General features: G+C 60.5%; 8 protein-coding genes across 8 annotated transcripts; 3 read left to right on the forward strand and 5 right to left on the reverse strand.

Moving 5' to 3' along the window:
• Positions 1-6525: 6525 nt before the first annotated feature.
• On the forward strand, positions 6526-16188 carry KMT5C (lysine methyltransferase 5C). Its single transcript, XM_047100930.1, is given in 10 exon segments — positions 6526-6710; positions 8289-8527; positions 8682-8847; positions 9239-9348; positions 10180-10343; positions 10468-10487; positions 12324-12460; positions 14639-14814; positions 14989-15224; positions 15226-16188. Coding segments are annotated over 10 exon segments (1662 nt in total). The 5' UTR covers positions 6526-6560; the 3' UTR covers positions 15490-16188.
• A 4398-nt stretch (positions 16189-20586) lies between these two features.
• On the reverse strand, positions 20587-21732 carry LOC124527729 (cytochrome c oxidase subunit 6B2). Its single transcript, XM_047100909.1, has 3 exons — positions 21621-21732; positions 20763-20863; positions 20587-20640 (listed from the first exon to the last, which is right to left on the reverse strand). The coding sequence occupies exons 1-3, from the start codon at positions 21730-21732 to the stop codon at positions 20587-20589; spliced, it is 267 nt and encodes an 88-aa protein (XP_046956865.1).
• A 773-nt stretch (positions 21733-22505) lies between these two features.
• GARIN5B (golgi associated RAB2 interactor family member 5B) lies at positions 22506-31530 on the reverse strand. Its single transcript, XM_047100928.1, has 10 exons — positions 31381-31530; positions 31015-31169; positions 30639-30897; positions 28565-28589; positions 28325-28389; positions 28131-28234; positions 27987-28039; positions 27826-27902; positions 24862-26678; positions 22506-22533 (listed from the first exon to the last, which is right to left on the reverse strand). The coding sequence occupies exons 1-10, from the start codon at positions 31528-31530 to the stop codon at positions 22506-22508; spliced, it is 2733 nt and encodes a 910-aa protein (XP_046956884.1).
• Positions 31531-33624: 2094 nt separating this feature from the next.
• Positions 33625-41356, reverse strand: IL11 (interleukin 11). Its single transcript, XM_047100918.1, has 6 exons — positions 41275-41356; positions 36808-36936; positions 35102-35274; positions 34848-34934; positions 34556-34717; positions 33625-33795 (listed from the first exon to the last, which is right to left on the reverse strand). The coding sequence occupies exons 1-6, from the start codon at positions 41354-41356 to the stop codon at positions 33625-33627; spliced, it is 804 nt and encodes a 267-aa protein (XP_046956874.1).
• Positions 41357-41603: 247 nt separating this feature from the next.
• TMEM190 (transmembrane protein 190) lies at positions 41604-44756 on the forward strand. The gene is made up of 5 exons (XM_047100927.1): positions 41604-41661; positions 41754-41789; positions 44134-44259; positions 44344-44428; positions 44516-44756. Exons 1-5 carry the CDS (start codon positions 41604-41606, stop codon positions 44754-44756), a joined length of 546 nt encoding a protein of 181 aa, XP_046956883.1.
• Positions 44757-45618: 862 nt separating this feature from the next.
• On the reverse strand, positions 45619-48831 carry TMEM238 (transmembrane protein 238). Its single transcript, XM_047101015.1, has 2 exons — positions 48291-48831; positions 45619-45721 (listed from the first exon to the last, which is right to left on the reverse strand). The coding sequence occupies exon 1, from the start codon at positions 48829-48831 to the stop codon at positions 48298-48300; it is 534 nt and encodes a 177-aa protein (XP_046956971.1). The 3' UTR covers positions 45619-45721; positions 48291-48297.
• Positions 48832-51084: 2253 nt separating this feature from the next.
• RPL28 (ribosomal protein L28) lies at positions 51085-53717 on the forward strand. Its single transcript, XM_047101005.1, has 5 exons — positions 51085-51192; positions 51552-51640; positions 51736-51859; positions 53373-53491; positions 53583-53717. Exons 1-5 carry the CDS (start codon positions 51117-51119, stop codon positions 53670-53672), a joined length of 498 nt encoding a protein of 165 aa, XP_046956961.1. The 5' UTR covers positions 51085-51116; the 3' UTR covers positions 53673-53717.
• A 6603-nt stretch (positions 53718-60320) lies between these two features.
• Positions 60321-64902, reverse strand: UBE2S (ubiquitin conjugating enzyme E2 S). The gene is made up of 4 exons (XM_047100966.1): positions 64712-64902; positions 63951-64098; positions 62473-62663; positions 60321-60788 (listed from the first exon to the last, which is right to left on the reverse strand). The coding sequence occupies exons 1-4, from the start codon at positions 64712-64714 to the stop codon at positions 60468-60470; spliced, it is 663 nt and encodes a 220-aa protein (XP_046956922.1). The 5' UTR covers positions 64715-64902; the 3' UTR covers positions 60321-60467.
• Positions 64903-65524: the final 622 nt, after the last annotated feature.

Below are 65524 nucleotides of genomic sequence, written 5' to 3' on the forward strand. Positions count from 1 at the left end.
AGCTTGAACTCGCGACCCGGAGATTAAGAGTCATATGCTGCACCAACTGAGCCAGACAGGCGTGCCAAATATTCTATATATATTCTAGGTTACAAACCTTTTATCAGATATATGATTTGGAAAAATGTTCTCCCATTCCATGGGTCCTCTTCTGAGGTACTCTCTCTCCTTCAGGGACAGGCTTCTTTCATTGTTTTTATTCGTTTATTCGTTAAATCTGTATCGAATGCCAGTGATGTGCCAGGCAATGCCCTTGACGTTGGAAACTCAGCTGTGAACAAAACAAGGGTCCCTGCCCTCCTAGAGCTCATGTTCTAGCTGGGAAGAAAGACAACGAACAAATAAACAAAGAGATGTATAATGTCAGGCAGGGCTAGGTGCTAGGCAATGCTCGTTTTGTAGGCGTGTGAGTTGTATAGTGGCTCAGGGCCTCACGTGGGTTGAGTGCTTCATTGTGACTGTCCTGAAACGCTTAGCAATTTTTGAACAAGGGCTCTGCATTTTCGTTTTGCTCTGGGACCCAAAAATTATTATGTAGCTGGTCCTGGGGCTATAAAGCAATAGAGCAGAGTCAGGGAATGACTGGGGTAGTTGGGCTCTTCCAGCCAGAACCATTAGGGACGGTGACCTCGAGGAGGTGACATTTGAGCAAACACCTGAAGCAGGCGAGAGAGTGAGCCCTGCAGACAGTTGTGGGGGGTAGATCTTCTAGCAGACAGGATGGCAAGGAAAGGCCTTGCTTCCATCAAGGAGGCCAATGGGATTATAACAGAGTGAGCGACTCAGAGAATAGTTGATAATGAAGATGAGAGAAATAATGGGGGGCCATTGTGAGACTGTTGGATTTTAGCAGCGCCTGGGTGGCTCAGTCAGTTGAGCATCCAACTTCAGCTCCGGTCACGATCTCATGGTTTGTGGGTTCCAGCCCTGCATCGGACTCTGTGCTGACAGCTCAGAGCCTGCAGCCTGCTTCGGATTCTGTGTCTCCCTCTTTCCCTCTCTCTCTGCCCCTCCCCTGCTCACGCTCTGTCTCCCTCTGTCTCTCAAAAATAAATAAATGTAAAAAAAAAAAATTAAAAAAAAAGAATGTTGGATTTAAATCTAGGTGTGTATCAATATACTATAGTGGCATAAAAGAGCGATAAGGATTTGTCATCTCGCAGTTTCTGTGGGTCCAGAATCCAGGAGCAACTCAGCTGGTTGGCTCTTCAGGTTGTAATCAAGACGTAGACAGAGCACCGTCTGGAGATAGGAGGATCGTTTCCAGGCTGGCTCACTCACATGACCGTCAAACCGTTGGCAGGAAGCCTCAGTTCTTCCCTGGATATTGACACAAGGCTTCAGTTCCTTGCCACATTGTCTTCTCTACAAGGTGGCCTTGATAACCTCTCTGGGTTCTCCCCAAGGAGCAATCTCAGAGATAGCGGGGATGGAAGCCAGAATGTCTGTGACGACCTAGCCTTGGACACATCATCATTTTTACACAATACCCTTTCCATTACACCAGCTCAGCCCTGTTCACTGTGGAAGTAGGAGCTCAAGGCTGTGAATTCCAGTGGGGGAGATTGGGTCACCGGGGGTCACCTCGGAGGCTGACTGCCAAGGTGTGAATTCATTGCAGAATTTTGAGGAGGAGGAGGAGGAGGATATTAGCTAGATATAGATGTGTGTGTGTGCATATACATATACATATACATATGTATATATGTAGATAGAGGTATTCATGAAGTAACATACAGTATATAATACTCATATTTATTCTATCATTTTATACATTTTGTTCTCACACAAGTAATACTTGAAAACTGAGAGACAGCCTCCCCCCCATCATTTATGTTTCTCCAGCTTTATTGAAGTGTGATTAACAAACAAAAAGCGTATACTGTCAAGGTGTACAATATGATTATTTGACATACGAACACACTGCGAAGTGATCCCCACAATCAAGCTAATTAACACGTCCGTCACCTCACAGTTACCCTTTGTGCGTGTGGTGAGAAGGCTAATGATCCATGACCTACTGTCTTCGCAAGCTTCAAGTACACAGTTTGGTATTGTGAACTTGAGTCACCTATTCAGCTCATGTGCACTTTGTCCAACCTCTCCCCTTTTCTCCACCCTCTCCCCCCACCACTGCCTCCGGTGACCACCCTTCCACTCTCTGCTTCTAGGAGTCCGACTTTTTTTAGATTCCACATACATATGAGATCGTGCAGTATTTGTTTTTTCGTGCCTACGTTATCTTATTCAGGATAAAGCCTTCCAGTGTCGTCCGTGTTAGGATTTCCTCCTTCCTCACAGCTGAATAATATTCCATTATACATATATGCCCTACATTTTCTTTTGTCGTTGATCCCTTGACGGACACTTAGGTGGTTTCCACGTCTTGGCCGTGGTGAATAATGCTGCAGTAAACATGGGAGTGCAGATATCTCTTTGCAACAGTGACCATTGTCTTTGGATATATATCCAGAAATGGGATTGAGGGACAACGTGGTAATTCTATTTCTAATTTTTTTTAATTTTTTAATGTTTATTCATGTTTTTGAGGAACAGAGAGACAGAGAGCAAGCAGGAGAGAGGCAGAGAGAGGGGAGACACAGAATGTGAAGCAGGCTCCAGGCTCTGAGCTGTCAGCACAGAGCCGGACGGACGCAGGCCTCCCAAACCACGAACTTCGAGATCATGACCTGAGCTGAAGTCGGACATTCAACCGACTGAGCCACCCAGGCGCCCCTCTATTTTTAATTTCTTAAGGAACCACCGTATTCTTTTCGATAGTGGCTGCACCAACTTACATTCCCATCAACGGGCACAAGGGTTGCCTTTTCTCCACATTCTCACCCCAATCATTTATTTTATATATACATATAAATAGATATCCCTTGCCCCTCAAAATATGATCTTCCTGAATTTACTGCTTTTTCCTGTTTTTGTTTTTGTTTTTTAGAGAGAGAGATAGCATGCTAGCATGGGAGAGGGCAGAGGGAGAGAGAGAGAGAGAGGGAGGGAGAGACAGAATCCCAAGCAGGCTCTGCAATGTCAGCACGGAGCCCAATGCGGGGCTCGAACTCACCACTCTGAGATCATGACCTGAGCCAAAATCAAGAGTCAGATGTTTAACCAACTGAGCCACCCAGGTGCCCCTGCAAAGGTGTGTTCTAAAGCATGCTTCTCAAACATTCCAGAGCATTCCAGTCACTGGTCTGGGTGGTTCTGCTTTAGGAGTTCTGGGATGTGGCCCGAGATTCTCCATTCCCACCAAGCACCCACGTGGTCTTGCTTGATGACGCTGGTACATAGGCCACACTTTGGGCAGCGGGCATTTGGGCACCTTGACTAAATACTCAACCGGGCCTTCCGGAGGCTGAGACTTCGAATGTACGTTTTCACAATATTCCCCAGATGATTATTTCTCTCCCTCTCTCTGTCTCTCTCTGTCTCTGCCTCTCTGTCCCTTTCTCTGTTTCTGTCTCTCTTTCTGTAGTAAAATACACTTAACATCAAATTTACCATTTCCACCATTTTGAAGTGTGCAAGTCAATGGCTTTCTGTACACGCACGGTGTTCTGCAACCAGCACCATTCTCTGGATCCAGAACCTCTTCATCCAAAAAGGAAGACCCACCGCTATTATTAGTCCCTCCCCCATTCTCCCCTCCCCCCCCAGCTCCTGGAAGTCATCATGAATCTGCTTTCTGTGTCTATAGATTTACCTCTTCTGGATATTTCCTAGAAATGGAATTCTTCCATATGTGAATTTTTGTGTCTGGCTCCTTTTACCTAGTGAGTTTTCTTTTTTCTTTTTTTTTTTTAAGTTTATTTATTTACTTTGAGAGAGAGAGAGAGCACGAGCAGGGGAGGGGCACAGAGAGAGGGAGAGAATCCCAAGCAGACAGCGCAGAGCCAGACGTGGGGCTCGAACTCAGACGCTTAACCAACTAAGCCACCCAGGCGCCCCTAGCCTGTTTTCAGGGTCCATCTACGTAGTAGCATGTATCTGTGCTTCATTCATTCATTCTAAACGTTGAGAACCGGCTGGATCCTATCTGGGCAATGTAGCCCAGAGGTTGAGAAATAAAGCCCTGGTGTCTGATGGCCAGTTAAATCCCCTCTGTAAGCCTCAGTTTGCTCATCTGTAAAATGGGGGTAGTAACAGCCCCTCCCTGGCAGGGCTATTTACAAAGTTACCGGCATGTGCCAACAGCCCAGTAACCGTTGCTTATTCCACTGGCAGATATGCTGTAAGTGGTCCAATCTTCTATTGTTAAACAGTAAGGCTTTTCCTATCTTTCTGCGTTTAATTTTTTTAATCTAAAAAAAATTTTTTTAATGTTTTTATTTATTTTTGAGACAGAGAGAGACAGAGCAGGAGCAGGGGAGGAGCAGAGAGAGAGGGGGAGACACAGACTGGGAAGCAGGCTCCAGGCTCTGAGCTGTCAGCACAGAGCCCGACGCAGGGCTCCAACTCACGCACCTTGAGATCGTGACCTGAGCCGAAGTCGGACGCTTAACCGACTGAGCCACCCAGGCGCCCCTCTTTCTGCGTTTTAAATTTTTTTTTCAACATTTATTTATTTTTGGGACAGAGAGAGACAGAGCATGAATGGGGGAGGGGCAGAGAGAGAGGGAGACACAGAATCGGAAACAGGCTCCAGGCTCTGAGCCATCAGCCCAGAGCCTGACGCGGGGCTCGAACTCCCGGACCGCGAGATCGTGACCTGGCTGAAGTCGGACGCTTAACCGACTGAGCCACCCAGGCGCCCCTCTTTCTGCGTTTTAAACAACACCGAGGCGAAACAAACATATTTGTATATAAATATCTTAATGCTTGTCAGTTATTTCCTTAGACTAAAACCCTGGAATGGAATTGGCGAGTCAAAATTTTATTTGTATTATGAAATATTTTTCACACACAGGAGAAGAACAGATAGTGATAGAGTGCACTCATGGTTTCACCTCTGGGCTTTAAAAAAAAAAAAAAGTGCAAATATCAATGTCCCCTGTAGCTTTCCTGATTGCAGTCCATCGGCCCCACCTGCAGGGGTCACCAATAGGGCTTTCCCTTCCTTTTCTCATGCCCGTGCACGTTTATATACATTTAAAACACGTCTCCACACCCAGTCCCTGTTTTATGGGTTTTAAAACTTCCTACATTCGACTCTACAGACTTCTGCAACTAGCAGAAGGGGTTGGGGTTGTCAGGCTGAGCTACAGAGCGCTCATTCCCTTCCACTGCTGCATGGCGTTCTCCTGAATGAAAATGCCACGATCCCGTTATCCATTCTTCATCGGATGGACATTTAAGCCGTTTCCAGTACCCCCTCCCCCCAGCGCAACTGTTGGGAGCTTATCTTTTCGTTCACATTTGCCAGCGTTTCTCTGGGGTGGACACCCGCGAAAAGAAGAGCTGTACTTTTAAGATTCAGACATACTGATAGGACTTTTCCGGAGAGCTGAGTTTTTAGAGTCCTTTCTGCGTGCCTGCTGTTTCCCTCCTCTGAAACTTGGGCCATCCTTAGGGGTAGGGGTGTGCCTGTGTTGGGAGGGGGTGCCTCAGGACTGGGGCATAAACAGAGAGGGCAGGCCACCTCCCCAACATCACATAGCGACGCGGAAACCGTCAGCGTCATCCTCACTGGCCTGTCATGCCTGCATTCATTCATTCAGTACCTACTGAAGCACCTACTCCGTGCCAGGCATTGTTCTAAGCGCACAAGATACACAGCAGTGAGCAAAAAGAACAAAGCCCGCCTGCTCCAAGTGCGGAGCTTGTTATTCTGGGCGTAATTACGATAAATTGCTAATTATGTATGCCTCCAGGATTGGAGCCAGGGGGGTGATCCCAACTGTGGGAGGGGGTTGCCTCATGGGAGACTTCTCCAAAGCCCCTACTTGTCAGGCTCCTCCTTTCCGAGCCGTTCACCCCCACAGAGCTCTCGTGGGTGCTCACGGAACTGGACGGGGTATTCGGGGCCAGGAAGGTTGTCCCGCAGGGAGGGACAGAGAGGCGCCCTTTGTAGCCCGGCCGGGCTGTCAATAAAGTTTTGTTGCCTCGGCAACCGCAGGCCGGGCGGGGTCGACGGAAGAACCCGCGCGCCCGCCCCAGCTTTCTTCCCGCTGTTCCCGAAGGGTTCGCGGGAGAAAGAATAGGCCAGGCTCGACTCTACGGTGATGGGCGGGCGCCTTCGCCTATTGAAGGACGAGCTATTCCAAGGCCAGCCAGTCACACGCGGGCTATGCACGGGCGGAGCCCGCCCCCTCCCCACTTGGACCTGAATAACCTGACCTAAACCCGAGTTTTGCCGGGAGCCACGACGCTTTCGGCCAATGGGGACGCCGACTCCGGGCCGTGGGCGGGGCCGGTCTCCATGGCAGCGGCGGAAGGACAGCTACGGGAGCCATTAGCTGCGGTTGGCGGCGCTTGGCAGCGGCGCGGGCGGAGCAGGGTTTCGTGGGGGCGCCGATGGTGGGGGCAGGCGGGGAGGGGCCGAGTTGGACTCCGCCAATGGGAGCGGCGCGAGCGCCACAGCCCCTCAGGAGTGGCGGTGGCTTCGGCCAATGGGAGCTCCCCCTGGCCGTGGCGGGGCGGACCCAGCGGGGCAGACGGGAGGCGCGGCGACCGTGTCTGACGAGAGCCGGAGCAGGCAGTGGGAGGTGGTGGCGGCGGCGGCGCGGGTGCCTCAGGAGGAGGAGGAGGAGGAGAAGCGGGTGAGGGGTGGCGCGGGGCCCGACCTCTGAGCCCCCTCTCGGCCCCCACCCCGCGCCGCCTTGGCTCCCGGTCGCCCCCAGCCCCGACCGTCCCCCGCCCTGCCCGGCCCCTCCTCGTGTCCAGGCGCCCACGTCTCCTGGCCCTTTGGCGGGCCCCCGGCTGCTCTCGGCGCCCAGCCCCTTCCCTGTGCTTGCTCACCCAGGCCCCTCCCTGCACTCCCGGGCCTAACCGGACCCCTGGGGTAGCCCGCGGGCTCTGCACTCCCCTCCCTGGATCTCACTGCGTGCCCAGGCCCCTGTCCCAGGACCACCACCGCGGACCTCAGCCCCTGCTTCTGGACCCCTCACTGCCTACCCAGGTCCCTCCCTGGACCCAGGCTCGCTGCTCCCTGGATGCCTACCTGCCCCTTCTCTGCTTCTCCAAGCCCCGTTCTGGACCCTTCGGCCCCCCTTCACCTTCTCGGGACCTGCCCTCGACTCTAGGTCTCCACCCTGGCTTTCCTGGGGTCATCCCTGGATCCCCAGGCCTTCCCGCCGCCCCGTGTCTCCAGCAGGCACCCCCGGCCCTTCTTTGCCCCAGCTCCCCTCCGTGCAATCTGCATTTTGTCTTTACCCACATACCTCCCTGCAGCTTCCGCCCTGTCCCAGCGCCCTCTCGCAGCGTCCCCTCTTTATGTATCCCCAGCCTTCCTGTCTTTTCTAGACCCCCTTTCCCGCAGCTCTAGCTCCTGATCTCCCTTCAGCTCCCCCTTCCTTGCGGTCCCCCATGGACTCTCCCTGACACACTGTGGTGCGGATGCCCGGCAGGCCATCCATAGGCCGGGTTAGGGGTCTTGTTTTCTTTCCTTTTGCTGATTCCCTTCTTTCTCCCCTTTTTATGGACCTGTTCTGCCTCTCCGTGTCATTCCTTTCCTCTCCCCCCTTCCCTGCTTTGTCCTTGGAGCCCCCCCTCCCCCGGAATCCTTGGAGAGGGAGCAGGTGCTGGGATCCTTCCTCCGCTCTCCCTCCCCTCACCCCCCTCCAGGCTGCCTGGGGCTTCACCGAGAGCTTCCTGATGATTCCCAAAGGCTGCTGGGGGAGTGGGGATGGGGGGGGGTGGGAGGGAGGTAGAGGCTGAAGCCAGGAAGAGTGAGGGTGGGTGGAGGAACAGTCTGTCCCAGTGGGGTGGGAAGTCTTGGATTTTTCCTTCGTGAGGGCTGGAGGTGGGGATGGGTTCCCCCTGACTCCCGCCTCCGCAGGGCTAAGCCTTTAGGGTTATCCCTGACTGCCAATTAATCAGCCTTCCCCGGGCCAGTAGGGACATGCGTGCATGCGTGTGTGTGTGTGTGTGTGTGTGTGTGTGTGTGTCTGTCTGTGTGTGGTGTATGGGGGCATGAGGGGATCTGCGCGTGAGTGTGTGGGTGTGCACAGAGGGTGGTCGTGTGTGGCTGGGGGATTTGTGTCTGCTCCAGAGCGTGATACCGACTGACAGTGACTGATATTTCTTTGGGGGCTTCTCCACTGTCACAAGTACTTGTTGCATTCTGTCTGCACCGAGAGCCCTGTGAAGTCAGCACTGCTCTCCTCCCCGATTTGTAGATGAGACTGGAGACCGAAACGCTTGCCAAATCCTGCGCAGCTCACAAACGGCCCTTCCCGGGGCGCCGCCCCTGCCCCTGCATTGTGCCCCCAACTCTTGGCCAGAGGCAGCATGGTCCGCGGGGCACCATGGGACCTGACAGAGTGACAGCCAGAGAGCTGTGTGAGAATGACGACCTTGCCACCAGCCTTGTCCTGGACCCCTACCTCGGCTTCCGCACCCATAAGATGAACGTCAGGTGAGCGGCCTGGGACAGGGTGGCCCCAGGGCTCCGGGACCCCTCCCCTGCCTCCACGGCCCCTGCAGCCCCAAGTGGGGGTGGGGGCAGGGCCCAGGAAGGCCCGGATGGATTAGGCCAAGGCCCTGGGACCCAGGCATGCCCTCTCCCCCAGCCCCGTGCCCCCCCTGCGGCGACAGCACCACCTGCGCTCAGCGCTGGAGGCCTTCCTGAAGCAGCGGGACCTGGAGGCTGCGTACCGGGCCCTGACGCTGGGAGGCTGGATGGCCCACTACTTCCAGAGCCGGGGCCCGCGGCAGGAGGCTGCCCTCAAGACCCACGTGAGGGCACCCCTCCCTTCCCCCACCCTCAGCCCACACGTCCTCCCTGTCACCTCGGCCTGTCCTGGGTCCTTCGCTGCGGCAGGCAGACCTCTGGAAAGCCCCAGTCCCTCTGCAAAGCCCACCCCCCCACCAGACTCCCTAACTTCCTAGCTGTTGGGGCCATCTGAGACGAGGCTCAGAGAATCCTAGGAGAGTTGGGGGGCCCTCTGAGATGGAGTACAACCTCTTCATTTGACAGATGAAGAAACTGAGGTCCCGAGAGGGGAAGTGAGTTCCCCAAGGCCACACAGCGGGTCAGTGGCAGAGCAGGACTAGAACCCAGGAGAGAGAGGGCTGAGGACGAGGCTGCCCCACCTCCTCACCCCGCCCACCCCGTCACCTCCCCCAGATCTATCGCTACCTCCGAGCCTTCCTGCCTGAAAGCGGCTTTACCATCCTGCCCTGTACACGCTATTCTATGGAGACAAATGGAGCCAAGATTGTGTCTACCAGAGCTTGGTAAGAGGGCCAAACTCACAGCCACGGGCTCCAGACGCTGCTGGGAGAGGAGACCCCTGGAGATCAGGGGGGATACCTCTGGCGTTGAGGCCAGGAAGATGTCTTTGTTCAGGGGTGGGAAGAGACAGTTTCCTGCTGAGACGAAGGAGGCCAGGCCTAGTCCCAGAGACACTCTTCCCCCACAGCAGAGCCGATGGGGGTAAGAACCCCCATGCGACCCCAGGCTTCCGGGGGCTGCTAGGAAATCACTGACCTTGTGCGCAGGACTGTGGCAGCCCTCGTGTCGATGGGGTCCCTGCTGCGTAGCCAGCGCCGCCGGGTAAGGGACAGGCCAGTGAGCAAGATGGGCCCTGCCCACTGATCTCAGTGCAGAGAGAAGGCAGGCAGTAGCCGAGTAAACCCGCAGGTGCTGACCACAGTTGCTTGGTGCTTTGGGAGCCACCGGGGAACTTTGAGTGTTCTCGGGAACCAGGCCTAAGCACAGACCCACTGGAGGGTCTGGAGAAGTGTGGGGGTGGGGGGTGGCAGCTTGTGGCGAGTTCACGGGAGTCCAGGCAGAAGGACTACTGTGCAGGGCCCAAGGGGAGTTGGTCGCGAGAGGAGAGCCTGAGTGACGCCTGGGTCCACGTGGGACTGGGCCATCCCGTTCCAAGGACCCGGAGCCGGGAGACCCCCCAGGCAGGTGTGGAGGCGGTGGCGGGGGTGGACTTGAGAAATCTGGGAGGCGGACCAAGGTGGCACAGGCAGGAGGCCCCCTGGTGGCCCAGCTGGGGCTTGGGGAGGCGCTGCTCAGACGGCGGCCTGGCCTGGCCTGGCCTGGCCTTTCTGCAGGAAGAAGAACGAGAAGCTAGAACTGCTGGTGGGCTGCATCGCGGAGCTGCGGGAGGCTGACGAGGGGCTGCTGAGGGCGGGCGAGAACGACTTCAGCATCATGTACTCCACCCGCAAGCGCAGCGCACAGCTGTGGCTGGGCCCCGCCGCCTTCATAAACCACGGTGGGGCCGCGGCCGGGGCCGGGGCCGGCCCGGGACAGGGCGGGGCCGGGGCTGGTGGTGCCCACTCACCTCCCTGCTCACTTGAGTCTCTTCTTCTCTCCCCGCCCTCCCCTCAATGTTCCAGACTGCAAACCCAACTGCAAGGTGAGACTTGGGGAACCCCCACTGAGGAGTGGGCTTGGGGGGAAATAAGGGGGCTCCGGGGAGGGGCATTTGGGTCAGTGACTAGCCAGAAGCTGCCCGGAGTCTCCCCACCTGGTACAGCTGCCTCCTGCCCCTGGCCGGAACCTTGTGTGCATCTGCAGAGATCAGGGATCAGGGAGGAAGGGGCCCTGGCGAGTCTCCCTGGATCTCAGGTTGCCACCTGCTGGCAGCCTTCTTCCCTCTCTGAACCTGAGTTCACTTGGAGGGGGGAGTGTGGTGGACAGGGAGACAGAAGGTGCCCCCGCGCCTGGAGCCCACTGGCCACAGCGGTGCACCTGTCATAGCAGGACACAGGGGAGCTGAGCCCCAGAAGCCTGGGGTAAGGCCAGAGCGAGCCCCAGAGGATGAGACTCTGGGAGGCAGGGCTTCCAGGCAGAGGGAGCAGGATGGAGAAGCAGCTTTGCAGGGAGAGCCACTGCGTGTTCTCTGTGGCGGAGCACAGAGTGCCTGAAAGCAGAGGAGTCTCGTAAGGCCTTGGGTGTGCATCCTGCTGGGTGTGGGCCTCATTGCGCTGTCTGTCGGAGCCCCAAGGTGCGACCAGGGCTCTGGAGTTAGAACTGGGTTTGAGTCCTGGCTCCCCCAGCCCCCAGCCTGAGTTACTCTTCTCGGGTGGGAGACGGTGAGAATGTGTCTCTGGGGATGGTGGCGAGGGTCCGGTGTGAAGTGCACCCCCGTGGTTCTTGTGTTCTGTGACTCTGTAGGCCCATTACATTGATTTGATGGTGGAAAATGCGCTGGGTAGGACAGGAAACGGGGCAAGGCTTCGTGACAGAGGCTCTGTGGTGAGGCGGGTGCCAGCCACCTCAGGGCCCGGGCACCAGGCACCGGTCTTTTACCTAGCGGTGCAGAACCAGGAGGCCCCACAGATGTTTAGAGCCAGGCGCTCGAGGAGGAATAGGACTTTCCAAGGTGTTGAGGAGAAACTGAGGCGTGCTAGGCCATCCCAGACAGGCACGTCTCAGTGGAGGGCCAGGAGGCATGGTCGCCATGGTGACTCTGGCCTCGCGTGCCACAAAGGAGCTCAGGTCTGCCCCACGGGTGCTCCCACTGGGTGAATAATGGGGTTTGGTTTTTAGATGGCCCTGGCAGCTCAAGAGCTGGAGGCTTGTCAGGACAGGGAGGGGCCGGAGGCTGGCGTGTGACCCGGTGTGTCACTGAGTGAGAGGTTGGCTCCAGATGGAGTCTGGGGGATACAGAGGGCAAGGACGCGAGGCCCTGTGCACGGAGGCTCCGGCCAGTTGGCCTGGGATGAAGTGGGCAGGTGGCCGGAGCCACCCCCAGGTGTGTGTCAGGCTGGAGTGGGGGGAGAGATGGGAGTCCACTCCTCCCAGAGGGGGAGCACGAGGCGGGAACAGGCACAGGCAAGAGTGGCCTCAGGGGGCAGCAATCCCGGGCTGGGGCCTCAGGGCGGACAGGCACCTGGGGGGGGGGGGGAGACGGCGAGACCGGCAGAGCTGGGACCTCTGGGACCTCGCTGCCAGGGAGTGGGGAGGCTGCCAGGGAGTGGGGAGCGGGGGGGGGGGGGCCTGTGGGAGGGGTGGAGGAAGGGTGCAGGAGGGAGCAGGCGGTGCTGTCTGCCAACACTGCCAGGGTCAGGTTAGATCATAATCCTGTGGGGAGGGCGGAGGCCAGCACGCGGGCAGGAAGTTGGGGAGCGTGTTAAGAGGGCAGGCCCTGGAAGCTCCTGGGGGCTCCTGGCCCCTGGCCCCTGCCCGTCCTGGGTGGGGTGGAGCCGGGCAGCCCCCGGGACCGGTCACTGAGCAGCCCAGCCCCCAGTTTGTGCCCGCAGATGGGAACGCAGCCTGTGTGAAGGTACTCCGGGACATTGAGCCGGGGGACGAGGTAACCTGCTTCTATGGCGAAGGCTTCTTTGGTGAAAAGAATGAGCACTGTGAATGCTATACCTGTGAGAGGTGAGGGGTGAGGTGGGGAGGGCACCCGAGAGAGGTGAGGTGGGAGGGCACCCGAGAGGGGTGAGGTGGGAGGGCCCCCACCAAGGGTGAGGTGGGGAGGGCACCCGAGAGGGGTGAGGTGGGAGGGCCCCCATCAAGGGGAAGGGGGGAGGGACCCAGGAGGGGTGAGGTGGGGAGGGCACCCAAGAGAGGTGAGGTGGGAGGGCACCCGAGAGAGGTGAGGTGGGAGGGCCCCCACCAAGGGAAAGGGGGGAGGGACCCAGGAAGGGTGAGGTGGGGAGGGCACCCAAGAGAGGTGGGGTGGGAGGGCACCTGAGAGGGGTGAGGTGGGAGGGCCCCCATCAAGGGGAAGGGGGGAGGGACCCAGGAGGGGTGAGGTGGGGAGGGCACCCAAGAGAGGTGAGGTGGGAGGGCACCCGAGAGAGGTGAGGTGGGAGGGCCCCCACCAAGGGAAAGGGGGGAGGGACCCAGGAAGGGTGAGGTGGGGAGGGCACCCAAGAGAGGTGGGGTGGGAGGGCACCCGAGAGGGGTGAGGTGGGAGGGCCCCCACCAAGGGTGAGGTGGGGAGGGCACCCGAGAGGGGTGAGGTGGGAGGGCCCCCACCAAGGGAAAGGGGGGAGGGACCCAGGAGGGGTGAGGTGGGGAGGGCACCCGAGAGAGGTGAGGTGGGAGGGCACCCGAGAGGGGTGAGGTGGGAGGGCCCCCACCAAGGGAAAGGGGGGAGGGACCCAGGAGGGGTGAGGTGGGGAGGGCACCCAAGAGAGGTGGGGTGGGAGGGCACCCGAGAGGGGTGAGGTGGGAGGGCCCCCACCAAGGGTGAGGTGGGTAGGGCACCCGAGAGGGGTGAGGTGGGAGGGCCCCCACCAAGGGAAAGGGGGGAGGGACCCAGGAAGGGTGAGGTGGGGAGGGCACCCAAGAGAGGTGAGGTGGGAGGGCACCCGAGAGGGGTGAGGTGGGAGGGCCCCCACCAAGGGAAAGGGGGGAGGGACCCAGGAAGGGTGAGGTGGGGAGGGCACCCAAGAGAGGTGAGGTGGGAGGGCACCCGAGAGGGGTGAGGTGGGAGGGCCCCCATCAAGGGGAAGGGGGGAGGGACCCAGGAGGGGTGAGGTGGGGAGGGCACCCAAGAGAGGTGGGGTGGGAGGGCACCCGAGAGGGGTGAGGTGGGAGGGCCCCCACCAAGGGAAAGGGGGGAGGGACCCAGGAAGGGTGAGGTGGGGAGGGCACCCAAGAGAGGTGAGGTGGGAGGGCACCCGAGAGGGGTGAGGTGGGAGGGCCCCCACCAAGGGTGAGGTGGGGAGGGCACCCGAGAGGGGTGAGGTGGGAGGGCCCCCACCAAGGGAAAGGGGGGAGGGACCCAGGAGGGGTGAGGTGGGGAGGGCACCCAAGAGAGGTGGGGTGGGAGGGCACCCGAGAGGGGTGAGGTGGGAGGGCCCCCATCAAGGGGAAGGGGGGAGGGACCCAGGAGGGGTGAGGTGGGGAGGGCACCCGAGAGAGGTGAGGTGGGAGGGCCCCCACCAAGGGTGAGGTGGGGAGGGCACCCGAGAGGGGTGAGGTGGGAGGGCCCCCACCAAGGGAAAGGGGGGAGGGACCCAGGAGGGGTGAGGTGGGGAGGGCACCCAAGAGAGGTGAGGTGGGAGGGCACCTGAGAGGGGTGAGGTGGGAGGGCCCCCACCAAGGGAAAGGGGGGAGGGACCCAGGAGGGGTGAGGTGGGGAGGGCACCCGAGAGGGGTGAGGTGGGAGGGCCCCCACCAAGGGTGAGGTGGGAGGGCACCCGAGAGGGGTGAGGTGGGAGGGCCCCCACCAAGGGGAAGGGGGGAGGGACCCAGGAGGGGTGAGGTGGGGAGGGCACCCGAGAGAGGTGAGGTGGGAGGGCACCCGAGAGGGGTGAGGTGGGAGGGCCCCCACCAAGGGAAAGGGGGGAGGGACCCAGGAGGGGTGAGGTGGGGAGGGCACCCAAGAGAGGTGGGGTGGGAGGGCACCCGCGAGGGGTGAGGTGGGAGGGCCCCCATCAAGGGAAAGGGGGGAGGGACCCAGGAGGGGCGAGGTGGGGAGGGACCAGGAGGGGTGAGGTGGGAGGACGCGGAGGGAGGTGGGGAGGCCCCGCGGGAGCACACTGCAGTGCCCCCGAAGAGCCTCGGCAGGACCCGCTTCCCTCCTCTCCTTCCGCCCGCCCACAGGAGAGGCGAAGGGGCCTTCCGACTGCGGCCCAGGGAACCCGCGCCCCCGCGGCTGCTGGACAAGTACGAGCTCCGGGAGACCAAGCGGAGGCTGCAGCAGGGCCTGGAGGGTGGTGGCCGGCTGGGCCCCAGGGCCTGCGCCCACCTGTCCCCACTGCTCCGGGACCCGTTCTGTGGTGAGCTCGGGGCGGGGACCCTGTCCTGCCAGCCTGTGTCCGTCCCCACCACCGACCACCGTGTCCCTCCGTCGCCCTCCCTCCCCTCCCCCCATCCCCCCCCCCCCCCCCCGCCGCCCCGTGCCAGTCGCCCCGCTCACATCCGCCCCTTACTCTCCCCTCCCCCCTCCACAGCTGCCTGCCAGCCCCTACGCCCCCTGCCCTGCGGCGCCCGCCCCGACGCCTCGCCCCTCTGGCTCCAGTGGCTGCCTCAGCCCCAGCCCCGGGTGCGCCCCCGGAGACGCCGACGCCCCCAGCCCCGGAGGGCCCCGGCTCCCCCCCTTCTCCGTGCCGCCCGCGTCTCCTTGCACCAGTGGGGAGGCTGTGGCCCCCGATGCTGCCTGCAGGCGGAGGCCCTGGTGGCCCTGGGCCCGGCCCCCCCGCGCCCACTGGGCCCCTCAGCAGGACTGGCACTGGGCCCGGCGCTATGGGCTGCCTTACGTGGTGCGCGTGGACCTGAGCCGGGTGGCCCGGCCCCCGCCTGCTGCCCCCGCCCCTGCCCCTGCCGGGACCCCAGGCCCCACCCCCCTCCCCAAGAAGGCCCTCGCCTTTGCCCCCTTCTCCCCACCCAAGCGCCTGCGGCTGGTGGTCAGCCATGGCTCCATTGACCTGGATGTCAACGGTGACGGGCCGTGATGGGCCGGAGGGGAGGCCCCAGGCCAGGAGAAGATGGGATCCTGCCTAGTCCCCCCTCCCCCCCGGCCCCGTGTTCTCGGGGACTCACTGACCTCTAGAAGGAGCTCTTGGACCTCTGGGAGGGAGCTGGCCCTGGACCCCAGCACAGTTCTTACCGGGCTGGGGGCTGGGTCGGTTTGGAGACACCCAGGGATCTGACCCCTGACCCTTTGTGACTGCTGACCCCTGAGCCGCCCCCGCCCCATTGGGTGCCCTGGCCGCTGCTGCCCCACCCCCATCCCCAACTCCAACCTCAGGACTACAGGAGCCGTTCCCTTCCCTACCCCCCTCCTGCCCAGGGAGCAAAGCCATAAGGGGTGGGGGCCGCCCCTTGGTGTCTCCCCGGAAGCCCAGGCCTCAGGAGGCGGTGAAACTGACCTGGGGGCGGCCCCCCCTAGAGACTGCCCTGCGGAGGGGAGTGGGCTTGGGCTCAGCTCTGCGACTGAGGTGGGGGGGCAAGGTGGGGGGATGTCTGGGACACGTCCTCACCACCCCGTGGGTCTCAGGGAGGCCGGACGCGACCTCATCTTTCTCATGGTGCTGTCCCTGGTGCTACTGGGGTGTGGGGGTCCCTCCCCTCCCCCACACCAGAACGGGGTATGTTGGGGGATTGAAAGCACTTGAACTTTTTATTTTATTAAAACCTTGTTATAAGCAGCATCCTTTGTAGCTTTTCATTTTGATTTATGTGTCGAGGGGATGTTTGTGGAGCTTTGGAGGGGCGAAGGGTCGATAGGATGGCCCCGAGGATGGCGGAGGACAGAGGCGAGAACCCCATCCCCGCTGGAAGGGTGCTGGTGAAGAGTGCGAGGACTCCCCTCTCCTTCAGATGAGGTAACAGGTCCGGCAAGTGGGGTGACTTGATCACGGTCACGTGGGGCCCAGCTGCCCCCAGAGCCTCGTCCGTGTCTTCTCGGCAGGCCCGGCTCTGTGGGACCAGGGCGATGACGCTCCAGATCTGGGCCCTTAGGGAACAGCGCCGTCACCTTCGTGGTCACCTCCTCCCTGCCACTGTGCCTGAGACATGGGGACAGCTACCCACCGGTGAGCGCGTCCTGCTCCTGAGGGCCGGCGCTGTTCTAGAGCTGAGGCCTCACACCTGAGGGGCAGAAGCAGCCAGGGGCTGAAGGGAGGGCGAGAGGGGCAGGGAGAGGCCGCTGGGGGTGGGGGGGGGGCAGGGCAGAGCGGGACGTGTTTACCTCGAATCCCTCTCTTTCACAGAGCACCTGTCTGACTCCCACTGAGCCTGTTGGTGTGAAAGGAGGAAGGCGAGGAGGGCGCGGAGGGCAGACTGCAGTGCGGGTGCCTCACTGTGGCGTCTAGACCAGCAGCACGGCAGAGCCGGAATCTCCTCCGGGATGGATGGACGGACAACCACGGGGCGGGGGGTTACAAGCACTTCCAGAGAGCCTGTTGTAAAGTGTAGTAACTGCGCATGCGCATGTGCACTCTTCTCAGGGGAGAGGGCTCGGAGCCTTGGTCCGCTTCCCCAGAGCGTCTGGAACCCAAGTGGTCGGAGGCCCACGCAGAGCCCGCTCATTCTGGGTTGTAGGATGAGGCGTTGCCCCGCCAGCCTCCGCCCACCCGATGCCAGTAGCACCCCCCTTGGTTGTGACAGAAATGTCTCCAGACGCTGCCAGACGTCCCCCTGGGGGCCAACGCCACCCCCACTGAGAAGCGCTGGACTGGGGCGGCAGGGTGATGGGGAGGGAGTCGCGCGGCTTGTGTGGCCTGGCGTCCGTCTTCACGGCCGGCCGCGCTCCCAGGACCACCCCACCCCCTTTACAAACAGCCTGCGGAGGACAGTGACCACCTTGCTGCCAGGTTCTGCCCCGAACTCCCCCCCACCCCCCGCCCCACTGAGTCAATGGCTCCTACCATGACAGGACAGCACAGGCCCTGGGGAGGGAAGAATGAGAGTCCGCAGGTCAAGGCAGGGGCTCGAACCCCATCGCGCAGCCTGAGCGAGGGCGTAGGGAAGTTGGCCGGGAGATGAAGGGAAGAAGGAACTGAAAGAAGCAGGAAATAATCAGCTCACGTGCTCAAGGTCCATGCTCTGCCTTCTCCTTCGCCTCTGGTGGCTGGGCCGGAAGCAGAGCCGAGAGTGCCATCCAGGCTGGGCACCCCAATCCTGGACCCACTCCTCTCCTGACCCTTTTACATGCACACGGCATTGGCCGGTTGTCTCCAGGAGCCCCGGGACCCTGTTGATGGGTTGGCCATCCTGGAGGGCGATCGGTCACTCCTCCCACCGTGCGATGTGTCAGCCACCAGTATGAACCAACACGCTTCCTCGGATTGCTTACACTGGTAGAGACCCCCCGCACACACCCGGAGAGACCTGGGCCCGACAACTAGCCTGTGGTTTACAGCGTGGTCCTCCCCAGCAGCCCTATGAAGTGTAGGCGTGGTTATCCGCAGACTTTGGATGAAAAGACCACGGTGCAGACGGCTTGGGGAATTGGGGGCCACGTGGCTGGTAATCTGTGCAACTGGGACTTGAGGCGTTTCAGAGTTCATCAGGCTGCAGGATCTTCCGGATGAGAAGGAGGCTGGCTCCAGAGACAGGAGGCTGGAGCCGCGCCCACTGGGGACCAAGGGACAGTGAGCTGGGTCGCGGTGGCTTCCATGGGGAGGAGAGGGAGAGCGGGTTCCTTGAGGGTTTGGGTTCCCGGAGCAAAGGGTGAAGGGCAGCTGAGCGTTTCTGATGGGGAAGTGCCTGGAAGCCTGAGCCTGTCCCCGGATAGGGAGAAAGGAACCGGCCCAGGGGCTCAGAGGCAGGGGAAGAGGGCAAGAGGTGGCCTGAGATGGAGGGGATGGCCCTGGGGGAAGAAAGGGGGAGGAGGAAGGAGGTGGTGAGGAGAGCAGGGATGCGAGTTGGGCAGAGGGGCGGGAACGGGACCTCCTCTGACCTGGGAAGCTGCTGCAGGTCCCTGCGGCTGGCACTGGGGCTTCAGGGAGCAGCGGAGGCGCTGTTCAGAGTTCAAGGCCTGGGGGTGTGCTGTGCTATTGACCCAGACAGCCATAGTGCACGAGGCCGGACCCCACCTCCAGCTCCGGCATCCTTAGGGTTGGTGGCCTGGAATATAAACAATGCTCCAAGGTGGTTGAGGGATGGGGGCGCCTTGGTGGCCCAGTCGGTTGAGCATCTGACTCCATTTCAGCTCAGGTCATGATCTCGCCATTCATGCGTTTGAGCCCCGCATCGGGCTCTGCACTGACTGCGTGGAGCCCGCTTGGGATTCTCTCTGCCCCTCCCCTGCTTGTTCTCTCTCTCTCTCTCTCTCTCTCTCCCTCCCTCCCTCCCTCCCTCTCTCCCTCTCCCTCCCCGCCCCCACCAAAATAAATAAACTTTAAAAAAAGTGGTGGAGGGCTGATGGTGGGGACAGAAAATGGAGTGTTGAGAGTGGCTGCCGGGCAAGGGAGAGAAAGTGCCCTCCGGGCAGGGGTGGCCTGCTGAGGTCCAGAGGCCGGCTGGGGCTGTACAGGTGGCAGGCTCTGTGCTCAGATGCTACCTAGGTGACCTCACTGAGCGTCAGACAGCCGGCAGCCCTATTTGGTGACTCGGAGAGGTGCCTTGCCTGTGTGTCACCGTCGGCTTCCCTGCCACAGGGGCAGCGCTCCCGGCACGCCCTGCGCACTCACCTGCCCCCCTGCCTCTCAGGCTGTGATTGGAGGGGGGAGCAGGGTATCTGGGTGAAGCCATCCCAGGAGATGAGACGGCCGGGGTGCGCCCTGGGTGGCTTGATGGGGCCAGCGTGGAGGGTGTGCCTGGGGACAGTCATCCAGGAGGCTGGGTGGAGCCAGTCCTCCAGAGTCCGCTCAGCCCCTCCCATCATCCCACCTGTCCTGGTAACGGGACTGTACCATCTCTGTTTCCTGGGGAAGCTGAGGTGCACGCAGGTCAAGAAGCTTGTTCAGGGTCACCGACAAGTTGTTCTGATCAGTAACAGCGACCTTCGAGCCCCGGATTAAACTGGCCTCTTGACATGACTTGAGAGAGCCTGGCTCCAGGCTGTCGCGGGAGTCCTCCTACAGCTTCAGGGAGACACAGTGGAATCCAGTCCTCCCTGTGCCAGGACTCGGTCCGGGCTAGAAGCCCAGGGCTCTGCGCTCTCTTAAGGGTCACGCCTCAGCCTCCGGGCGGGGGGGGGGGGGAAGGGCGCAGGTGGTTGGAGAGGTGAACTTTCAGGGGGCATTTGGAATGAGGATGGATTTTGGTGTTGCCGCCTCTGAGCCTGGGCAGGCCCGGTGCCCGGATGCGGCAGGAGCAAATTATTCAGACAGGAGCTTGGAGTATCCTGGGGAAATGGAGAAGTCTGGGGGGGGGGGGGCAGCCGCCCCTGTTCTTTGGGGGAACAAGGAAGAGGCTGCTCTGGCGGGGCCGGTGCTGACAGGGCCAGGCGTGCAAAAGACTGTTGGGAGGGGCTCACGGGATGAGGACAGGATGGCAAATGGAGTCGAACAGGGGCACGGAAGTGACGGAGAGTGGTGAAGAAAGGGTCCAGAGCAGGGGAGGGAGCGTTGGGGTCAGCGCTGGCGGGGGGGGGGGTGTGCACAGTAGACTCCCCCCCACCCCAGAACTTGGGAATGGAAGTCCCAAAGGAGGTGGGGGAGGCGTTCAGGTCAGAGAGGAAGAGGCTCCTGAGGGAGGAGACGGAGGGCGACTAAGTGTGGGGATGGACAGTCAGGGGCACTCTGGTGGGCGCGCGTGGTCATCCAGAGATCCAGAGAGGACCCCGGGCTGGTGGCGGCTGCTGCTGGAGGCAGTGGGGCAAGGGCGGACGGGGCTTGGTTGCTGCCGCCCTAGACACCTGCCTACCCTCCCTCCATGGCAGCCCGACGGAGCAGAATCCTCCCCCGGCCCCTCCTCCATCAGAACCGGTAGTGTTAGCTGCAGGCCACAGACGAAGGTCTTCTCCAGCCCCCGCGCCAGATAATAAGAAACGTCAGCAGCAACATAGCTTTATGTGTGGCTTAGTCTCGGGGAGACTCGAGGACGGTGGGGGGTGGAGGGTGTCAGCGCGCTGATCCTTCGGGGCGTCCGCACTCAGGCCGTCAGATTTTGCCTGCGAAGGTCCCTCTCTGGATCTGCTCGGTCCAGCGCTGCACCTGGGGAGAGGCGGGCGGGAGGGGAGGCGGCGGGCGCTTGTTCAGCTCCGCGGGACCCTCCACCCTCGCCCGGTCCGGTCTCGCCCGGCCGGCTGTCGACGCCCCCTCGGCCCCCTGCTCACCCAGCTCTTGGGGCACAGCGAGTGGAACACGCGGAAGTAATACTCGCAGGGCTGCGTGCTTTTCCCACGGCGGTTCATTCTCTTGACGCAGCGGTGGTAGTCTGAGGGGTGGGGCGGAGCGGGCCGCGGGGTCGCCTCTGTCCCAGTCCCTGCAGACCAGGCCCCGCCCCTCCAGGACTTGGCCCCCAGCCCTCCAGAGCAGGCCCCGCCCACTCCCAGTCAGGCCCCGCCTCTCCACGGTCGGTCCACCCCCTCCAGGCCATGCCCAGCCCCTCCAGGACTCGGTCCCGCCCCTCCAGGCCAGGCCCCTCCCCCTCCAGGCCCAGTCCTGGCCCCTAGACCAGGTCATGCCCCGTCCCGGACAGGCCCCGCCCCTGCTGGGTAGGCCCCTCCTATCCCTCCCTGGCCTCGGCCCTCCAAGCCTCGGTCCCGCCCCCCACCGGATAGGCCCCGCCTATCTCTCTCTCGCCCCTCCCCTCCAAGACTCGATCCCACCCTCCAGGACAGGGTCTCCTCCCCTCCAGACAAAGCCCCGCCCACGCTGGATAGGCCCCGCCTATTCCTCCCTCGCCCCGCCCCTGCAGGATTTGGTACCCGCCCCTCCAGAGCAGGTTCCACCCTCTCCCGGCCAGGCCCCGCCCATCGCCCCCTCGGCCCGGGCCCCTCCAGATAGGCCCCGCCCACTCCCCGGCGAGGCCCCGCCCCTTCCGACCATGGGGCCCCCCCCCCCCCTCCCCTCCCACCCCAACGGTCACCGCCACCAAGGCCGGTCCGGGACCCTCTCCCTGTCTTCAGGTGGGGCGGACCCTTCCCGCCTCTTCTGTCTCCCTCCCCCTAACCTGGCCCGCAAGGTCTCACCCAGGAAGTTCTGGTAGCAGTTGCGGGTCTGGTTCTGGTTGGGGAAGCGCGGGTCGAAGGGTGGTGTTGTCCATTTCCCCTTGGGGGACTTCTGGAACTCAATATCCAACATCCAGGGAGGCGGCAGCTACTGCAGGGGCAGGGGGCTCCGTGGGGCCTGAAGGCGCCTCTCGCTCAGACCCGCACCCAGTTCCTGGCCCCCACCCCAAAGCCCAGTCCCTGCTCCCACCCGCCCTGCCCTCACCAGACTGATGTCAACGTGTCACTGGGTCAGCTGTGCTTGTGGCTCCATCCGGCGGTGCCCCTCGCTTCTGAGTGTCGGGGGGGGGGGGGGGTCCCAGCCCAGGAAAACCACGACTCCTGGCAGGATTGGCTGGGGCCCCTGGAACCCCAGCCAATGGGAGCCGCTGCGCTGCAGGGGACGCTCTGGGCCGCCAGGCAGGGTCTGCGTGGACCAGCCCCCCCACCCCCGCCGCCTCCCACCTCCAGCCCGACGCCACCCCGCGCGCACACACTGGCACCCAGTCACGATTTTTGCCGAGTCTCAGACTCAGGCTTTTAATCTCTGCGAAGCTGGGCCGCTCCGCGGGCTCTCCCCCGCCCCCCCGCGCCCCCCCCCCCCATATATAAACGTATAGATAGCTCTGGTCTCTACCCTAGAGGGAGCATCCCCCCGCCCGGGCTTTTCAGCACCCTGCTTCTTACGGTACAGGTGCACAGCACCCTGGGGGCCTGTGGGGAAGAGGAGGAAAGAGTAAGGGTGGTGTCCGAGCCGCCGGACTTCAGTACCAGGACTAAGGCGGGTCCGCAGGGTCTCTGGCTACCTGGTCACGCTGGGCTCCTTTGGACACTTTGGCGATTGAGATGGACTCCCCCCGAATCCCGCTAATGAAGGCTCTGGGAACTCTGTGTGCTGCGGAGAGAGAGAAAGCCAGAGGGGGTCTTGGAGGTCACAGGAAGAGCATAGTGAGGGCTCAGTAAATCCCTGCTAAAATGAAGCGTGAGCTGGAATAAGGGTCCCCACCAGTGTCTTCCTGTCCCTGCTGTCCCTCCCAAGTTTCTCTCCCTCCTGCCTAGTTGCGGGGGAGCCCCCCTGTGGATCCTTCACACCAACACGCAAATGCTAATCTCTCTCTCCTCTTCAGCACTCTCGTGCTCACTTCCTACACCAGCTACTTCTTGCCATGTCCCTCCTCCCCTTCCAGCAAACTACTTGGAAAAAAGCTGCTGGACCCCTCCTCTCTGCGTCCCCTCTTTGCATACGCACGTTCATAGGAAAGTACGTGTACGTGGGTGGGTGGGTAGGTAGGTATATAGCGGGGAAATACACATCACATAAAATTTACCGTTGCAACCGTTTGAAAGTGCACAGTTCGGCGACACTAATCACATCCACAGTGCGGTACAACCACCACCTCCACTTAGCTGCAGAACATTTCATCACCCCAAAAGGAGACCCCTGTTCCCAATAAGTCATCCCTCCCCATTCCTCCCATTCCTCCCAGCTCCTAGCAACCACCATTCCGCTTGGATTTATTTGCCTGGTCTGCAAGTTTCCCACAAATGGAATCACACACGATGAGGCTTTCTGCATCTGGTTCCTTTCACTGAGCATCATGTTTTCAAGGGTTGCGGCAAGTGATCCCCTGCTTTCTGTGCTCCCGTCGGCCTGCCCCATTCGGGTCTTTGTTCCCACCATGCAACAAATAATAAAATCCTTGCTGGTAAGCCCAGGGCTCCTGCCTCCGTCCCGTATTCCTTCACCTAACTGCAGCATTACACGCAGCTACCCCTGACACCCAGGCTGTCGCCATTCTGCCAACTCTCACTATGGTTTCCCCTTTTCTTTTTTTTTTTTTTTAATTTTTACATTTATTTATTTTTGAGAGACAGGGAGAAACAGAGCGCTAGTCGGGGAGGGATAGAGAGAGAGGGAGACACAGAATCTGAAGCAGGCCCCAGGCTCTGAGCCATCAGCACAGAGCCTGACGCGGGGCTCGAACTCACGAACCATGAGATCACGACCTGAGCCAAAGTCAGACGCTTAACTGACTGAGCCACCCAGGCGCCCCTGGTTTCCCCTTTTCTAAACACTTTGCACCCTCTTTGTCGACACTCACTGGCTGGTGACCTCCTCCAGTCTCTTGGCTTGTGGTAACTATCCATGGCCAATGATTTCCCGTCACTCCCAATTCATATATCCAGCTACCTGCCCCACTTCTTCACCAGGGATCTTAGACGATCCTGATCCCCTCCCTGCCACCTGCTGCATTCACAGCCTCTCCGTCTCCCCAGTGTCTCAGACCCCAGACCCTACATTTGCCCTTGACACCACATGGCCATGTCCAATCCATGAGCCAATCTGTCAGCTCAACCATCCTGCCTCTTTCTCACACCTCCAGCACCTCCCTTCTTGTCTCATGCCTGGATCATTGCAACTGCCTCCTCCCTATTCTCCCAGATTCCATCCTTGCCCCCTTACCTTCTCTATGCTTTGGCCAGAGAGAGCCTTTTCAAATATACACCAGTTCCAGCCATTCTGCCCCAAATCCCCCAGCTCACTCAGCATCAAAGCCAAAGCCCTTGAAATGGCCTGCAAGGTCCCACGTGATTACCACCACTTGCATGACTTCTTCTGACTTCATTTCCTACTCTTGGGGTCCCTTGGAACTCACTCTTGCTCCAACGTATCACACGCCCACTCATGCCTCAGGGCCTTTGCAGTGGCTGTTTTCTTCTGCAGGGAACATACTTTCACCAGATGTGTGCATGGCTTCCTTCTTCCCCTCCTTCGGGCCTTTACACAAATGACATCAACTCACTGAAGCCCTCCTGGACCAACCAGTCCAATACAGGAGGCTGCCTATCTTCATCCCTAGTCCCCCCTCTCCTGCTCTATAAGGTGTTATAGCGTGCAATATAATTGACTTAGCTTTTAATTGTCAGGACTCCTAACTTCAGCACTACTGATATTTTCTCTGGATCATTCTCTGCTGTGGTGGGCCATCCTGTGCATCGTAGGACATCGAACAGCATCCCTGGGCTCTACACACAAGATGACAGGAGCATATCCTCCCCAAATTGCTCAATGCCATATCTCTAGTGCTTAGAACAATGCCTAGCACAAGTCAACACTCTCTATACATTGAGTCCGTGAATAAAAGTGAAAAAAGGGAATGATCCTCTTTTTATCTTGCAGCTAATGGAGTTGACAGAACGTGTCAGCTGTCACCCCAAATACCTGGCTGAAGGACTGTAGACACCTGGTTCCTCTATGTCCTCCACCTCGGGGGCCATGTCCATCATATTCTCATTTCCTACGAGCGTTGGTAAGATGACATCAGAGGACAACTTTGTTATGGCCAGGGGACTCTGGTCTGACATCCCCTCGAGCTGGTCTGACATCCTCTCGAGCTGGTCTGATATCCCCTCCAGCTGGTCTGGAGTCCTCTCGAGCGGGTCTGGCATCCCCTCCAGCTGGTCTGGAGTCTTCTTGAGCTGGTCTGACCTCCCCTCGGGCTCAAGAGATGCTCTCTTTGGCTGCTGGAACACACTGGCCTTCATCTCTGAGGTGGGGGTCAGTGAGACGGGCCACGGGGGTACCTCCTCCCACCGTGATGCAGGCAGACTGATGGGATCTGGGGAGACATTGTCCATCATCGGGCTGCTGGCCTCATGCCCGGGGAGGCCAGGCACTTCGGAAGCCTCTTTTGGAACCTGGGGCCGTGCCTCTACCCAGTGATACATGCTCCCTTCAGCCCACGGATGCATTCTCTCCTTCACCCAGGTGCCAAACAGGGACTGCTCTCCAACCACCTCTGGTGTCCCCTGCAGCAAGGGCACCTCACTGGGGCTGACTGTTGACATGTCAGGCATCGGGGCGTTCGAGAGCCAGGAGGACGGATTGACTGTCGCTGGCCTCAGGGGCGGTTCCGTGGAGTTGGCCATGATCATCAGCTTGGCAAGGGTGAGCCCCTCCACCGAGAACGGCCTGCTTTGCTCCTCCGGGGGTCCCTGGATGACCACCTCCTGGGTCTTGAGCCACTTCTGCTGTTGCCCCACCGTCTGGGAGGTTAAGCCAGGCTTGTCCAGGGATATCTCCTCCTTCTTTCTGTGGACCTTGTCCTCTAACTTGCCCCTGCCCTTCAAGCCATCCAGGGTGATCTTCAGGGCTTCAGTGAGCACGACCTCCTCCGACTCCTTCTTGGTGGTGGTAAAAGGCAGGTCCTGGGATGTTTTCTGGGTCCTTGTCTCTATCAGGTCCATCTCCTGGGTGCCCACAAACATCAGTGGTCCTGGCGTCCCCTCACGCCGGCTTCTCTCGAGCACACGCCCTCTAGGACCTCCCGTGGGCAACGTGCCCAAAGTGGCAGCGTCCAGTGTCATCTGCTGTTGAGTAGGTGAGGTCAGAGCCTTCTGGGATGGGGCAGGTAGGAACACGGATTTCCTTCCTGGGACAGAGGAAGATACAGCCTTCCGGGAAGTAGGCGATACAGGTGGGGCCTTCCGGGCCGGGCCAGGACTGGCTGCGGCCTTCCGGGAAGTAACGGATACGGGTGGGGCCTTCCAAGGGGGGCCACGTACTGTTGGGGTCTTCCGGGTAACAGCGGGTACCACTGGGGCCCCCCGGGGTGGGCCGGGTGCGGTCGACATCTTCTGGGATGGATCATGCATTGCTGAGACCCTCTTGGACTGGTCACGGAGGAATGGAACCTTCCAAGCGGCGACGCGGGCAGCTGCGGTCTTCTGAGAGGGTGGAGGCCGCTGCCTCTGCCCTGATCCCAGAGCCTGGGCCTTTTCGTTGCGCCTGTGGGAGGAGGAGTAAGCGGCTGGGAGGGAGAAGCGGGGAGGGTAGGTGGCTGGGGAGAAGGAGGACGAGGACAAGGGGCTGGTATCGGGGTCCATCAGGTTTTCAATGTCCTGCTGCCACAGGTACGTGTTGAAGGGATCATAGGATTCCAGCAAGGAAATATCAGGGGTGTCTGCGGAGGCACAGCGGATGGGGGTCTCAATTAAACCGCCCAGGACTGTGGCCGTGTCTGAGTCAGAAGAGCAACACTGTAGGTGGACAGAGAAGAGGGGAAGAATGGTCAGGGCCAGGGGAGGCTCCCAGAGCCCAGGACACAGGGCCCTCCTCCCTCAGACCCGGGAGTCCAGACCCCCGACCCCTCCTCCCTCAGACCCAGGAATCCAGACCCCTCAGCTCCTCCTCCCTCAGACCAGGAGTCCAGACCCCCAGCCCCTCCTCCCTCAGACCCAGGAGTCCTGGCCCCCAGCCCCTCCTCCCTCAGACCCAGGAGTCCAGGCCCCCAGCCCCTCCTCCCTCAGACCCAGGAGTCCAGACTCCCAGCCCCTCCTCCCTCAGACCCAGGAGCCCAGGCCCCCAGCCCCTCCTCCCTCAGACCCAGGAGTCCAGACCCCCAGCTCTTCCTCCCTCAGACCAGGAGTCCTGGCCCCCAGCCCCTCCTCCCTCAGACCCAGGAGCCCAGGCCCCCAGCCCCTCCTCCCTCAGACCCAGGAGCCCTGGCCCCCAGCCCCTCCTCCCTCAGACCCAGGAGTCCAGGCCCCCAGCCCCTCCTCCCTCAGACCCAGGAGCCCAGGCCCCCAGCCCCTCCTCCCTCAGACCCAGGAGTCCAGACCCCCAGCTCTTCCTCCCTCAGACCAGGAGTCCTGGCCCCCAGCCCCTCCTCCCTCAGACCCAGGAGCCCAGGCCCCCAGCCCCTCCTCCCTCAGACCCAGGAGTCCTGGCCCCCAGCCCCTCCTCCCTCAGACCCAGGAGTCCAGGCCCCCAGCCCCTCCTCCCTCAGACCCAGGAGCCCAGGCCCCCAGCCCCTCCTCCCTCAGACCCAGGAGCCCAGGCCCCCAGCCCCTCCTCCCTCAGACCCAGGAGTCCAGACCCCCAGCTCTTCCTCCCTCAGACCAGGAGTCCTGGCCCCAGCCCCTCCTCCCTCAGACCCAGGAGTCCAGACCCCCAGCCCCTCCTCCCTCAGACCCAGGAGCCCAGGCCCCCAGCCCCTCCTCCCTCAGACCCAGGAGTCCAGACCCCCAGCCCCTCCTCCCTCAGATGAGGGAGTCCTGACCCCCAGCCCCTCCTCCCTCAGACCCAGGAGTCCTGGCCCCCAGCCCCTCCTCCCTCAGACCCAGGAATCCAGACCCCCAGCCCCTCCTCCCTCAGACCAGGAGTGGGCCCCCAGGAAATAGCTGCCTTGGAAGAGGACTGTGTGTGGTTGATGGTGTTGGAGACGATGCTGAAAATGGTGCGGATGGTGATGCTGGGCTTCTCTGGGCGGGAAGAAGGCAGTGTGAGCTCTCGGGGGAAGGGCCAGAACGTTGGGGGTCCACACAGGGAGGGCGAGGTGTGCTCACCGGTAACCTGGATTTGGGTCTGAGATGTGTCAGGGTGGAGGTTTCGTTGGGACCTGTAGGGGGCAATGTGGGGTGACTCTGGTGGCCTCCACACCGGGGTCCTCGCCCTTCGGCCTCCCGCGGGCAGCAAGACCCCAAGCCTACTTCTTTTCTGCAGATTTCTTTCTAGGCTCAGCGTGCTCCTGCTGTGACCAGATGAGAGGCACAGAGTCGCCCACGGCCTGAGACTTGAATTTGCGCTTGAGGGTCTGGCGGTGGGGGGAGGGACGGCGGGCAGTCAGGAGGCGCGGGGCCCCCAGCCCGGCCCCTCCCCAGCCCGGCCTGCCCAACCTGCTCACCCTGGCCTTCCTCTGTTTCTGAAGTGTCAGCATCTTGTAAGGAAAGTTGGGCTCCACAGTCATGACTGCAGAGGAGGAGAGGACCTCCAGTCAGGGTCCCCGACAGGGAGGACGGGAGGACGTGAGGCTCGGGCAGGGGAGGGGGGAGAGCTCAAGGGCTGGCAGGTGTGGCCACGCCTGGGGCAGGAGAGGCTGACAAGTAGGGAAGGGTCTGAGGACACGGAGGCTGCGCACCCGAACGTCCACGTCCGGACTGGGGCTGGTCCTGTGGACGGGGAGGGGGTCAGTCAGGACGGGTTCCTCCTCCTGGTTTCCACGTCCCCATTAGCTACCCAGCTCAGGACTCCAGGACCCCAACCCGTCCCCATGCCAGGACCCAGGGGTCCTGCCCTCTGCTCCTGCAAACCCTGGAATCTAGGCCGCCAGCCACCTCCTCCCTCAGATCCTGGAATGCGGGCCTCCTCCCTCAGACCCAGGAGTCCAGGCCCTCAGCCCCTCCTCCCTCAGACCCAGGAGTCCTGACCCCCAGCCCCCTCCTCCCCCAGACCCAGGAGCCCAGACCCCCAGCCCCCTCCTCCCTCAGACCCAGGAGTCCAGACCCCCAGCCCCCTCCTCCCCCAGACCCAGGAGCCCAGACCCCCAGCCCCCTCCTCCCTCAGACCCAGGAGTCCAGACCCCCAGACCCTCCTCCCTCAGACTCAGGAGTCCTGCTCCCCAGCCCCTCCTCCCTCAGACCCAGGAGTCCAGACCCCTCAGCCCCTCCTCCCTCAGACCCAGGAGTCCTGACCTCCAGCCCCTCCGCCCTCAGACCCAGGAGTCCAGACCCCCAGCCCCCTCCTCCCCCAGACCCAGGAGCCCAGACCCCCAGCCCCCTCCTCCCTCAGACCCAGGAGTCCTGACCCCTAGCCCCCTCCTCCCTCAGACCCAGGAGTCCTGACCCCCAGCCCCTCCTCCCTCAGACCCAGGAGTCCTGACCTCCAGCCCCTCCTCCCTCAGACCCAGGAGTCCTGACCTCCAGCCCCTCCTCCCTCAGACCCAGGAGTCCAGGCCCTCAGCCCCTCCTCCCTCAGACCCAGGAGTCCTGACCCCCAGCCCCTCCTCCCTCAGACCCAGGAGTCCTGACCCCCAGCCCCTCCTCCCTCAGACCCAGGAGTCCAGACCCCCAGCCCCCTCCTCCCTCAGACCCAGGAGTCCAGACCCCTCAGCCCCTCCTCCCTCAGACCCAGGAGTCCAGACCCCTCAGCCCCTCCTCCCTCAGACCCAGGAGTCCTGACCTCCAGCCCCTCCTCCTTCAGACCCAGGAGTCCAAGCCCCCAGCCCCTCCTCCCTCAGACCCAGGAGTCCAGACCCCCGGCCCCTCCTCCCTCAGACCCACCCAGCTCCTCTTCCCTCAGACCCAGGAGTCCAGACCCCCAGCCCCCTCCTCCCTCAGACCCAGGAGTCCTGACCCCCAGCCCCTCCTCCCTCAGACCCAGGAGTCCTGACCCCCAGCCCCTCCTCCCTCAGACCCAGGAGTCCAGACCCTCAGCCCCTCCTCCCTCAGACCCAGGAGTCCTGACCCCCAGCCCCTCCTCCCTCAGACCCAGGAGTCCAGACCCCCAGCCCCTCCTCCCTCAGACCCAGGAGTCCAGACCCCCAGCCCCTCCTCCCTCAGACCCAGGAGTCCAGACCCCTCAGCCCCTCCTCCCTCAGACCCAGGAGTCCTGTCCCCAGCCTCTCCTCCCTCAGACCCAGGAGTCCTGACCCCCAGCCCCTCCTCCCTCAGACCCAGGAGTCCAGACCCCCAGCCCCTCCTCCCTCAGACCCAGGAGTCCTGACCCCCAGCCCCTCCTCCCTCAGACCCAGGAGTCCAGACCCCTCAGCCCCTCCTCCCTCAGACCCAGGAGTCCTGTCCCCAGCCTCTCCTCCCTCAGACCCAGGAGTCCTGACCCCCAGCCCCTCCTCCCTCAGACCCAGGAGTCCTGACCCCCAGCCCCTCCTCCCTCAGACCCAGGAGTCCAGACCCCCAGCCCCTCCTCCCTCAGACCCAGGAGTCCTGACCCCCAGCCCCTCCTCCCTCAGACCCAGGAGTCCAGACCCCCGGCCCCTCCTCCCTCAGACCCACCCAGCTCCTCTTCCCTCAGACCCAGGAGTCCAGACCCCCAGCCCCCTCCTCCCTCAGACCAGGAGTCCTGACCCCCAGCCCCTCCTCCCTCAGACCCAGGAGTCCTGACCCCCAGCCTCATTTCTTGGGATTCTGGGTTTCAGCTGTTGGTCCCGGCTCTGAAATCCAAAACCACAGCTGCTCCCAGGGTCTGTGGGGGGCGCTGCCCACCTGGAGGCGCCAGGTGGAGGCGGGAGGTTTGACGCTGGCCGGGTCCCTGGCGGGCCCACGCGGGGTCCTGGGGAGCCGGGTGGTGGCGGGCTCCTGGAGCAGATTGATGAGCCGGATCCAGCGGTCGAACAGGAAGCCGGCCTCGTTGCCGGGGGCGTCCAGCTGCAGGTAGTAGCAGCGGCCCGTGGCCAGGCGCAGTTTCAGGCGCCAGGAGGACAGGTCATGCACGTAGAGGCGGGTCAGGTCCAGCGGGAGCATCCTGGGGGAGGCAGAGGATGGGGCGGGGCAGGGGGGTGGGGGGCGGGGGGAGAGGCGGGAGAGGGACGTGGTGGAGGGGGGGATAGGGCAGGCCCGGGAGCGGGGGGGATGGAGGCACCTGGTGAGGACGAGGCTGGCGCACTCCCTGCCCTCCGGGGGCTGAGCGATCAGCAGGATGTCTGGCAACACCAGGCCAGGCTGGGAGGCGGCCACACCCATGGTCACACGGTTGGTTCTGCGGTGCACGTACACGGGGGCCCCTCGACTGGCCACCTGGGGGGCCAGGGAGAGGGGCTGGGACCACTCCTTTCTCCAATGCTCCTCTGGCACCCCCGGCCCAAGCCCCCCGCCACCTGAGCCTCCCCACCCCCTAGGCAGGGGGCCTGCCTGGGTTCGGACCCCGCAGTCCGGGGCGGGGGTGGGGGGGTGGTGTCTCAATCCCTTCCTGCCGCTCTCCGCCCCCAGGGTGCAGGAAGCCGGGGACCTGGACAAAGTTACTCTCGAACATGGGCAGCGGGCGGAGGGGCAGGTACTCTCCCCTCTGGAGGGTCTTCTGCAGCTCGCCTAGTGTGGGGACCCATTTTGAGGGTCCCTGGAATGGCTCCGTGCGCCTGATGTTCTGAAGCCGGTTCATGGCGGCTGCAGAAAAGGTGGGTCACCCCAGACACAGAGTCAGGGACCCGGCACCCGGGCGCTTGGCCTGCCCAGTGTCCCTCAGCCCACCCGCCCTGGCCCTTTAGGCTTGGCAGGTGCCACAGCTCAGGGGTCCCAGAGGGTGGGGCTTCCCCAGGGCTTGGCCGTGGCCCTGCGGTGGAGGGTGGTCAGCCCTGGCTTGGGGGAGGAGCCTTGGGGGGGGGGCCTTTGTGACCTCATCAGACACTTGTAGGACTCTTTCTGGGAACTCTCGGGGGGGGGGGGGGGGGGGCGTGGACTCCCTTCTCCTCCTGGGATGTGGCCTAGAGTCTCGAGGGCTGGAGTCTGTGAATCAGAAGCCCCGACTGCAGACCCAAAGCTACTGAAAACTCAGGGCCCCCGGCAGGATCTGTCTTGGACATTATAAATGGATAATTAACCAAAGAGTTTCCCACTTAAGAAGGGAGGCCCGAGCATGGCCCCAACTCACCACTGACCCCTTTCAGGGACCTTGAGGAAGACTCATACCCCCCACCGAGCCTCAGTTTCCCCATATGTAACCGATCTGTGTCTGTGGCAGTGATTGCTGAACATTGGTTATAAAGAGAGGGGCACGGGCTTTGGAAGGAGCTGGACCTCTGGCAGAAACACAGTGGTCCCTTTCAAGGTGTGACCTTGAACACCATGTCCCCTCCCCCGCCAGCCTCACTTTCTCTCACCTGGAAAGTGGGGCATGATGGAGCATTCCGGGGATCATGTAAGTAAAACCCCACACTTAAGACACGGCCCAGAGCACACACTCAGTGAGCAGTCATTCCTGACTCCTTCTGAGGTCTTATTTGGGGGGAAGGGGTTGGCTGGCATTCCGTCCTTCTAAAAAGTGTGTATCATTTTTTTTTTTTAATGGGTCATGCAAAACACACGGTCACTGTAGAAACTCTGAGTAATTCGGACAAGCACAAATAATGAAAGCACCCATAATCCCACCCTGCCTTCCACCCTGAGGGGACCATGGTCAACATTTTGGTGTATTTTCTTCTAGGAGGTTTTTTTTTTTTTTAATTATTATTTTAAAGTAAGCTCTATGCCCAACGCGGCACTTGAACTCACAGCCCAGAGATCAAGAGTCACATGCTCTACTGACTGAGCCAGCCAGGTGCCCTGTGTTCTAGGACTTCTTAAAAAATCTATATATCCATCCACCCATCCATCCATCCAGAGAAGCAAAGTGGGAATCGTGCAGTGGTTAGTAGCCTGCTTTCTCTATGTCTTAAAGCCGCCTCTGTATCATCCCCCCTTTATGGCTAATAGTATTCCATCACACAGATGGGTGTCATTTATTAAACCATCCCTCTCTGTTGAACATCTAGGTTGCTTCCAATTTGCTGTTGCGAACTGCCATAATGAATGACCTCGAACTCGCAGCCTTGTCATGTACAAGCACTGTAGGGCACTGGATGACCTTCTGGAACCTTCTATTAAATATTTATTGAGAGTCTATGAAGTGCTGTGCACCAGATGAGGCTCAGACCCTGCCCTGGAGGACCAACCATCTCCCCTCTGCTGTCCTGCCCACTAAGGGTCCCTGCCTCCCTCTACTCCAGGGACCCCAGCCCCCAGCCCTCAGAGAAATCACCTCTAAGTGGATGTGTATGACAAATTTAATTCCCCCTTCTGTATCGTACAAAAGTTTCTTGCATTTTGTACAAAAACCCAGGCCTCTTTTCCCTTCCCTCCCCACCCCAACACAAAAAGTAATTGTTTAATAAATAATATATGCTCCTGCCTAGGCCCAGAGGCGTGGGGAACAGGGAAACACTGTGGCCAGACGTCTTAGAGATTCAAGAATCCAGGACTCCAGTTCCCTCACCCTTTGGTCCCCAAGCCCACCCACCTCCCACCCACGCCCTTAAATAAATAAGTATAAATAAGGCACAGATGCCCCCCCCCTTCTGCCCAGGTCTCCTGGAGGGACCGTCTCTAATTAGGGGGAGAAGAAGAGGGGGGTATCTCCTGACCTCCATGCCCCTAGTCCCCAAATAAATAAATAAATAAGATGTGGCATCGAAGGACGTTGGCGGTTCTGTGTAGCTGGTCACAACCGAGTCTTCAGCAGCAGCAAGCCCCGCACGGCCCAGTCAAGGGTCAGGTGCAACCCCCCAAGAATGGCGTGGGCTGCCCTGATGCCCCCCCAGGCGGAGGCTGGGGGGGCCAGTGGGGGAGCTGGTGGGTCTGGGGGTGCTTGGGGTAAGGCCAGGCGGGACATCTGTCGGGAGAAGACAGAAGGTTAGCAATGGGTGGGGGTGCAGTGGGGGTCCCGGGAAGGGGCGTTTGGAACCTGGGAGTCCAGGCGGCATGTTTCCAGAGGGTCTTTAACCTGCAGGGTAGGGTTTCTGGGTGGGGAGTTCTCAACATGTTGGGTTCAGAAAGTGGAGGCCGGGGCCAAAAGGTGGAGGTCTCAAAGCTGGAGAGGGCCAAGCTCAGGGGATTGAGGGGTGAAGTCTATAGAGTCAGGGCTGGGATCCTGATGCTAGGTGAGCGCTGGGGGCTGTAGGCTCAAGTCTGGGGTCAGGTCCAAGATCTTGGGGCTGGTGTCTTACATGTGGGGTCTCTAGGATCCAAGCTCAGGGACTCGTGGGTGAGGGCTGGGGTCTCAGAACCGGGAGCTGGAATTTGAGGTCCAGGGTCTTTGTGGTCAGGCCCAGGAACGGGCAACTAAAGTTTTCTGATCTCGGGTTCTTGGGTCTCAGGTTTTGGCGGTCAGGGTTTGGGGGTCTTAAGGGCTCACAACCAGCATCTGAGGTCTCAGAGACTCAGAGCTCAGGATCTGGGCTCGTCTCACCCGAGATCTCAGGATCTAGGCTCTTGAGGTCTGGGGTTTGCAGAGGCAGGGCCTCCAGGCCGGCTTTGGGTCAGGGTCCGGGGCCTCGAGGGGGCTGGGGGTCTCCGAGCAGGCCTGGAGTCTGGGGTCCCGGGGTCTCAGGTTTCAAGTCTAGGTACGGGGCCTGGGAGCTGCGAGGTCGTACCAGGAGCTGCAGCCGGCGCAGCAGTCTGTCCAGCCGGGCCTGCAGGGCGCCCAGCTCCGGCTCCAGGGTCCGCAAGGAAGGGCCGCCCGCCCGCCGCAGCCACTGCACGTGCCGCAGGTAGGAGAACAGGTCTGCCCGCAGCCGCGTCAGCACACCTGGGAGCTAGGAGGCAGGGCATGGGGGGCATCACGGAACACCTGCCGCACGCCTGCTCTGGCCCCCAGCCCCCCTTGCACCCTGGCCACCGCCCAGCTCTCGCCTCTGCCCCCTCTTCCCCTTCCCCTCCCCTCACCTGTAGGGCTCCCAGCGCCCCTGCACTCATGGCCAAGGTGGGAAGAGAGTCCAGGTTGTGGTCTCCGTCGGCTGGAAATTTGTCTCTCTGTGGGGAAAAAGAAGCCTTGAGGGGGGGCCTGCCCAGCTCCAAGGGTCCCCCCATCCTGCAGACAGGCCCCAGGCTCCCCCCTCTCCCGCTGTTTCCGTGCGAGCCCAGAAGCCCTCCACACTCCGGGTCCCTGTCCCAGCCCAGCCCCCGGCAGGCTCTCCCACCAGCTGCGCAGCAAGCTGTCGAGTGTCGGCCAGGAGAGAGCGGGTCAGGAGGACGGCGCTGTCCAGCTCGGCCCGAGGGTCTGGGGAGGCCCGTGGGGGGCCCGGCGGTGGCCCCGGGGCAGCAGCTCTATCCGGCCACAGGCTCAGAGCGACCAGGACCAGGCAGCAAACACCTGGGGGCGGGAGAAGGCAGAGAGAGCTCAGACCGGACTGGTGGGTCCGGGGGAGGAGGGACTGGGGGTCCCGAGTCCCGGGGTGGCGCGCCCAGGGCAGGTCGCAGGCCCGGGGCGGGCTGCCCTCTCCCTCTCCCGCTCTGGCTGCCCCGCCCGTCGGAGCAGACGCGGCCCGGGGCGGGTAGACGGGCCGGGCGTCTCCCGTCCGCCCCCGGACGCCGGAATCTGGGCCCCGGGGCGGGGCATGAGGGGGGAGGCACAGGCCAGAACCTGCCCCCTCCCCGGGCCTCGGGAGCCCGAGCCGGACTGAGAGCGGGGCAAGGAGACCGGGACAGGAACCCGGAGGCCCAGACCCCTGCCCAGGGGGACCGCGGAAGGCCGGGCCGTGGTGCCGGGGATGCCCCCGGGGCACACCTGGGCGGAGGGACGCAGAGACGCGGGCGCAGCGGGGACGCGGGAGGCGGACAGGGACCCGGCGGCGGCGCGCTCCCCGGGGGCTCCGGCCCGCTGGTTCCCCGGCAGCCCATCCCCCAGCCGCCCCGCCCACCCCCGCGCCCGCCAGCCAATCAGCGCCCCCCGGGCCGCCCCGCTCCCGCATCACACCCCCAGCCCGCCCCCCGCGCCCTCCCCGGCCGCTGTCTGTCCGTCGGTCCGCATCTGTCTGGCTCTCCCGTTCCCGTCTGCACCACTGTCTCTCTTTCTCTCCTCCCCCTGCCTGGGGGGTCGGCGTTCGGGACTTGCGCTCACCTCCTCGGGCTCCCTGCCTCAGTTTCCCTCCCGGAGCCTTTCTGTCGGCATGCCCGGGTGTCTGCCGACTCCCAGGGCGTCCCGCGCTCTTGGGGGTCACCTCCCGGCATTTGTCTGTCCCTGTCTGTATGTCTTCATGTCTCTCGCGCTGCCCTGTCTCCGCGTCTCAAGTCCGTCCTCCTGTCTCTGCCCGTCTCTGCTCCCGGCCTCTTGCTGCTTTCTCTGAATCTCCTTTCCTGTCCTCCGTCTCTGCCTCCCCACGGCTCCCTCGCTCTCCTCTCTCTCTCTGTCCGATTCCGCTGTGTCTGTCTGCTCCCCACCCTCCTCGCCGCGGTCCCTCCCTCCTCCCTTCCTGTCCCCCCCCCCCACCCTATGAACTTGAACCAACTTACTGTTCATGTCCCCACAGGGCAGGGATTCCCCAGGGCAGGGGGCAGGGAGCTGGGGGCCTTTAACCCTTCCCTGTCCGCTGCCGGGGGGGAGCCCTGGGGGTCAGCTGGGCCTCGGCCTGGGGAGGGGAGGCATGTGCGTGTGAGCAGCGAGGGCCGTGGCAGTGAGGGAGTGTGGACGCCTGGGGGGTTATATAGGGGGCCAGGGCGGGCGGGCGGGGGGCAGGCGGCAGGGGAGGGCGGCCTGACACATCCTGACTCACCCTCCCTGCCTGCCTTTTCCATTCAGACGGAGCCGGCTGCCTCGCAGGGCTCACGCTGCCTTGCTCAGAGGAGGGCACGGAAGGAAAAGTTGGAAAAGTTGAAAAGAGAAAGGGGGGGGTGGTCGGAGAGGGGCTGGTGAGGTCATTGGCGTCCCCTCCCTCCACCTCCTCGGCCGGCCGCCGCAGGGGCAGACACACACGGCGCACAGGGCTGGGGCCCGGCTGCGGGCAGCGGGCGGGGGTCCACAGGACCAGGACTGGCACTGAGGGACACGGAGAGCTGGGGATGGGGCCACAAGACGCAGGATGGGGAGGCAGAGCGACCCCGTGGGACGAGGAACGGAGAAAGAGAAGGGGACGGAGCTTGGAGACCCAAGCGAGGAGACAGAGACACTTGGAGAGATGGGGACATTGGGGCAGAGATAGATCCTCTGAAAGGCAGAGATAGAGAGACGGAGACACTAAGGAGATACACTGCAGTCGCAGAGAGACCCCAGGAGGAAGAGGGACAAAGTTGCAGTCATAGAGGGGAGGCAGGTTGCAGAAGAGATACAGAGAAAACAGAGGAGCAGGTGACAGAGCTGAAAGGCCCCAAGAGACAGACAGGCAGGGGGACAGACGCGCTCAGAGAGACAGAGGCGCTGAACATTGAGGACAGAGAGGGGCAGAGCCTTTCCCCAGGAGACAGGTAGGGATGTGAAGGTGGGGAGAGAAGCAGAGATGGAAAAGAGGTGCGGTACCCCTCTGTGCCTCAGTTTCCTCACCTGTGAAATGGGGGTGACCGAGTACCCATCCTACCCCCCAAACACCGGGGTAAGAATGACTTCACCCACGCAAAGCACGCAGTCAGCTCTCAGGAAATATGAACCATTGTTATTCTCTTTCTTGATTTTTATTAACACATGCGGGGAGACCCAGAGAAAGAAGGGTGGAGATGTTGCGTGAGCAGAGGAGGCAGGGAGGGTTACAGAACTGCAGAGAGAGTGGCTCAGCCAGGGAGAGGAGCTGGGGACAGGGCACGGGGGACATCTGCAGAGAGATCGCGGTGCAGAGAGGCATTGGCGCCAGAGGGGGAGACGCACACAGACGGGGGAACAGCAGCGTGGACATGGTACCCGGAGGAGGGCCGGGCACTTGGGCAGAGCCCGTGAGGGAACAGGTCCAGAGCTCCATTCCCAGGAGCATTCCCCGCCCCCCATCACCACCCAGGACAGAAGCGACAGTGAAAGACAAAGTGACGAGACTTTCCAAAGGTCCCCCAGCAGACTCCCTCTAGGCCCTGTGCTGAGCTGGCGGGGGTGGGGGGGTGCGGGGGGCTCTGGGGATGAATGCAGGCTAGAGTTCTCCCCCTCCCATCCCCCACCATGGGAGAGGGGGGGGGACGACGGCTCTCCTCCCCAGGGAGGTGAGGTCACAGCCCCCCCATGGTGGGACATGACCTCATTGCTCAGGTAAGAGCTCTCTCTCCCTTGGTCTGTCATGGCCACCCCTTCCAGGGCCCCCCAGGGGCCCTTCCCAGCCCCCGTTCCCGCAGGGACCCAGGCCTCTGACCACTGGGTCTCCGCCCCTCAGGGGGCCTGTTTCCGGCTGAGTCAGCGTGGGGGGCCCGAGGCTGCGTCAGTGAGGGGAGAACTGACGTAGCCCCCCCCCCAGACCGGCGGGGCCAGCCAAGGTGACTCAGGCCACCAGCCTGGGGGATGGACTGGCCTGAGGGGATAGGGACTGGGCCTGGGGCCAGTCTGGGAGCAACAAAAGGGATCTCGAAACGGCAGCCCCTTCCACCTACAGGGAACCAGACCCCCTTCTTCAACCCAGGGGTCTGGACCCCCAGCCCCTCCTCCCTCAGACCCAGGAGTCCTTCCCCCAGCCCCTCCTCCCTCAGACCCAGGAGTCCAGGCCCCCAGCCCCTCCTCCTTCAGATCCAGGAGTCTAGACCTCCATCTCCTCCTCCCTCAGACCCAGGAGTCCTAGCCCCCAGCCCCTCCTCCCTCAGACCCCATGCCCAGTGTCCAGGCCCCAAACCCTGGCTTCCAGGTAGAGAAAAAGGTGTTGCCTTTTGTAATTTGGAGAATACGCTACGGAAAAGGTCAGGAGTCTGGGGCCAGGTCAGTGGTGCGTGGCTGGGGCCAGTCCCCCCGCCCCACCCCCAGTGTCGCCTTGGCCATCACCCAGGACTCTGGGGTCATGTTTGCCCATCTTTCATCCTTCCCGGCTGCAGGAGGCTGAGGGAGATGTGGTGGGCGCAGGACAGGAGGGCGAGGGCAGGGGGAACTCTCCAGACTCCTGGGTCTTCCCCAGGGTGAGGGGTGCTCCAGCTGCTTCCACTACAAGGACAGTAAGAAGGAAGGGGTGGGGTGCAGACACTGAGAGGCAGGCCTTGGGGAGGTGACAAGACGACAGGACAAGCAGGAACAGAGACTGTAGCACAAACCCCCAGAGTGACAAACAATGATGTAAAACAACGGGATCTAGGGACACAGGAAGAAACAAACTAGGAGATCAGGGGAGACCCAGTGTGTGAGGCTCTGGTGGGGGGGGTCACAATCTCGGGGGAAGGTACCACTGGGATACTAGCAGGGAGCCGGGGGTCCTTGCGTGTGCCGACCCCCTGGGCGAGGTGGGGCTGGCTGGTGTGAGGTCAGCAGGTCCGAGGCTGTGTGTGTCCGTCTGTCTGTCCCTGGGGGGTCCTGTCTGGCCTCTGGGGGGTGACGGGGCAGGCGGGCCGCAGAAGCAGCCCAAACCTGTCATTAGCGGTGAGGGCCGTGACGGCGGGGGCCCCCCCAGTCCCAAGCCGCGGTCCAGGGCCCTGGCAGCCCCGCCCCCCACCCCCTCCTTGATCCCTGAGGAATCCCGGGAATTGCGAAGTGGGTCCAGATGATGTTGACACAGGAAATGGTCATCAGCTGCTGGCCTCAGCTCCACAACCCCTATGACCCCCCACCCCCGGCCCCCTGCTGAGCCCCCTCTAACCTGTGTCATCTCTGACGGAGGCAGCCCAGGGCCACTCAGCTCCCACCAGGATGTTTACAGGAGATGCGCAGGGCAGGGGGTCAGCCTCACAGGGCTTCCAGAGAAATGGGATCTGGGCTTCTGGACAGTTGCCCTCAGAGGAGTCCTGGCCTCCTCCTCCCCCGTCAGACCCAGGAGTCCAGACTCCCAGCCCCCTCCTCTCTCAGACCCAGGAGTCCAGACCCCCAGACCCTCCTCCCTCAGACCCAGGAGTCCTGCCCCCAGCCCCTCCTCCCTCAGACCCAGGAGTCCAGACCCCCAGCCCCTCCTCCCTCAGACCCAGGAGTCCAGACCCCCAGCCCCCTCCTCCCTCAGACCCAGGAGTCCAGACTCCCAGCCCCCTCCTCTCTCAGACCCAGGAGTCCAGACCCCCAGACCCTCCTCCCTCAGACCCAGGAGTCCTGCCCCCAGCCCCTCCTCCCTCAGACCCAGGAGTCCAGACCCCCAGCCCCTTCTCCCTCAGACCCAGGAGTCCAGACTCCCAGCCCCCTCCTCCCTCAGACCCAGGAGTCCAGACTCCCAGCCCCCTCCTCTCTCAGACCCAGGAGTCCAGACCCCCAGACCCTCCTCCCTCAGACCCAGGAGTCCTGCCCCCAGCCCCTCCTCCCTCAGACCCAGGAGTCCAGACCCCCAGCCCCCTCCTCCCTCAGACCCAGGAGTCCAGACTCCCAGCCCCCTCCTCCCTCAGACCCAGGAGTCCAGACCCCCAGCCCCTCCTCCCTCAGACCCTGGAGTCCTGGCCCCCATACCCTTCCTCCCTCAGACCCAGGAGTCCTGACCCCCCACAGCCCCCTCCTCCCTCAGATCCAGGAATCCTGACCCCCCACAGCCCCCTCCGCCCTCAGATCCAGGAATCAGGCCCCCAGCCCCTCCTCCATCAGACCCAGGCCCCCAGCCCTTCCTCCCTCAGACCCAGGAGTCCTGGCCCCCAGCCCCTCCTCCCTCAGACCCAGGAGTCCAGACCCCAGCCCCTCCTCCCTCAGACCCAGGAGTCCAGACCCCAGCCCCTCCTCCCTCAGACCCAGGAGTCCAGACCCCCAGCCCCTCCTCTCTCAGACTCAGAAATCCAGGCCCCAAAGCTATACTGTCCCAGGAGGCCCCTCCTCACTGCCCTGCAAAGCTGACTGGAAGTTCACCTGAGAGAACTAAGAATCGCAGTCCCAACCCAGCTCCCCAGTTGGGCTCCTCCTCCTTACGGAGGGGAACCAAATGGGAAGCTTGACGACCTCCACATGGACTCCTTTCCCCATTTGTAGGTGGATTGAGGCCTAGGGAGAAGCCACCCTCAGGGCCCTCACATCCCTAAGGCCCCCTACACATGCCCCATACTTTCTCCATGGGGAGGCCCGGAGTGCCTTTGGGACAAGGGGACTCCTGAGCAAGTGCTCTGCCCCCCCCACCCCCATTTTCCCCTTGTCCTCCTAGGCCATCTCGTTGTTGGGGGGGCCTCCCTAACAATGGGGCTCAGGGAGCCTCAGGCCCCTGCCCCTGGTTGCTAGGGGGAAGACCCCAGGCCATGAGCTGCCCGGCAGCTATCCTATCGGGTTACTAAGTGGAGGGATTCCCTGGCAGGAAGGCCCCCCAGGCCCTACCCGTGGAGTCCCCTGGTTCACAGGGAGCAGACGTCTTACACCGCCACAGCCTCCTCTTTCTGCCACGGAGGCTCATTTTCATGCCCAGGCCCCCACCCCCACCCCACGGCCCTCCCACCTGGTTGCTAAGGAAGCAGCTTCTTAACAAGCAGGCGCGGCCAGGCCAGTGTGACCCCCTCTCCCTTCTTCCCCATGTCACGGGGGCTCCCTGGCAACAGAACTTAGAACCTTGAAAGCTGGGTGGGCAGTGGGCGGGGCCCAGCTGGTTGCTGGGGTGATGGCCTTCAAGGTCTGTCCCCACAGAGGCCCCAGGGGTCTAGGGAGGCGACATGGTGGGCTCTGGGATCCCAGCTTTGAGCCTCTTCCTGCTGATGCAGGGCTCAGTAGGTGAGGGGGCCAAAGACAGGGTCAGAGTGCTGAGCAGGGAGCCTCCTCAGCCTTCATACCGCAGCCCCAACACCAACCATTTTCCTTCACAGATGGGAATGGAATCCAGGGATTCTTCTACCCATGGAGTGAGCAGTGGATGAAACCCGGGTCCTCCAAGGCCAGGGAGGCAGACTAGACTCCTGGGTCCAAAGGGAGTAGGGACTGGGGGACTGATCCCCAGTCTGAGGGAGGAGGGGCTGGGGGCAGGACTCCAGGGTCTGAGGGAGGAGGGGCTGGGGGCAGGACTCCTGGGTCTGAGGGAGGAGGGGCTGGGGGCAGGACTCCTGGGTCTGAGGGAGGAGGGACTGGGGGAAGGACTCTTGGTTCTGAGGGAGGAGGGGCTGGGGGCAGGACTCCTGGGTCCGAGGGAGGAGGGCTGGGGGCAGGACTCCTGGGTCCGAGGGAGGAGGGCTGGGGGCAGGACTCCTGGGTCCGAGGGAGGAGGGGCTGGGGGCAGGACTCCTGGGTCCGAGGGAGGAGGGACTGGGGGAAGGACTCTTGGTTCTGAGGGAGGAGGGCTAGGGGTCTGGACTCCAGGGTCTGAGGGAGGAGGGGCTGGGGGCAGGACTCCTAGGTCTGAGGGAGCAGGGGCTGGGGGCCAGGACTCCTGGGTCTGAGGGAGGAGGGGGCTAGGGTCTGGACTCCAGGGTCTGAGGGAGGAGGGAGGGGGTCTGGACTCCAGGGTCTGAGGGAAGAGGGCTGGGGTCTGGACTCCAGGGTCTGAGGGAGGAGGGGGTGGGGTCTGGACTCCTGGGTCTGAGGGAGGAGGGCCTGGGGGGGGTGGTCAGGACTCCTGGGTCTGAGGGAGGAGGGGCTGAGGGTCTGGACTCCTGGGTCTGAGGGAGGAGGGGCTGGGAGTCTAGTCTCTGAGGGAGGAGGGGGCTGGGGTCTGGACTCCAGGATCTGAGGGAAGAGGGCTGGGGTCTGGACTCCAGGGTCTGAGGGAGGAGGGGCTGGGGGGCAGGACTCCTGGGTCTGAGGGAGGAGGGGGCTGGGGGCCTGGGCTCCTGGGTCTGAGGGAGGAGGGGCTGGGGGCAGGGCTTCTGGGTCTGAGGGAGGAGGGGCTGGGAGCAGGACTCCTGGGTCTGAGGGAGGAGGGGCTGGGGGTCAGGACTCCCTCATCTGAGGGAGGAGGGGCTGGGGGTCTGCACTCCTGGGTCTGAGGGAGGAGGGGCTGGGGGCAGGGCTCCTGGGTCCGAGGGAGGAGGGGCTGGGGGCAGGACTCCTGGGTCTGAGGGAGGAGGGGCTGAGGGTCTGGACTCCTGGGTCTGAGGGAGGAGGGGGGTGGGGGTCTGGACTCCTGGGTCTGAGGGAGGAGGGCCTGGGGGGGGTGGTCAGGACTCCTGGGTCTGAGGGAGGAGGGGCTGAGGGTCTGGACTCCTGGGTCTGAGGGAGGAGGGGCTGGGGGTCTGGACTCCTGGGTCTGAGGGAGGAGGGCTGGGGTCAGGACTCCAGGGTCTGAGGGAGGAGGGCTGGGGGTCTGGACTCCTGGGTCTGAGGGAGGAGGGGTTGGGGGCAGGACTCCTAGGTCTGAGGGAGGAGGGGCTGGGGTCTGGACTCCAGGGTCTGAGGGAGGAGGGGGTGGGGGTCTGGACTCCAGAGTCTGAGGGAGGAGGGCTGGGGTCTGGACTCCAGGGTCTGAGGGAGGAGGGGCTGGGTGTCTGGACTCCTGGGTCTGAGGGAGGAGGGGCTGGGGGTCTGGACTCCTGGGTCTGAGGGAGGAGGGGTTGGGGGCAGGACTCCTAGGTCTGAGGGAGGAGGGGCTGGGGTCTGGACTCCAGGGTCTGAGGGAGGAGGGCCCGGGGGGGGGGGTGGTCAGGACTCCTGGGTCTGAGGGAGGAGGGGTTGGGGGCAGGACTCCTAGGTCTGAGGGAGGAGGGGCTGGGGTCTGGACTCCAGGGTCTGAGGGAGGAGGGCCCGGGGGGGGGGTGGTCTGGACTCCTGGGTCTGAGGGAGGAGGGGTTGGGGGCAGGACTCCTAGGTCTGAGGGAGGAGGGGCTGGGGTCTGGACTCCAGGGTCTGAGGGAGGAGGGGGTGGGGGTCTGGACTCCAGAGTCTGAGGGAGGAGGGCTGGGGTCTGGACTCCAGGGTCTGAGGGAGGAGGGGCTGGGGGTCTGGACTCCTGGGTCTGAGGGAGGAGGGCTGGGGGTCTGGACTCCTGGGTCTGAGGGAGGAGGGGTTGGGGGCAGGACTCCTAGGTCTGAGGGAGGAGGGGCTGGGGTCTGGACTCCAGGGTCTGAGGGAGGAGGGCCCGGGGGGGGGGGGGGTCAGGACTCCTGGGTCTGAGGGAGGCGGCGCTGGGGGCAGGACTCCTGTGTCCCGCAGAGTAAGCACCGGGCAGACGCTCCCAGAGCCTGCCTTTGGGACTGCGGTGTTCTGAGGCTCTGGGCGGACTCTGTGGCACAGCTGACACGTGTGGTTGGTCCCAAGGCTGTGAGGGAGATGTGTGGGACCGGGAGAGCTGCGGGGGCCAGGCGGCCATCGAAAACCCCAATCTCTGTCTGCGTCTCCGATGCTGCTACCGGGACGGGGTCTGCTACCACCAGCGCCCAGACGGTGAGTGCCTGGCAGCAGGGTCCCCGGGGCCGTGGCGGAGCCCCCCCCCCCCGCCCCGGTTTCAAAGCCGCCTCCTCTGTGCAGAGATGATGCGGAGGAAGCACATGTGGGCGCTGGGCTGGACGTGTGGGGGCCTCCTCTTCCTGATCTGCAGCATCTGCTTGTTCTGGCAAGTGGGGCTGGGACTCGGGGTGGGACCCACGTCCCCCGAGGGGCAGGCGGAAGGTTGAGGCTGAGGGTCCGTCCTCCCCGCCAGGTGGGCCAAGCGCCGCGATATGCTGAACCTTCCAGGCTTCTTAAAGGGCAACTGTGACCTGTCGAAGACCGAGTCTCTGTTGTCCAAGGACCGGGGGAATCTGAGCGACAAGAAGGGGTCCGCGGGCAGCATGCGGGCCTCCCTTCCCCTGGAGGGGAACCTGGACACATCAGGGGCCACCGAAGGGGAAGGGACGACAGAAGGGGGTGAAGAGACGGAAGGGGGAGAGGATGATGATTAGGGGCACTCCTGGCGGGACCCCTCAATACAGATCTAGCATATGGACCCGTGGTACCTTTTCTAAGTATCATGGGAGCAGGAGATGGTCGAGCTCTGGGGCAGGGAGTGAGCGTGTGTGTGTGTGTGTGTGTGTGTGCGCTCGAGTGTGTGTGTGATCGTGTGTGTGCGTGATCGTGGGAGGTCTGGGCTGAGGAGGGGGGGGCAGTGGGTAAGCAGGGGGTGGCCTGGGCTGAGGCTGCAGGGCTGAGGGGTGCCCGAACTGGGCTGGGGTGGCATCCTGCCGCCATGAAAATGTGGTCCTCAGCTCTCCTGCGGGAGCATCACGGACTGTCGGCCTCTGCCTGCCGCCTACCCTCGGGATCCCGTCCCCAAGCATGTGCCTGGCTTCCCATCAATGCCCGAGCATGGGAGGGGCCCCTGCTGGACCCGGGCTGTCTCCAGTGGACAACTTTACTCTCAGACTCTCCACAGGCCAGACAGACATTTTCGAGGAAGTGCAGACAGTTGAAGACTCATCCTGACCAGCCCTCCCCCCAATCTCAGGTGTCACCAACTACCCTCCATACATGCTTCCTCCCAATAAATATTTTGCAAGTCTAATTTGTCCCTCTGCGTGCTTCTCGGAGGACCTCCCAAACCACCAGAGGGGCCTGGGCTGAGGGAGGTGTGGACTGAGGGAGGGGGCGTCCGTGCTCAAGATCCTGGCCCCACTCTCCCATCGCCCTCTGTGGGGGGTCGGTGTGAAGCCGGCTACAAGGTCCCCAAGGGCATGGGCAGCTCCTCTGGGGGTGTGGCCCGGCCCCAGGGCTGTCTCTCTCCCAGACAGACACACAGTGCTAGGAGGCAGAGCCATTTATGGGGGGGGGGGGCAATGGGGGAGGACAGATAGGCATCCTGGTGGCCAAATGATTTTGGGCACAGCTGCACATCCTGGTCCAGTGCCAACAGGTGGGGCCATGGGTCCGTCTGCAGGAGGAAGGGAAGGGTTAGTGGCTATTCGGGACCCCTCTCAGTATCCATGCATCTGCTGGGCCCCCCACCCAGCGGCCTGAGGGTGCAGGGGAAGGGAGCCCCTTCTCGCTGCTTTAGCCCCAGGGAGCTCACACACCTTCTCCTTTGTTCCTTCATCTCCCTCCAGGCCCCCCTTGCAGGCAGCACCTGTGGGCCTTTAACTCACCGGAGCCCAGTGGTGCCAGGTAGAGAATGAGTGACAGGAAAGTGAGAGAGGAGAGACAGAGACCGAGACAAAGAGGCACAGGAGACAGGGACAGAGACAGGGACACAGGGACAGAGAAAAAGAGAGATTGACAGAGAAAGAAAACAACAAGAGGGGATAAATAACAAAGAATGGTGGTGGCTCTGTCTGTCCACTCAACGGATTTTGGCTCCAGAGGGAGAAGGGAGTGACCCAGGGCCAGAATCTTCAGGTCCCTGTGTTACAGTTCAAGTTCTCTGTCCTTCATGCCCTGGAAACACTTCACCCTGCCCACTAAGGAGTCCTGTGTTTGAACAGGCCTGTCTTCCTTCTAACAGGGGCCTTCGCTCCAGTCAGCTTGGCCCATGTTTCTGGCAGGCAGGTGGCTCCAGCTGGAGATCCATCCAGATGTATTAGACTTTGGGGCTAGGTAAAGGATTTTCAGGGGTAATTTTAACCACTGGTGAGTATTTCTGCATTATATGCCGAATTTTGTGTTAGCTGATGCTTCAGCTATGCAAACATCTTCTATTTTTTTCTTTCTTCCTTCCTTCCTTTCCTTCCTTCCTTCCTTCCTTCCTTCCTTCTTTCTTTCTTTCTTTCTTTCTTTCTTTCTTTCTTTCTTTCTTTCTTTCTTTCTTTCTTTCTTTCTTTCTTTCTTTCTTGATCAAGAGTCAGACGCTTAAACAACTGAGCCACCCAGGCGCCTCGCATACATCTTTTCTTAAACCGGTCTCCTCATCTGAACTACAGAACACAGCAGATGATTGGAGTGACTATTTTCTGAATTCTCACAAAGAAGGGTATATAACTAGTATCATTCTGAATACATAGGAGAAAAGTTAATTCCTCACATACAAAGAAGGTCTTAGGACATCAGGATTTCACTCTTTTATGGAAACCCATTTGAGAAAGTGATTCAGTCACTCATCCATTCATTGTTCTACCTAGCCGTCCACTCATCGATCCAACCATCCATTCTCTCATCTATCTACCTACCTATCTGCCCAAACTATCCATCCAACCACCCATTCACCTATCTACCAGTTCATCAATCTAACCATATCCATCCATCCACCCTTTCATCTATGCACACATCCACCCAACAACCCATCCATCCACCCATCCACCCATCCATCCATCCATCCATCCATCCAACAACCCATCCAACCATCCACCTACCCACTCATCAACCTCTGATTTCCCGAGTTTACTTTTTGCTAGGCCATGCTAAGAATGAAGACACTAGAGACCCAAGCCTTACCGTCAAGATGTTGCCTGTCCAGTGGGAGAGATAGTACCAGCACACAGATACAACAAGACAGATATAAGAGATAACAGGGGTAACTCAGACAATATGAAGACCCAAAGAACGGCAGCAAGACTGAGTTGGGCCATAATGAACACATGGGAAGTTTTCTGTGTGGAGTACAGACAGCAAGGGCACTCCTGCTATAAGGGAAAGCATGAACAGAGGTCAATTGACATGAGGGAGCCTGGTGTCCGTGCACGGAGGGGTGCCATCATAACTGCAAAGAAGGCAGGGGATGCGGGGCTGAAACTTGGGCCCACATGCAGTGAGTGGCTAGGATTTTCTCAGAGGGCAACAGGGAGCCATAGCAGGTGTTTGAGCAAAGCTGGAGAGTGTGTGTTTAGGAAAGGAGATAAAAGGTAGAGGAGAGAGAAAAGGGAAGGAAAGAGCAGTAGAGGCTTCCCTGCATCTCACACTCCTCCTGGTGTTCTTACTCTTTCCCTCTTTTTCAGAAGAATCCCAGCTGTGTGCCCTCGGGCAAGAGGCGGCACCTTTCTGGGCCTCAATGTCCCCTGCTGGGATGGGGATGATACTAGTAGTGATGGCAGAGACCCAGTTACACAGAGAGGATTAAATGGGACCTGGTGCTGCTGGGGGCTGGGGTGCAGAGCAGGGTCTCCAAGTGTGGGGGTGAGGTAACAGATATCCCTGGACCTCATCTGGGGGGCAGGGTCTCCTTGTGTCTTCCAAGTCCACTGTCATGCCTTGCTGTCTGAGCCTCCACCCTCTAGGCCTTGCTACTCTCCTTTCTAACCTTGACCCCTGTGTTTCCTCCCCATTGTCTCCCTCCATCTCCATCCCCCCATCTTTCCCATTCTTTCCACTTCTATCCCCACCATCTCTCTCCAGCACTTCCCCCCCCCGCCCTGTCTCTCCAGCTCTCCCCCCCCCCCCCGCCCTCTCTCCAGCTCTCCCCCGTCTCTCCACCTCCCCCTCCCCGCCTCCCCCGTCACTCTTGCTGTCTCCCCCCTGTCCCTCCAGCTCTCTCCAACTCTCCCTGCCGCCCCACTCGCCGCCCCGCCCCTCACCTCGGGCTCACTCGGTGCCGGCGCCCGCCGCCCCGGGCCCGGCCTCGAGCGTGGCGAGCTGCAGGCGCACGCGGCGGGAGCTGGCGGCGGGCGGCGGGGGCGCGCGGGCGGCACGGCGCGCTCCCCGGGAGCCGGGCGCGGCGCGCGGGCCGGAGGAGGAGGCCGGGGCGGACCAACGGCGGGAGAGCTTGCGCGCGAGGCGGGCGAGCGCCGAGGGCCGCAGGCCGTAGTCGCGCTCGAGCTCCTGGCGCGAGATCTCGATGTTGCCGGTGTACCAGAGGATCCAGCCGAGCAGGCTCAGGAAGACGAGCAGCGCTCCCGAGTAGATGAGCAGGTCGCCGAAGTCGCGGCCGCGCACCTGCAGCTGCGCGAACACGCCGGTCAGCAGCGCCGCCATGCCCGCCACGTCCAGCGCCACGGCCAGCAGCAGCGCCATCCGGCAGCGGCCCAGGCCGGACGCAGGCCCTGGCGCGGCGGCCGGCGGGGACGGTACACCCGGCGGGGGCCCCTGCGGGGCGCCCACCGCTGGCGCCGCGGCCATGGCCTTGCTCCGCCAAGCTGGCTCCCCCGGAGAGCGTTCCGGGGTGCGGCCGGGCCCGGGGCGGGGTCAGGGGACGGCGCCAGGTGTGCCCGGCGCCCTCCTGGTCACCTGAGCTGGCTGGGTGCAGACCGGCCCGGCTTGGGGGAACCCTGGCCGCGGTTTCTGAGCACGTCCCGGCCCTCAGAGGCCTGTGCTGGGGGACAGCCTGGCTCACAGATAAAGGTGGGAGGGGCCTTATTCACCCCCAAGGAGCATGAAGGATCAGGGTTGTCTAAAGAGGCAGCGTGGGGTGCTATGGGAGCCCCGACGTTGTTTCTGCTCAGTGCCTGTCCCCAGGGCCCCCTGCGCACCAGCGCCCCACGGCTGGGCCAGGCGTGGAGGTGGTGGGGGGAGAGGAGGCGTCAAATACAAGAATCAGACAAGGCCCCTGGACCCCAACGAGTTCCGGGAGGCAAAGAATCAGCAGTCAGGGTGCCCTAATGGAAGAAACATGGGCCCTACGGAGCTTTCTCTCACTCATTGCCTGTCTCCTGGGGCCTCTCGTGCGCCTGGGAATGAACCTAGAGGCACGAAGGTGGATGGTTCTCGCAGCCCTGTGGACACCAACCGTCAGATCCTGGGCGCTCTGGTGCAGCGCTGGTGGTTATAGCGGTGAGCACAGCTGCCTTCCAGACTCTGGGCGCTCTGATGGGGGCAGCAGGCCGATCCCCGGGTTCCCGTCTGCTCAGGAGGTTTTCCCTAGTGCCTCTGGACTGCCAGGACTCATTCAGGGTGAAGCCCAAAAGCATAGAGAGGGACCAGAGGAGGCTCCTGCCCTCAAGGAATTCCCAGAAATGATCACACATCAGGGTGCCATTAATAATGGGGTCGACCTAAGCCATTGCCATTCCTTTTAGTGAGCTGGGGTCCCCTGAGATCCTCACCACCACCAGCAAGCGCCAAGCCCCGTGCTGGTGAGGCTGAAGCCACAGATCTACATCAGGCAAAAAATAAACCTCCACAAAGTTTAACGGGTGTGACAGTGGGCACACTGGAGAGGGGAGAACGGGAGCGGGAGGAAGCAAGGCACGGAGAAGAGGCTGGGCCAACAGGTATGGACCCCCTAAAGGAACCAAGAGCTTTCCCACGCAAATCTCTTTTCCTCCAAGGAACTCGACCTTTAGAGGGAATCTATGCCCTCATGGGGTGGCAGTCTGCGAGGACATTCCGTCTAGCTTATCTCTAGACTCTAAACTCTAGATTCTAAACTCTAGACTAAACTCTAGACTCTAAACGGTTTAAGAGTTTATTTATTTTTTATTTTTTTTAACGTTTATTTATTTTTGAAACAGAGAGAGACAGAGAGCATGAACGGGGCAGGGGCAGAGAGAGAGGGAGACACAGAACCGGAAGCAGGCTCCAGGCTCTGAGCTGTCAGCACAGAGCCCGACGCGGGGCTCGAACTCACAGACCGTGAGATCGTGACCTGAGCTGAAGTCGGACGCTTAACCGACTGAGCCACCCAGGCGCCCCAAGAGTTTATTTTTTTTATGTCTACTTATTGTTGAGACAGAGAAAGAGCATGAACGAGGGAGGGTCAGAGAGATGGAGACACAGAATCTGAAGCAGGCTCCAGGCTCTGAGCTGTCAGCACAGAGTCCGACGTGGGGCTCCAACTCACGGAGTGTGAGATCATGACCTGAGCCGAAGTCGGACGCTCAACCGACTGACCCACCCAGGCGCCCCTAAGAGTTTATTTTAAAAGGACCTGAGGCCGGCAAACTGAGAGGTCTGTCGGGATTAGCTACAGAATTCCGAATGTGGCCGAATGGAAATCGAGTGTTTCCGAACAGACCCGAAAGGGCAAGCGCCAATAAGAGAAGGCCACCCCGGGGGAAGAGCGTTTCCTGAGATTTCCGAAAACGGCCGAGCGGGCCTCCGTGCCTTCGTCGGGAATAGCCGAGAGGTTACGAAGAGCGGAAGGATCCGAAGACGCTGGAGCTGGCCTTAGGTAATTCACGCAAACCGCTGAGAAAACCGCTGAGGAAAGGGACTTGGGGCCTCTCGAACTGGACCCACTCGGAAATCCAGCCGTGGAATTCCGAAAACACACGAAGGGCCCCCGGAACGGTGGCGCTCCGCCTCCGAGAACACGCCCTCGGGTCCCTGCCCGAAGAGTTCCGAAGGTCTTCGAGCGGCAGGAGACCAGCTGGCGGAAGAGGCCGAACATTTCCGAGCCGCCTCGGAGGCGGACGGAAGGAGGCGGGGACAGGCGGGGGCGGTGCGAGCTCACGGAGGAAGCGGAAATGCGTGTTGGTATTAAAGGCGTCGCCCCGCCCCCTGCTTGCCTCTTTCCGTCTCCGGCTGCCGTAGAGAGCGGAGGTGAGGTTTGGGCTCTCCGTCGGCCCGCGTGGTCGCAGCACTTTTCCGCGGCCCTGGGTCTCTGCCTTTGCGTGGCCTCAGTCGCTGCGCCCCTTGTGTCCTTGGCTGTCCTCCCCCCCCGACTCCAGCGCTGGGAATCGCTGTGAATTCTCGAGTTCTCACCCCTGCATCCCCCGCAGTTAGTCTCGGCCTCCCGAGTTCGGGCCGCCGCCTCCGGTCATCCAGCCCCGTCTGGCAAAGTGCTAGGTGGCTGTGTGCCCCTGGGGACCCCTATTCGCCCTGGTTCCCAGTCACACCCTGCCCCTGAGGCGCCGGTCCGGGACTCCCTTTGACCCCTGTCCCTGCCCCTTTTCCCGCAGCTGCCGCCATGTCCGCCCACCTGCAATGGATGGTCGTGCGGAACTGCTCCAGCTTCCTGATTAAGAGGAACAAGCAGACGTACAGCACCGTGAGTGGGGCAGGGACGCCGGGGTCTGAGGGGGGCACTCTCGCGGTCGCGGGGCCCCTTCCCTCCTCGCGACCCCGATGCGTTCTCCTTCCCAGGAGCCCAATAACCTGAAGGCTCGCAACTCCTTCCGCTACAACGGGCTGATTCACCGCAAGACTGTGGGCGTGGAGCCGGCGGCAGACGGCAAAGGGGTGGTGGTGGTGATGAAGCGGAGATCCGGTGAGCATTCGCCCTGGCTTGGCTCCGGGCTGCAGGCCCCTCTCGGGCCACAGCTGTAATGCTGTGGAATCGAGGATTCCCCAGATCGGGAGGGAAGCGGTGTGAGCATCTGTTAAGCGTAGCAGGATCTCATCCACACCAGGTGGTTCTAAGGGCTAAGTTGCAGGATTGCACGGTCGTGTGATGTTTTCAGGTTAAGTCCTTGAAGCATGTCGGGGAGGTAGATGTCCCCATTGCACAGGTGGGAAAACAGGCCAGCAGGTAAGAAGTGACAGGCTAGTTCTGCATGGGAAGCAGCAGTAGCGTGACCCCCATAAACTGCTCTGGGGCCTGGACAGGTGTCTTTAGCAGGTCACGGGGACAAAGCTTCAGAGGCTGGTAAAGGTTGAGTCGGTATCCCAGCTCCACCATCTTTGTTTGTTCTTGGGGAGGTGGGGAGGGGGGTTAGTTTAAGCGATCGGAATGAGGATTTCCCTGGGCTCTGAGTACGGCTGCTTTCTCTTTGGGTTTGCAGTCCAGCATGCTGTTCAGTGACAGCAGTGGCCACGGCCTGTTGGCTCTTGATGGGACTCCCTCCCACGCTAGAGGGGGATTACTGTCCCTTCTGAGGAGCACAGCACCCGAGCAAGAGAGAGCTTGGAACGAGCTTGTAGGGTTCCGGTACTCCCGAAAATCCTGTTCTGGTGCTCTGGGCTCTGAAAACTGTACTTTCTTCTCACATTGTTGGGTGGCCTCCCCTGGGCTGTCAAACTGGACTGACATGAGGAGGTAATGTTTCTGCTCTGAGGTCAGCAACTTGGTCAAGGCCAGTGTTTAAAATCACTGGTGTGGTGCAGCGTCCTTGGTTTCTTGGGTGACCCCTTTTATTACGATCTTTTTTTGGAGCCCGGAGTCTACCCAGGACCCCACTGTTCTACTTGAGATCCTAAACCGAGGCCTGCAGCTTTGTGGCACAAGAAAGGGGGTGCTTTCCTTTTGATCGTGGGTAGCGGGAGTCCTGGCTCTGCCTGTGCAGGCATGCGGGAGGGCAGGTGCTTGGCCCAGGGCTCTTCCTCACCTTGGCCTTACCTGGCCCCTTCGTGGCTTGCCAGCAACTCAGCCAAGCCTCACGGCTTGTCTCACACCCTTGTTCCAGACAGGGTAGCCTGGGCCCTGGGGGTAGGGCAGGAAGAGACCAGAGCTGTGGTGTCCAGAGCACTGGCTGCCTGGCCAGCATGGGGGTTGTGCCCGCAGGGCACGGGCAGATAGCCTGTGTTCACCTAACTGCTGTGTGCCTGTGACCCTGGATGAGAGTTCTCCTTCCAGTGCTTCTGCATTCCTTTGTCAAGTGAGTTGATAACTGTTAGGGACACGGGAGAAGACCCGTCAGGGTGCTCAGCTGGGCCTGGCCTGTGGCAGTACATGGGTGGATGGCGTTGGCACCCGTGTGTCCGGTGTGAGACCGCACCACCATTGCCTGGGAGGTCCACTAAAGATCCAGACGACTGTCAGGCTGACCCCTGCCACCCTCTAGGCCAGCGAAAACCTGCCACCTCCTACGTGCGGACCACCATCAACAAGAACGCCCGGGCCACCCTCAGCAGCATCCGGCACATGATCCGCAAGAACAAGTACCGTCCAGACCTGCGCATGGTGAGTGGGGCTGCCAGAACTGAGGCGGGGCCTCTGCCGACCCCTCCCTGGGGGAGGGCTGGTGGGCTGAGCCCGTTCCTTGTCGCTCTAGGCCGCCATTCGCAGAGCCAGCGCCATCCTGCGCAGCCAGAAGCCGGTGATGGTAAAGAGGAGGCGCGCCCGCCCCACCAAGAGCTCCTGAGCACCTGTTTCCCCCTCCCAAGCAATAAAGATGTCAGCCACCTCGCCTGGGGCTCCGCACCTGCGTGTGTGTGCCTGCTTGTGCAGGGTGTTCTTCGCCATAACATACAGGTCACAGCGTCTGGGGACCGGAGGGCCCAGGGAGGGGGCTGGTGGGGCCCAGGCCCAGGTCTTGCTGGCGATGTCCAGGCCAGCGTTCCTGCCCCTCAGGCTGGGGGTTGGTACAGGGTCTTCCTTTTTCTTTTTTTTTAATGTGTATTTGTGAGACAGCAAGCAGGGGAGGGGCAGAGAGAGGTGAGAGCATCCCAAGCAGCCCGACCGGGGGCTCGAACTCCGGAACTGTGGGATCATGACCTGAGCCGCCTCGGTGCCCCTGGTACAAATTCTTACTCTGAACATCACAGGTGACTGTCCAGTGCAGCAGATTAGAAAGTGGACGCTAAACACGTAAAGTTGACTACAGTCCTCACAGTCTCAGACTCTGTTGACACGGGACACAGCTTCAAGAAAGATTGGTGGAGCCTCAATCTCATGGATGGGGATTGGGGCCAAGGGTCGGCCCACTGTCATGTCCTGTTCATGTCCTGGTTCGTGCCTCATGCATGTGTGGCCTGTGAACACGAGAGCACGTACGCTCTAGGGCTTTGTGCTCTCAGACTGGACAGTGGACCCTTCCTGGAGGGTGTCCAGATGGTTCCTGACGGAAGCGGGTCCTGGGGCAGCTCCCAGCCCTCCTGGGGATTAAGCACCAGGCCCACGGGAGTGAAGGGTACCAGGAGGGATGGGCAGAGCCCTGGCCATGGGGGCCAGGAGTGTGTCCATCTCTGCCTCGCCCGTCTGAAGCCAGAGATGCTGGTCTTGGGCTCAGTGGTGGCTCCTGAATGCTCAGCCCCCATAGTGGGCAGGAGCCACCAGCTACGGGTGACCTTAGGCGTCCTGTTCCGGCTGGGAACCACACACAACCCCTTCACTGGGCCACCCCTTCTCTCCCATCCTGAGGAGCTAGAGTAGTTTCTGGTGGCTTCCACCCCTTGCCTCCTGGTGTTTAGCAGCTGGTGATGGCTGCTAGGCATGGGACCTGGTTGCCTGGGTCCCACCAACACGTCAACCACTAGCTGTGTGGCTCTGGGCAAGTACCTGTACCTCTCTGTGCCTCCTGTCAGAACTGAGTGGGCTGGTGAGAAGAGGGCCTGCACAAGACAAGTGCTCAGTAGCAGTGGGTTTTTGGTCTTCCAGAAGCGAGTACAGCAAGAAGCGGGATGTGTTTGTGTGCAAATCTGTGTGTGTATATGCAGACACATGGGGAGTGGCTGTTTCTCCCAACAGCCGCAGTCACTCGACAAAGCAGGTGTCCTAGGCTCAGGTTGGGAAGGGGTCACATTGTCATTGCCCTGACCTGTTTCCTGCATACACAGCCTGTGCCAGCTAGTATGCCACAGGTCAAGGATCCCACACAGGAGACCCCTGGTCTCTACTCTTCTGGAGACCATGTCCTGGAACACCCCTGCTCCCTGTCTCCACTCCAGAGCCCTGCGGCGAAAGGCATCCTGCAGAGGCCCCCCTGTCTGCATCAGGGCAGGACCCCTGCCTCGAGGGGTGCCTTTGTGGGTGGGTCACCTGGTGGCTCAATGCCTCAGTTTCCCCATCTCAGAAGCATTTCAAGTGCCTGATTTCTTCAGGGGTCCACAAAGCAGAGATTGTGGTTTTGTTTGCTGCTGCGTCTCCAGCACTAGCTCAAAACGTCTGCAGAATTGAGTTGAGGGTAGGACACACCCTTGGCTGCTGTCAAAGGGTCACTCAACACGGGGGCTCGGCCGAGAGGCTGGCCTTAATCATACTATATTTCCATTAGCACTGGCATATCAAGATACGTTGAGATATGTGTGTGTACATGTATGCATATATACGTATATATCCATCCATTACATACGTACACACAGATAATTGCATTGCACTCCCTGGTCCTGCAACCTTGGGCAAATTACTAAACTTCCCTATGACGTTGTTCTCTCATCTGTGATGTCTACATCAACAGATCCTACTTCCTAAGGCTGTTGAGAAGATACAGTGTGCAAAAAGCTTAGGAAGAGACCTGCCATGTCATGCCCACAAATCATAATTGCATGAATGAACGTTGATTATTATAAATTATTTTGACCAGATGGACTCAGACCATCGGAGACGTCTTCCCATGTTTATAACTCTGCTCGCACGGGAAACCATGTGTGTTTTCCAGGGCACTTGTAAGCACACGTGCCGAATCGATACACCCCAATACCCTGTGGTTCCCAAGTTCGTGCGAGCGGCCGTGTGTGTTTGTGAATGTCATGACATCTGCAGCATTTCTGATCCGGGCTGTCCAGCAAATTTGTTGATTTTCCTTTGTTTCTCTTGTAGTCACTTGGCTGGAATAAAACCATCTATTCTTTTAAAGCTATTACGAAAATAACACGTGCACGTGGTTTGGAGATGTGCAAATGGAAGAAGAGTATCCAGGGGCAAAGGGGCCCCAGCATCCCAGCCCCTGGCTCCACAACCTGTTTGTTGTGTGTTGTTCTTGGAAGTTATTGGAAACTCTTCACAAATACCCACGTGCATGCCCCGTGCACGTGTGGGGTTTGAGCAGCCTACTGAGTCAGCCCTTACTGTATGTTCACCCCTGGCTCTGGGCTTTCAGCAACACCAGCAACTTTGTTTTAGCGTCTACATTTTCTCTTTTTTAAGGTTTGTTGATTTTGAGATAGCGAGTGCACACACATGCCCGTGCATGGGGGAGGGGCAGAGAGGAGAGAGAGAATCCCAAGCAGGCTCAGCACTGTCAGCTCCGAGACCAATGCGGGGCTCGATCTCACAGACTATGAGATTGTGACCTGAGCTGAAGTCGGACGCTTAACTGACTGACCCACCCTGGTGTCCCTAGCATCTACATTTTGTATAGTATTTATGGGAGAGAGGCAGCAATAGGGGACACTTTTCATAATTTTTCCATAAGTCCAGAACTATTCTAAAAAGTAAAGTCTGTTAAAACAAAACAAAAAACAAGATAGTCTGTAACTCCCAGACTGGGAAAAATCCAAATGTTGGGTCAAAATCAAAGTGCTAGTGAGGGCATGGGGGAATGGGCACCCTTATATTGCTAACAGAACGCAAACTGGGACAAACCCCACGGGGCACAATTTGGCAATATCTGTACAAATTACAAACGTAATCGTAACACTTTGGCCCAGTAACGTCATGTATAAGATTTGCTGTAAGGACATACTCCCTGTGTGCCACAAGGCCCACCTCCAAAGATTATTCGTTCCAGCGTCGTTGGTCGTTGGTCAATCAATACAGGATGTGGTAAGTCATGGCGCATGTATATGATGGGACGCTAGGCAGCTAAGAGCAGGGTAGTGCTGATTTGGACAGACTTCCAAGACTTCTAGTTACGTTGAAAGAGCAAGGAGCGGCATGCGGTGTGCAGGACGCTGTGTGCTGTGGGAGAATAAAAGGATTAACAGGATTGTATATTTGACTCTGCCTGCGTTTGTGTAGAATCTCTCTAGAAAAATATACAAGCAGCTGGTAACACTGGTTGTCCCCGATGAAGGGGGCCGTTGGGGAGATAGGAATTAGAGGGATCTGTTTCTTTGTAGAAACTTTTATCTAAAAAAAAAAAAAAAAAAAAAATCAGGTCTTTGTTTTTTGAAAGAATAACAATCACAAGGTATCCCAAGCTCTGCTTCCTTGAGGCAATTAATATTTGCAGGTTCTTTTTTTTAATTTTTTTTTTTTTTACATTTATTTATTTTTGAGAGACAGAGACAGAGCACAAGGTGAGGGAGGGAGGGGCAGAGAGAGGGAGCCACAGAATCAGAAGCAGGCTCCAGGCTCCGTCCAAACTGTCAGCATAGAGCCTGATGCGGGGCTCGAACCCACGAGAACTGCAAGATCATGACCTGAGCTGAAGTTGGGTGCCCAAACGACTGAGGCGCCCCAATATTTGCAGGTTCTAAAGTAACCTTCCAGAGCTTTGAATGCATAGGCAAACAAATAACACATATCCTATTTTAAACAAAATAAAAAAAAATAGTTTGCACTGTTCAAATGTTGCTTCCCTCCCCCCCCCCCCAACTTAATCTAGTTTGGAGATTGGTCCATATCCACACATAAAGAGTTTTTTTGTTTTAAAAATCCTCAGGGACACCTGGGTGGGCTCAGTCGGTTGAGCATCCGACTTCGACTCAGGTCATGATCTCACGGTTCGTGGGTTCGAGCCCCGTGTCGGGCTCTGTGCTGACAGCTCAGAGCCTGGAGCCTGCTTCAGATTCTGTGTCTCTATCTCTCTCTGCCCCTCCTCTGCTTGCAGTCTCTCTCTCTCTCTCTAAAATATTAAAAAAAATTTTTAATCCTGAAATAGTGTATTTCAGGATTCAATACACACACACACACACACACACACACACACACACACACACATATAGAAAAGAATTATAAAGCAAGCATCCACATAATCAACACCCAAGTAAAGAAACAGGACTACCTGCTCCCCAGAAGTCCACCTGGGTTTCTTGCCAGTTTAAGGTAACCAGAATGCCCAACTTTATGTAGACAACCTTTTACAGTTTTACAACCTACGTATGTATGTTCAGCAGTACAACTTATTTTTGCCTGCTTTGGAATTGTGCACGAAGGCATTCGAATTGTGGGAATCTTTTATGACTTGCTGGTCTCGCTGATCATGACGTTTGTGATTTTTCCCTGCTGCTGGGAGCAGTGGTCGTTCATTTTTTGTCCTATGGTATTGTTTCTTGAACCTACAACCGCGTTTACAATGCGTGTAATGAGGACAGATGTTGTTTAAAGCCTGCTGTGTCTAAGAATGCCGAGTAACAAGGTACGCGTGCTTTCGACGTTTCCGCGTGCGTTTTAGCATTTGCTGCTCCCACCAGGGCCACACGGTGGGGTCTGTGGCTCTACAACCTTGGTATTGTTAGACACGAACGACCGTTATTAGTTCCGTGGGAGTGGAGCGGTATCACTGTTGGCTTACACTGCATTTTCTCAACTACGAGCGAGGAGTAGCTTTTGGATTTCCTCTTTTGTGACGTGCTTTCACCAGTTTCTCTTTTGTGTTCTTTTTCTTATTGATTTGGAGGGGCTCTTTATACATTCTTTGAATTCGTACTTTTTGGTTATATGTCTTGCAAAATCTTCTGCCCCACTGACTTATCTTCTACTTTAGATAAATGAAGTCATTGGCTTAATTAAATAAGCTTCATTGATACAGTTTACATAAAAATACACCCATTTTTAGTTGAAGTTTTGACAAATGTATGCACCTGTGTGACCACCGATATGATCAAGATCTGGGATATACTCATCACTCCAGAAGGTTCCCCCTGCCCCTGTACATGTTTTCCTTGATTGCAGATAGCCAGTGACCTGTTCTCAGCCACTAGTGACCAATATTGCCAGTTCTAGAATTTCATTGTAAGTGGAACCAAATATTTTGTACTTACGTATAGGGCTTCACTTAGTAGAGAATATTTTTGTGATTCATCTAAGCTGGTTTTTGTATCAGTATTTTGCTGAGTAGTATTCCATTCTGTGAACTCACAATTTTAGTCCATCTGTTGAACCTTTGGATTATTTCCACTTTTTGTCCATCAGAAAGGGAGCAACTCTGAAAGTTCATGTACAAGTCTTTATGTAGACATGTTTCCCTTTCTCTTTTCATGATCATTTTTTGACAGGGGACCACAAATTTTGTTAATGGACAATAAGCCAATTTGAAGCCAGCTGGCCGCCGGGCCTCTGCCTTCGAGGTCCCTCCCACCCTCCCACCACTCGGGCTTTACAGCCTTTACCTCTGCCCCACCCCCCATCAGTCTGAGACCAGGACCACCAGCCTGCAGTCCAGAGGGCCAGGCCACTAAAAGCTGCCTGTGTACATGAGGCTAACCTGCCCCAGGTCCTCCTGCACCACCCCCCTCCCCTGGAGTGCTGGGGCAGAATCTGTCAATTTGACAGACTGGTTTCTAGGATTAGGTCACAGTCACCTGGAATTAAGCAGGAGCACCTGGGAGGCTTCTGCCCATCAGCTGAGCCCTTCAGAAGGACCTGGCCCTTAGGTGGGGCACTTGAGCTTCCAAGAGCTGAGGACAGCCTCTGGGTGACCGGGTCCTACAAGCCTGAGGATAGCTAAAACCCACCAGGAGGGATCCCTTGCCGGGACTGGAGATTGGAGATTGGAGATAGGAACGTGGACGGGGCAGATGCCTTCAACTGCGAAACCAGAGGACAGTGGCCAGCTCACCACACCCGGGCTGCAGACCAACAGAGACAGGTGGATGGGCATCGTTTTAGGCCTAGGATTTGGGGAACATGCTTCGTTGCCCTGAGCTGCATCAGGTGTGGAGAAGCCAGCAGCTTCCCCCCCACCTGTCACCTGACTGTCTCGGGAAGAAAGGGACACTGCCGCACACCCACCTCAGGAACGAAGACAACAACTATCAAGAACAGGCCCGGCCCCCCCTTTAGACAGGAAATCGGGGTCCTCCCCCACTGCCACAGGATGAGTGAGCTGCAGCCCTCCATGGGGACTTAACAGGGGGACCCGTGTGGCTGAGGCCGTGGTCCTGGGGTGTCTGTGAGGCACAGCAGCTGCTTTTCCAACTTTATTTAGAAAACCAAATCCAGGTCCCGGTGCCCCCGTACCCTCCCCCACCCCAGCCATAATTTAAATAACTTAGAGACAGAGTTGGGGGTCAGTGTCGGGGAGGGGGAGGTGGGGAGGGCTGGAGAAGAGCCACTACAGCCGCCGCAGCGCCCGCTTCTTGTCCGTCTTTTTCTTGGCTGCCAGCTTCTTGTCCCGCTCGCCCGCGTGCTTCTTGGCCACGGGGCCATCGGCTCCTCCGGGGCCCCCGGGAGCCAGGGGGTCGGCAGAGGGGGCTGCGCCCGCACCCGGGGCCCGGCCGGCCTCGGCGCTGCTGGGCCCGCCGGCGCCCCCGTGGATCTCCGTGAGCAGGCGGGCTCGGGCGGCGTACTCCTCGTAGTTCTCCAGGAGCAGGCGGCCAGCCTCCTCGTTGAGGGCAGACTCGGGGTTAGGGTGGATCAGCAGGCACTTGATGGTCTGCGGGCAGAGGACCAAGGTCAGGGGGCTGGGCCTCGTGGCCTGCACCCTGCTGCTCCCTGTTCCCGATGCTGTCCCCCAACAAGACGCTGGCCCAGCTCACACCTGTGTCCCCCGTGACCGAGGCCCGGACTGGAGAGGGAAGGGACTTGCCCGAGGTCGCTCAGGAAGCAAGGGAGACAACTTAGGAACTCACACCTGGGCCCGCTGGGACTCCAGAGCTGTTCATCGCTCAACATAAACAGGACACATAAAAACCCAGGGCTGTCACCAAAGGTACCAAGGAAGAGCCAGACTCCGGTGGGCGGGCTGGACCGAGAAAGGCATCAGGGCGTAAATAAAGGGACCTGGCCCGTGAGGAACAACCAGAGGGAGGTGTAGGAAGGGAGCCGATCCCCACACCCCTTTAACTGGGGGGTAAACCGAAGCCAGACGTGCACGGGCTCCGTGAAGGCGTGGAGCGAGACCAGCTACAGTGGGGTCTGTCCCAACCCCCCTTTTGGCCACTATGAAAGGGCGCCTGCAGGGCCCTAACCGTGCCTCAAGCAGGGGACACGACCCTTCTGGCCCGTAAACAAGGACGAGAACAGGTGGTCCCCTGGCTGCTGTGACAGGCAAGGCACGTGGCCCGGCAAACACCGCTGATGCTGAGCAGGGACCCAGGACCACACCCAATTCTAAGCTCTGGCCCCACACCCACAGGCCCCTCAGGCGCTCCCTCAAGGCTGGAGCCAGACCCAAGCTCCTAGGGATCATCGGGGACACAGAGTCACTCTGTGAGCTCACCTCCAGAGTGCCTGGCAGCCGCTGCAGACGCGACCGGGAGAGGAGGACAAAGTATGTTTACCTTGGAGCTCCATCCTCCCCAAGTGCCCAGCAGGAAACTCCGCGTCCCCACCCCTACCATCTGCCCCAGGGCTCCAGAGCAATTCCATTTTCAAAAAAATGTGCTTTTTTTTGAAGTAGCCCCCATGCCCAACATGGGGCTGGAACTCACGACCCCAAGGTGAAGAGTCACAGTCCTAACGACTGAGCCAGCCAGGTGCCCCTCAGAAACCTTTTGTAAGCTTTGAGTGGGGTGGGGAGGCAGCATGTGACCTAAATGCCTTAGTGGCCGTGGAGATGATGGGTGTCTCCACCTGGGCTCAGTGGACACAGAGTCCGAATCACCCTCTGTGAGGCCGCAGAGCAGCACGGGCGCCTGGGCTTCCCACTCGATGCGACAAGTAAGAGTCCCCTACCACACACCGTCCCTGGTGGAGCAGAGTTGCTCCTGGTGGAAATGACAGGTTTGAGCTACGGCAGTGACGGCTGTACAAATTCTGTGACTCCCGCGTAACCAATGAACCGTATGGTCCAGGAATTTCATACTGTAAATTATAACTTGAAACCAACTCCCCCCTCCCCCGATGCCTGACTTGCTCCGTCAGGAAAGTGTCCCATTACACAAACCCCTTGCGCGTTCCACACACAGCAAAGGTACACCAGGCACGGCACAACCTGTACAACCACGCTCAGTGGGTCAAGCACTGCCAAGCCTTCCAGAACTTTCCAGCTGGAAACCTGGACTTTTACACAGAAGCCCCCAACAACTTCAGAGTTTATTTTAAAAAAGAAAGAATGCACCACAGCCCAGGCGCCACTGGGATGTCCAGGAGGGGGGAGCCCCCCGCCAAGAACTCACCAGCAGCACATGCCGGATGCCCAGCTCCGCTGTCCAGTCCCTCTTGAGCACGTTGACGCAGATCTCACCGTTGGCGCCCACGTTGGGGTGGAAAATCTTGGTCAGGAAGTAGCCCTTGGGCGGGGAGGCGGGAAAGTCCTTCCCCAGCAGGAGCTTCATGCGGAACAGGCCTCCGGCGTAAGGGGTCCCCTCTGGAGTGCAGGAGGGGGCCGGGTCAGGACGCCCAGTCTCCAGTCTGGCTGTGAGCCCAGTGCCCTGCCGCCACCCCCCCTACCCCCCACAAGACCGAGGCTTTCGTGAGAGTGGAGTGAGGCTCAGCTCCCTGCCTCAGGGTGATGGCCCTGACCTGGTGCTGGTAGCCACCCCCGGACGCCTCCTCTCTCCTTCCCGAGGGCAGACGCTCCCACCCACAGATCTTCTAGGAAGCAGGAAGATCTCGGAAGGCCCGCAGGCAAATGATGGGGCTGTTGTCAACTCCAGGTCTGCCCGCCAGCCTGCCTCAGTGAAAGGTTCTCGTCCACCCACTTGCTCATGACACACACACACACACACACACACGAGGGAGCAATTCTGTACCCACTGTTGTTCCTCGTACCCCAATCCCCACATCCCTCAGTGGTAGCATGGCGACTGACGTCTAGGCGACCCTCCTGCACCTGACCCCGCCTCTCCGGTCACCTCTTTCCCGAGGCCAGCGGTTAATAGTTTCCTGACCGCCCTGCCCCCTCCCTGTCAAAGGAACACTGCAGCCATCACATCTTTGAACCCACCAATGGCTTCCTTTCCCAACTCCTTACAGACTCTTCTGCTCCCTGAAAGCTTCATCAGTCTCTTCTCTGTCCCTACAAAGTACCCACGGCGCCTGCCTTGGAACCCGGCCTATCACCATCGAGCACTGCGTGATGACAACCCAGAAGTCTTCCCTGACGCCCTCCCCACTGTCCCATGCGCGGCCAAATCCTTCACCACGTGCTCTCGCAACCTCTTGTGTCACTGTGTAGAAGCAGCACGCTAATTCACTGCACGGTTAAACGATCACACATAATCACCTGGTTATTACTGTTCCCTCTTGCAACACCGTGTCCAGCTAGTTCCCTGCTCTGTCCCGTGGGTCCCGGACATGACAGCAAGGAGTGTGCGGTCATCCGGCCCACCCTCCAGGCCCCAGAGAACCCGTTAGATGCTCTCACCACCTTGCAGGAAACATGTACACAATCAGTGGTTGTGGCGTCCGGCCCTGCAAGCCGTGAGCGCCAAGTCAGAGGGCTCCCTGGTCCACCACTGCGTCCCCAGCACCCGGCACAGTCCAACTTGTAACTGGAGCTTCCTATTGTTCTAGTTCTGCTTTTTTGGTTTGTTTGTTTGTTTGTTTTCTAGATGCCACGCACAAGTGAAATCACGTGGAAACTGTCTTTCTTTCCGACCCATTCTCGTACTAAAGAGGAACCCACAAGCACACTCCTCCTGCCCACACTCACCAGGGCCCTCGATGGTGACCTGCAGGTCAGTGAGGTCTTCCTCGTTGGGGAACACCTTGATGCCATCAGGCGGGTCAGCAGTCAGCGTGGTCACCTCCTTATACACCAGGCGAATGATGTGGGGGGGCAGGTTCTCCACATTGGAGTTCTGGACACAGAAGAGAAGGGGTGGGTAGCTGGCGGAGCCGGAGCTTCCTGGATTTAAGGATGCAGTGGCCACCCTGGTGTTGATCCCGCAGTCCCCAGATCCCCCACCCAGCATGCTCCAGATGGCCGTCCAAAGCTGACCTCCCACTAGAAATGGGGACGGGCCTTCCAAGGGGCTTGTGGATGGTTCTGCCTTCTCCAGAAGCCCCCAAGTCTTGCTCACAGTCAGGCATGGTCCCCAGTGTTTCGGGGTACGCCCGAGGCCTACCCTGGTCCCCCTCCCTACCTAACCTTGGTGAAACCATCTTCGAAACCCCAGCTCAGGCCTGGAGATGGAGGCGGAGCGTCCTTGCTCCCGGAACACCCACGGGCGAGCCACAAAGCCCCAGAGCCCTCTCCGGGACTCAGCCGGGCCTTCCCCTCTGGGAAACCTACGGGCCGCCCAGGTTCCGCTCCTGCCCCGCCTCCAGGAGGGCCCGCGGGCCCATCCCAGGCCCGGGACCCCAGGCGGGCCCCCCGATACCCCAGTGAGTCCGCGAGAGGCTCCTGAGACCCCGCCTCCTCCTCCAGGGGGGCCCCTGACCGCCCCTCCCGGGCCTGGCCTCCGCGCTCACCATGACTGTGGCCGGCCGGGGGCGGGTCCCCCCGGCCCCCTTCCTGCGCTCTGCGGGCCGCCGGCTGGGGCGGGGGGCCCAACTGCTGCCGCTGCGGCCCTAGGGAGGCCCCGGCAGCTCCGCTCCACTCCCCGCTGCCTCCGACGCCCGCCGCGCTGAGCGCGTAGAACTCTTCCTGCCCCGAGCGCCCAGCCGCACTGAGCCGGTGGCGCGCGCACCGCCGCCCTTTTGTAGCCGTCCGTAGGCCACACCCCCCCCGCGGCCCCGGAGCGCCGCGCCTCGACCCGTGACGTCACCGCGCAAGGTCCTCGGCGTTCGGGGCGCTCGCTCCCTTCCCGCAAGCTGCGGGCAGAAACAGGAGGAGTTGGGGAGGGGGGCGCGCGGCAGGTCGGCCAATGGGGACGCACGGGGGTCGTAATGGGGTCCCCGGAGAATGGGGGCTCTGAGGCGGGAGAGTAGAGAAGGAGAGGAAGCGAGAGGCAACGCGACCGCTGATTGGGCCGTTTGAATGAGACGCCTCCTCCGCCCGGCGTACGCGCGCGTGCCCTGACGCCCAGGAAATCGCGCACGCGAGTAACGGTCGGCCGCGGAGCCGGGGAGGGGCATGGGAGGGCGGGACTCGGGGGGGTTTAAACGGATGACGGAAGGCTCCCTGGCCAATGGGGACACGTAATGGTGGAATGGCGTCACGGGGCTTGTAAGCGCCAGTCCTTGATGGAGAAGGCGGTGCCAGGGGGCGGGAAGGAGTGGAGAGTAACCAATGGGGACCTTGTCTAGGTCGGGCCAAGCCGTTCGTAGCCAACGAAGTTCGTC

The sequence above is a fragment of the Lynx rufus genome, unplaced genomic scaffold (assembly GCF_022079265.1).
Source record: "Lynx rufus isolate CCGP_SWC_20201006 ecotype Redwood Valley unplaced genomic scaffold, mLynRuf1.p SCAF_54, whole genome shotgun sequence".
NCBI classification, from domain to species: Eukaryota; Metazoa; Chordata; class Mammalia; order Carnivora; family Felidae; genus Lynx; species Lynx rufus.

Bases quoted from the DNA above. Each gene is read 5' to 3' on its own strand.
- IL11 (XM_047100918.1), bottom strand. From the start codon at position 41,356: ATGAAAATGAGCCTCCGTGGCAGAAAGAGGAGGCTGTGGCGGTGTAAG. The intron at 36,937-41,274 runs GTAGGGCCTGGG...CGTGTCCCTCAG, and splicing joins TGAACCAGGGGACTCCACGG to TGCCAGTCCTGGTCCTGTGG. The intron at 34,935-35,101 runs GTGGGAGAGCCT...TTTTCCCCACAG, and splicing joins GACAGCTTGCTGCGCAGCTG to AGAGACAAATTTCCAGCCGA.
- RPL28 (XM_047101005.1), top strand. From the start codon at position 51,117: ATGCGTGTTGGTATTAAAGGCGTCGCCCCGCCCCCTGCTTGCCTCTTT. The intron at 51,860-53,372 runs GTGAGCATTCGC...GCCACCCTCTAG, and splicing joins GGTGATGAAGCGGAGATCCG to GCCAGCGAAAACCTGCCACC. The intron at 53,492-53,582 runs GTGAGTGGGGCT...TTGTCGCTCTAG, and splicing joins ACCGTCCAGACCTGCGCATG to GCCGCCATTCGCAGAGCCAG.
- GARIN5B (XM_047100928.1), bottom strand. From the start codon at position 31,530: ATGAACCGGCTTCAGAACATCAGGCGCACGGAGCCATTCCAGGGACCC. The intron at 30,898-31,014 runs GTGCCTCCATCC...TGCCTCCCCCAG, and splicing joins GCCAGCCTCGTCCTCACCAG to GATGCTCCCGCTGGACCTGA. The intron at 27,903-27,986 runs GTGAGCACACCT...CTTCCCGCCCAG, and splicing joins GACCCAAATCCAGGTTACCG to AGAAGCCCAGCATCACCATC.
- TMEM238 (XM_047101015.1), bottom strand. From the start codon at position 48,831: ATGGCCGCGGCGCCAGCGGTGGGCGCCCCGCAGGGGCCCCCGCCGGGT.
- TMEM190 (XM_047100927.1), top strand. From the start codon at position 41,604: ATGGTGGGCTCTGGGATCCCAGCTTTGAGCCTCTTCCTGCTGATGCAG. The intron at 41,662-41,753 runs GTGAGGGGGCCA...TTTCCTTCACAG, and splicing joins GCTGATGCAGGGCTCAGTAG to ATGGGAATGGAATCCAGGGA. The intron at 44,260-44,343 runs GTGAGTGCCTGG...TCCTCTGTGCAG, and splicing joins CTACCACCAGCGCCCAGACG to AGATGATGCGGAGGAAGCAC.
- LOC124527729 (XM_047100909.1), bottom strand. From the start codon at position 21,732: ATGTTGGATATTGAGTTCCAGAAGTCCCCCAAGGGGAAATGGACAACA. The intron at 20,864-21,620 runs GTGAGACCTTGC...CCCACCCCTCAG, and splicing joins CTGCTACCAGAACTTCCTGG to ACTACCACCGCTGCGTCAAG. The intron at 20,641-20,762 runs GTGAGCAGGGGG...GCCTCTCCCCAG, and splicing joins CGCTGTGCCCCAAGAGCTGG to GTGCAGCGCTGGACCGAGCA.
- UBE2S (XM_047100966.1), bottom strand. The intron at 62,664-63,950 runs GTGAGTGTGGGC...CCTGCACTCCAG, and splicing joins GGTCACCATCGAGGGCCCTG to AGGGGACCCCTTACGCCGGA. The intron at 60,789-62,472 runs GTGAGTTCTTGG...CTCTGCCCGCAG, and splicing joins GCATCCGGCATGTGCTGCTG to ACCATCAAGTGCCTGCTGAT.